At 36.9% G+C, this 53830-nt stretch overlaps 2 protein-coding genes and 1 pseudogene across 3 annotated transcripts; 2 read left to right on the forward strand and 1 right to left on the reverse strand.

Moving 5' to 3' along the window:
• Positions 1 to 520: 520 nt before the first annotated feature.
• LOC127640284 (leiomodin-2-like) lies at positions 521 to 2447 on the forward strand (annotated as a pseudogene).
• Positions 2448 to 3680: 1233 nt separating this feature from the next.
• Positions 3681 to 28492, reverse strand: LOC127640110 (actin nucleation-promoting factor WASL-like). Of its 2 annotated transcripts, XM_052122511.1 has the most exons (11): positions 28092 to 28492; positions 18884 to 19018; positions 18679 to 18765; positions 18439 to 18535; positions 17225 to 17248; positions 11425 to 11605; positions 10291 to 10333; positions 8762 to 8915; positions 6708 to 7222; positions 6461 to 6566; positions 3681 to 4802 (listed from the first exon to the last, which is right to left on the reverse strand). In XM_052122511.1, the coding sequence occupies exons 1-11, from the start codon at positions 28194 to 28196 to the stop codon at positions 4741 to 4743; spliced, it is 1509 nt and encodes a 502-aa protein (XP_051978471.1). In that variant the 5' UTR covers positions 28197 to 28492; the 3' UTR covers positions 3681 to 4740. The 2 variants fall into 2 exon arrangements, with proteins under 2 accessions (XP_051978471.1, XP_051978472.1); XM_052122512.1 differs by lacking the exon at positions 17225 to 17248.
• Positions 28493 to 36157: 7665 nt separating this feature from the next.
• On the forward strand, positions 36158 to 53158 carry LOC127640108 (uncharacterized). The gene is made up of 21 exons (XM_052122510.1): positions 36158 to 36421; positions 37727 to 37852; positions 38083 to 38205; positions 38434 to 38586; positions 38846 to 39028; positions 39151 to 39328; positions 39608 to 39715; positions 40278 to 40475; positions 40571 to 40714; positions 41843 to 41983; positions 42095 to 42328; positions 42471 to 42650; positions 44833 to 44973; positions 45162 to 45299; positions 45930 to 46163; positions 46342 to 46521; positions 46725 to 46937; positions 47054 to 47197; positions 50088 to 50393; positions 50713 to 50853; positions 51024 to 53158. Exons 1-21 carry the CDS (start codon positions 36218 to 36220, stop codon positions 51104 to 51106), a joined length of 3552 nt encoding a protein of 1183 aa, XP_051978470.1. The 5' UTR covers positions 36158 to 36217; the 3' UTR covers positions 51107 to 53158.
• The last annotated feature ends 672 nt before the right edge of the window (positions 53159 to 53830 follow it).

The following is a 53830-nucleotide window of genomic DNA, read 5'->3' on the forward strand; positions in this document are numbered from 1 at the left end:
GTCCTTGAATAGGTTGAACTGTCTGCATGATGCTGTATTTAAAGGTATTTTTTATTACGTTTTATGTTTAGGCATGTGTATATATCACTGTCTTTGTATATTTATTTGTCTGATCTGTAAAGCATCTGTAAAGTCAACTTCTGTTGTTTTTAAATGTGCTCTATAAATAAATGTTGACTTGATTTAAAAAAGGGTGTCTGTAAGCAGGGTGTTAGGTGGGTTAGAGTTAATTATAGTAATCAATGTCAATGGGAAATCCCTACCATAATGTAAAAACAAACAAGTGCGTGTGTATGGGTCAAGTTTTGCCATCTTTCTAGGGGCCAAACCCTGCAAGGGTATTCAAACTTGAAATAACCTACATTGCAGAACTCAGTGTGAAGAAAACTGCTTTAATGGATCGGTCGCATCTATCTTTGCACAGAAAAATTCAGCAGGCGAAGAATGCATGGGTGGATGTTAATGACTTTATTCTGCCCTTTATACTCAGAGTAAAGTTGTAAAGAAACTCACCGCTAAAATGATGTCCTTGTCCATTGAAAATATTCAGTGTGGCTATGTACAAGGTACTGCCCACACAGAGGTCACCACAAAACCAAGTAACTTCCTATTGGTCAGTTCTGTGAATTTGCATGTCAAAGTTGACTAAACTTCAACTCCATGTGATATTTGTGTTGTGAAATTTCTTTGCCACCGAAAGTCCATCAGGTGAAATTCTTTCTCGTATGGATTCCCATTGAGATACTTATTTCACCCTGTGTAATTTTACCATGAAAAAGTTCATGACCATGCCTTAATAAAGGACCTAAATAGTCAAAAATCTAAAAATTTAAAAAGGATTCAGTAAGGGTTAGAGGTAGGTGTAGGCTTAGGCTTTAGAAGTAGGGTTAAGGTTTAGGGTACATAACTCAATATCACAACAGAAGCAAACTGAAAGTTTTCACCACGGTATAAAAACTACAATACATTGTGTCATAAAGCATTCTAAATTTCACTTTCTTAAATGAGAGTTCTAAAGACTTTCTAACAGCAGACTTGCTTTCATAGAACATAGTTACACATAGTCACTGCTTGTGTAGTTGTCTCAGCTGGTGGAAGTCTTTTTTTAATTAAGAGTCACTACCTGAGATGTGCCAGTACTCAGCCTTGTTTTCCTTTCTATGGTGAGACACAGGACAGCATGAGTGAGAGACAGACAGATAAGAGTGAAGAGGAATGTGGCGAGGAAGAGTCTGAGGATAATGAAGAGAAGGGAGTGCAACAAAACAGATGGCTCAGCAAGGGAGGTGATAAGGAGAAAACAGCAAGGTCATGCAACCAGAATTTTAGGACTTATCCCAAGCAGACTGTAAGAGGAACAGCAATAGTAACAGCAAACGGAAACCAAATGGCATCAGTAAAGCTGTCCTGCATCATGTAGACTCAAACTTGAAGGCTAAGCCAGAGAGGCCAAGTGGTAACCCCATTGATATTGATCAGAACTTGGACAAAATCTTGACAAATGTTCCCTCCATAAGTTCTGTCAACCTAAACAACGTTGAAAACATCTCCCAAGAGGTCTTGGTGAGCTTTGCTGATGCCATTATATCCAACACTAACCTTAAGATATTCAGCCTCATCAACACCCATGCAGATGACAGAGTAGCTTTGGCCTTGGCCAAAATGCTAAAGGAGAAATGCAACATCACCAACCTTATGGTGGAAGTCCAACTTAATTTCGGGCAAAGGCATCCAGCCCTTGATTGGGTCTCTTCAATACAACACCACACTGGTGGAGCTCCTGTTTCACAACCAGTGGCACATTTGTGGAGGCTAAGTTGAGATGGAGATGGTGAAACATCTGAGGGACAACATCACCCTCTTTCAACTGGAAAACCAGTTTAACTTACCTGACCCAAGGATGAGCACAACCAGTATTTTAACCTGCAACCAAGACTTCCAGAGGCAATGGCGGCTATTGCAAAGGAGAGAGCAAGACAATTTGGAAAGCAAAAACTTGAGACTGTGAACAATACACAATCATCAAAATTCTAAATGTCACCAGACAAGAGCACTACGCAGAGGAAGCTGCATGATTTGGTCTTCCTCTTTACCACAACAACTTCACAGTCAACCCAATGGAGCAAGGTATGTGCTAATTAGGCAGATTGGTGAGATGATCAAGCAGCATGAAGAAACAAGAACAGACAGCTGTTTTGGACAAAGTCAGGCTAATGCAAAAAAAAGAAATAAACACACAGGTGACATGGCGAAAAAATTCTCCAAGACCTCAAATATGCCCTAAAACCAGCATCTCAAAAGAGAAAAAGAATTACAGAAAGTAACTTGAAGGTGATCAGAGGTCAATGCGTGATTATCTATTGGCAGCTATTCGTGGAAACAGCAGTAGTACACAGAGGGTAAGAAATTTGACCTGTCCTGGACATATCCAAGAAGCCAAGCCTTAAAATACAGCCCTCAAATTGACAACTTCATCATACAACATTGCTGGACAGGATAGGAACCGCTAAACAGAGTCTGATCAACATCAACTCAACCAATACAGGGCTGAGTTTCCCAAAAGCATCGTAAGCCTAAGCAGATCGAAGAAACCACTGGCACCAGTGGTCTCTACTATCAATTTAAGCTTGCAAAGCTTTCGGGAAATGCAGTCCAGGTCTCTTTAGAATTGCAGAACTGATTGCAGACTTGCTAATAATTTACAATTTATACTAAAAATATTCTTCATTCAGTGTTTGTCCTCATCAAGACAATAAGTTACAAATAAATCATTAACTAGATAATAGAAACAATGATACCATTAGAGTAACGTAAATGCCCCCGCTATCAGCATTTTCACTTAGCCTTGATAACAATGATAGCCCACAGTTCCTTTGTACATTCTACTCTTTTCTGAAGCAAACACACTCCCATTTGACAGAGGCTTTTAAAATATCAAACCTTTAAAGATAATTATGCTTGAAAGAACAAATGTCACATCCTTATTTCATAACCAGTGTTATAGAAGTTCAGTGTTATTTCTGCACATCTTTTGTCTATGATGGCTAAACTTACAACCATAAAACAGGAATCAACCTCAACTAGTTGCATGATGGATCCAAACAATGGAAATGTAATTAAGAGGATCAGCTCTAAATGTAAATTAATCGAAGACTGCTGTTTTTCTTTTGGATTTGGTCTTTTTCATAGGATGCAAGTTACAAAGAAGCTCAATAGTGAAAAGAACGGTTTAAAATATACCAGCAGATTGAATGGATGCAAAACACATTTATTTTCTCCAGACTGATATCATGGAAAATTGGTAGGTTGAATGCTTTGCCTGATACCATTTCTGAATTCTAGCTTGTGAAGCTAGAAGCGTCTGCATTCAAGAATTTGTGTAGTGTGTTTCTGCAATAACAGTACCGAGACCAAAACGGTGTTCTTTCACTTCTTTAAAAATGTAGCATCACTGCAGCCACAGCGTGGGTTATTTTTGAGGCATGAACATTTGCCGCATTATGTTTGGCGAAATTAACAAAATTGAGTCAGAATTTGGGTTGCAAAACATTCTGAACAAAACAATTTACCATGTGAACATTTCAATATTTCTCATAACGCTGCCCTTTAAGAGGCTAAAGTAATAAGTAGTAAGTAATACAAGAGTGTAGATTACCAAGAAATGCACCATCTCTCAGGTTTGTAAATATAACCATTTATTTAAGAATAGAATTTAAGAGTTTTCATTCCACATTCCAATCCACTTGTATGATTTGATATCAATTTAACAGTTTTTGCAGCACTATCCTTACAGGACAGCCATTTCAATTCAGACAAACAATACTGTTAAACCAGCATTAATTGTGCACAGAAGGTTGTTTGTATTTTCATTACCTTGTATGTGGTTGTCAGTCAAGCATTGACTTTTAAAAAGCTTCTAACAAATGAAAGTTTAAATATGTTGTCGTGAAGTGCTTTTTTTTCTTCTTGATATGACAGGAAATTCTATCTTTGAGAGTTGATAGCTTTTCACATACTCACGACTCTGCCAGTTTAAAATTACAGTATATATATATTTTGTCAATAAAGTGAAACCAAAAACTCTAAACGGTCTAATCTGTGACGTGCAATGTAGTGTGACGTTTTAAGTTGATCGTGATTACCACAGAAATCATATTTAAAGTGTTCAGCCAACGTGTTTTCATCCTGCAATGAATTTCCTTTCGTTATTCGTGCAAAAATATATATAGCCTCAATATATCAGCCTGGTGTACATTTACATGGGAAACAATACAGGGACATATTGATAGGAGACTAAATCTGATAGGAGAACCTCTTACCAAATCTAAGAATTCTAAACTAGGAATTGAATAAGAAAATCAAAGGTACAGAAAAGTAAGGTATGAAAATAGTGTTATCTAAATCATTACTTAACAATTAATAAGGACATTGCATGTCCCGTCTATCTCCCTTTCCCCTCTCAAAGGGAAACAAAAACATTCAGGTCAACAAATCATGAATCCTGGCATAAAGCTTCACATGGTTATTCCAGGAGATTATTTTACAGAGGATAAATGAAAATACTTTACAGATTACATGAGGTATTGCACAGATTATTAAAAAAAAAAAAAAAGCAAAAAAAGGCAACAAAAATATACAGCGATTTGAAAAAGAAAAAAATAATACACAGAACTGAGTAAAATTTGGGGAAGTGATAATTTAGTATCATTAACTCTATTGGGTGGGATTAGTGTTGGGGGATTAATCATCCCATTCATCATCATCCTCAAAGTCTTCGTCATCATCGTCATCCTCATCTTCATCTGAGGGACCAAAGATATTGCAAAACCACAGTAAATATTTCAATAGTCAATGCTGGATTTCACTTTAACTCACAAACAGCAGTGAATTTCATCTAAACAATGTCATCGAAAAGGACATTTCTTTGTACAATGGAAGAATCCACCCAAAAATGATATTAACAACTTCAATTTCTGTTTCTCACAGAATATTTTATGATACATTTATGGTGCTTTTAAGTTCTTTTTGAAGCTTGAAATCTCCAGTCCCCATTCATTTGAATTGCTTGGGAAGAGCAAATAGTACATTTTTCAAAGTTCCAAGCTATCAGGGGTTGGAATAACATAAGGGTGAGTAAATGCTGACAAAACATTTAATTTTGGGTGAACCATTTTTTAAGGAACTTTTAAGGTACCGATTTCAAAGGGGATTGTGCATCGCAAGACAACTTCAGTTGCAATGCACTTTAAACCCTGATTTATACAACAGAAAAAGGCAAACTTTTTTCTCCTGGATGAACTAAAGCAACCTAGGCGACAGAAGCCGGCACCTATACTACGCACAACGGCATTTTAAAATGTGTTCATTGAGGGTGATGTCACGGTGTTTAACGTACTCTTTCCAGCCACAAGTAAAGCCGATAATGCAGGTTTTTCTCATTGTGGACCACTGCTTTTAGTGCTGTGTCGCTTCTTTGCTTTATTAAACTTGTCACGGCCCCTTAATGTTAGTAACCTAGGTAACAACTCCTCAGCAGGCACACGTAAAAAAACGTCATGTCCAAACCACACCCACAATTAGTTTTAACCAAACATCAATGTTCTTCGACCTGCTGAGTTCTCCTAGGTCAAGAATTTCAGAAATGAGGGTCTGGGTAGCTCAGCGGGTATTGACACTGACTACCACTCCTGAAACCACGAGTTCGAATCCAGGGTGTGCTGAGCGACTCCAGCCAGGTCTCCTAAGCAACCAAATTGGCCCGTTTGCTAGGGAGGGTAGAGTCATATGGGGTAACCTCCTTGTGGTCGCGATAAGTGGTTTTCGCTCTCAATGGGGCAGGTGATAAGTTGCGCGTGGATCACAGAGAATAGCATGAGCCCTTCACATGATGCGAGTCTCTGCTGTGTCGTGCACAAAGAGCCACATGATAAGATGCACGGATTGACTGTTTCAGAAGCGGAGGAAACTTGTACTTTTTGACCGGTTTGAGGTGAGTAACCGCGCCACCTTGAGGACATACTAAGTAGTGGGAATTGGGCATTCCAAATTGGGAGAAAAGGGGATAAAAAAAAATGAAAATTTCAGAAATGTGCTCGAATAGAAGAAATATCACCAAACGAACACCTTGGCAGAACAAAAGCGTCACTGTATTTCATAATCTTTTGCAGGCGAACTAAGTGAAACCTGTTTGCCCAGTAAATATAAATTAGCCTTAAGCAAGGCATCCAAAAATAATTTCAGAGAAATCAAATTTGCTGTATTCCTGCTTGATTTCAATCTGGCACAGCTCTTTCTGCGCCTTTAAGGGATTTTTAGGGATTCCTATGAATCAAACACTCCTACAGAGCTTTCTCTAGTGTGTAAGTGCCCTAAATGTAACTAAACAGTCAGTTGCTACTTAAAAGCTCTTTTTAATGACCCGATATAAATAAACACTTGGGAGAGTGGAAAAGGCACTTACCCGAGGAGTGGATGGCTTTGCTTCTCTTTTGCATCACCTCCATCAGAGCTCCAACAATGCCTGCTGACTGAGCAGGGGTGGGCGGTCCTGAGTCATTGTCTGATACCTGTACAGTCAAAACAGATGGAGTTCTGTCATCTCACTACCCTTAAATAATCCACTCTTAACTCTAAAATCTAAAAAAAGTTGAGAAGTTCTAAAATAAATAAGTAAAAAAAATATTCTGGATAAAGTTAATGATCCTCACCATTTTAAGCTGGATGCCCTGTCGGATCTGGTCGAGTAGTGCGTCTCGCCCTGTGGATGATACTGGCCTATTGTTTTGCTCCACCTTTTTCAGATTGGCACCCTCCCTGATTTGCTCCAGCAGAGCTGACTTGCCACCCATGGGCGAGGGCGTGGGTTCACTATGGCCCCCATCCATTTTCGAAGGAGGTGGAGGTCCAGGTGGAGGTGGTGGAGGGGGAGGCGGAGGAGGGACGGCTCCTCCAGATGTTGGAGGTGGTGGTGGGGGTGGTGGCATGGAGGCGGGGGCAGGGGGAGGAGGAGGTGGATGTCCTCTACTGGGAGGTGGTGGTGGAGGTGCTCCCATGGTTGGGCGGGATGGAGGAGGTGGAGGAGGGGCGGATGTGGGCGCCCTTGAAGGTGGAGGGGGTGGTGGGGCTCCTCGTCCCCGCACTGGAGGTGGTGGAGGTGGGGGCCCAGAAGTGTGAGGAGGGGGTGGGGGAGGTGGGCCACCTCGGGAGGGTGGAGGTGGGGGTGCTGCCAATCAAGAAATTGAAGAATTGTCAGCATGAAGAAAAATAAACACTCACCTTTTTTTTTTTTTTTTTTTAGCATAGTTTAAAGTCAACATAAAACGGTTTGAAATCCACTTTACTCATTCAAGACAAACAGAGCTGAAATATTCTTCTAAAAATCTTTATTTGTGTTCAGCAGAAGAATGAACATCATAAACATTTGGGATGACATGAGAGTGAATAAATGATGAAAGAATTTTCATTTCTGGGTGAACTATCATTTTTCCCACCCATGCAGTCTAGGTGATGTCAGCCGAAAAGTTGTTTCGGAGCAATTAATTACATTTAAGACCAAACACAATTTGGAAAAATGTGCAGAGATTACTCATGCACAATAAGACCAGGAATATGTATATTTGAAGTAAATTGATTTCATGTTGACTTGCTTTACAAAGACTTCACCACCAGGGTAAACCTTAACGTTTTGCACCACAAAACCACATCAACATTAGTATTATAAATACTATCTCACACTTCAAAAAGTAAATAAATAAATGCCTCAAAGAAGAGGAGGCATGCCTTTACTCAAAACGTGTTAAAATCACTAACATTTTCAATTCAAGTCTACTAATATGCTCATGCATAACTCACTAGACTCACATTAAGTCACATTAAATTCAACAGGCACTCTCACACCTTGGACATGTCATCTAGTGTCAATCAAATAACCATTCAAAACAACTCGCACCAGCTTGCAAAGACTCAGACCTCTTATTCATGCAAATCACAAACACACATTCTACCTATCACACCACCTGGGAGGATCTGAAGAAAAACCACATAGATCAAATATAGCAATGATCATATCTGCAGCCAGCTTTATTTTTTAAAAGCCGATGTTAAAGTTCTGTGTAACTAATCCATTTTTTTTCTTGCTCTGACAAAATATAGAACATGAAAGTATACACTGAATCTATACGCTTCTGTTTGCTGCTTCTTGTGTTGAAAAACATTACACTTCTGTAACATTGCATTCCCACCTTTATAAACAAGTTTTGGCAATACTTATTAACCCTTCATTGTTACCATGGAGATATGCCAATGATGTAGTAGATAAAGAAATAAAGCTGAATAAAAGGTCATTGTGTGGTTTCCTCTACATTTGAAAAAACAATTATAATTAGTTTTTCATTGAAATGGTCCCACATGTGAACTTCTCTAATGGTATATATTTGGGGAGTACAGTAGAAAAGCATTTGGAATGTTTGTAAAACCCATTTGGAAATTATCATAATTTTTGCAATTACCATTACATTACAAGTTTGACAGATTTTCTGTGATTGTCTGTGGAGCATTATATTTCATGTCATGTTGTGCCTAATTAAGACAAAGTGTTAACTATGGCCTTGGGAAAATATTTTTCTTGATAAAGGCTTGCAATAGGCCAAACAACTGATTTAACAGATTATGGTTGGTACACAGACCCTAGAGATATAAATATGTGAGGCCACAAAATCGCAGGTGTTCAGTGCAGTGAATATGTGACAGTGATCGGTCTCACCTTGTCTCCTCAACTCATTCTTCACTGCCTCTACACCTCCCTTCTTCTCAATGAAGTCATAGATGACCTTAGACGTCTCCTTGTCTTTCAGCTGGGCCTCTGAGATGCCACACATGTCAAAAAGGTTCTTTAGCTCTGGGTCCAAGTTATTTAACTGCAATAACAAGTAAGACCAAGTATTAAAACACATTTTCACAATCATCATCGTTGCACATTGAACTAATATTGACATTTTGAAATTCAAGGGAACTGCGCATTGAACAAGATTAGCATTTTTCTCAAGAAAATAATAGTGCTTGCAAGGCGACAATAGAACCGAGTGAATTTGAGGTAAAACAACTCAAAATGTGAGTGCAAAAGACACTCTAGTCTATTTTCAGTCTAGTATCTAGAGCGTGCTATGCGGCTGCTAATGTGTTCAGAGTAGTTTTTACGGTGTTGCTACATGGTTGCTAGGGAGTTCTGGTAGGTTGCTTGTTGGCCCAATTCTCTATGATAATAAGGTGCCTAAATATGGCTCAGATCCCCCTTTCAAAGCAAGTCAATAGGATTTTTTCGCTTATTTTACGGTTTGCCAAAAATCGCCTGATCGCTTACAAAAGAAACAGCACACCTCTCATCAATAAGCCGAATGATTTCAGGAATCTTTCATGTCTAGAACTCAAAAGGTGCGAGTAACGAACTAAATTCCGAAGTGTAATACTTGGGGTTAAGGGTTTGCTTAAATCCCTTACCTTAAGTAAGAGCAATAGTAATGCTTGCCTTAGCAAGCACCACTAAATATAGAAAGAGGGAGAGAGAGAGAGAGAGAGATTAATAGTAAGCAAGAATGAAAAGACCAATCCCATTTTAGTATGCCAACAGATTTAAGAAAGATCAAATCGCAATTCAGAATGCAAATATTACAGTGCTGCCTTGCAAGCCCAGTAATAAACCATTTTCCCAGCTAAACTCCATGCTTTTATCAAACCCAGTGCAATCCTGCCACCTTGTGGTGAAACTGCTAATGGTAAACACAGAGGGTTTTAGTAAAACCAGCCATTATGTCATGCAGGACATTCCAACAGCATGCACAATGCAACACTTGAAATGAGAGGGCTTCTTGGCAGCATTTGCATATTAATCCAGAGACTTAAGAGTAACACCATCGAACATTATTGTTTTGATTGAACCCCGAATAAAATTTTTTTTATTTTACTCACACTTACATAGTTGGCAGGACCTGCAGTTGGTCCATAAAAAATGGTTTGCCATAAATCAATATTATCAAAATTGGGAATGAACGTATACGGCAATACGGTGTACAAACGCAGAAGTGGATTGTGTCACGGGCGAGAGGCTGCATTTTCAAGCATCAGATGCATCGGCCAGCATGAACACAAGGCTATTGAGGCATTTAATCATGTCATGTCTACACAGGTCAGCATTGTTTTCCTATGAGAGATTCTGCATTATGCATGTGAGAGCCTGTATGAGACACAGAGAGTGTGTGTTGTTGGGGTGACAGCGAGTCATTGTTGTGTACTCACATCGAAGCCTGTGTTCGGATCCCAGCCTACATGGCCGATGTGCCTGTAAAACATCGCATTAAACACGAGAGCTCAGGTCAGTCCCAATACAGAAGCACAAACTATAACATGATATGCAACATGAGAACTAAAAAAAAAAAAACAAAACGGATACACAAACTATACACATTACAAGCTCAAAGATAATTCACAATTTTCATTTGATCAATCCCAACATCAATTCTTAAAATCCTGATAATTAATCTTTCACTTTTAGATTAAAGTAGGGCTGTCACACAATTTTTATCAAATACATTTTCTCATGCAGATTAATCAAGATATTTTCAATTAAAGGCATATATTCATATTTGCTGAGAAAGGCCTCTAAATAAGGATAATTGAATATAAATTATATGACATATTAATTAAAATAATTATAAATATAAAATATGATTCAGATAGAAATATACTGTATTGCATTATTGTGGCAGATGACATAATAGCACAAGTCAGCATATTGTTTGCTTTATTCCCAGATCATTGACAATAAGACTAAAGTCAACAATACGCATCAGATGAATGCTTTGTGCATCTCACTGGTTCACTTTTTAGCGTCATAAACGTTGCATTTTTAAAACACTGTGTCAAGCTAAAAGTAATTAAAACTTTGAAAAGAGTCTTGAAATCCTTGCATTCTGTTGTGCATTGTCGATCTGTCAAGAACACGTTAGTGCAAGCAGCTTTCATTCGGTTGACCTGCTGCTTATGAAGTTTGTTGAGGGGCGCTGACAGCCCCCTGCTGATGCGGCTCATAAAAACACAAAATTACTTCAAGCTTGAATTGCTCCGATGGTAGGAAAATACTTGACGTAATTTACTTGCTTGCAAGGAGGCATGATAAATTGCGAATATTTTTGTAACGAGTTGTTTTTTATACGGTACAATCGCACTAAATAAATGCATTAAAATAACAGCCCTAAACCAAATTAATCAGAATTCAAATCACATTGAATCAAGCACTTTTAAATCAGAACTGAATCAAATAGGGAAATCTGTATCGATACTCAACCCTATTATGATATGCAATTCTGATGTCACTTCCAGCAAACACAGGATGTGCTTTTGCTGACTGAAATTGTTAAGACTCAGACTCACTGAAAGTTGCTTGGTGTGCCAATGTCAGCCTTTGTGAGCTTCTTCCTCTTGCTCTTCACCTTCTTTTCTTTCTTGTTAAGGCCACTGTGCACCATGTTATTCATGTGGGAATTGTTGTGGAAGCGCATGTTGTTTATCTCCGGATTTTTGATGTCCACCGTCGCCATCGGGAGAGCAGGTCCTGGGCACATTACAATAGTCATTAGCTACAGTCTGACAATCCTGAACCAGTTATACATTTCCATGTGAGGAGGAGGACAGAAGTCCTCACTGGTCAAGCTCTGGGAGTTTGTGTTGACAAAAACAGTTGATTCTCTCCATGCGTAAGCACTGAATACTGAGGGGCGTCGCACAATGTTTGTGTTCTTTGCAATCCACATGAATGAATCACACATATTCTTGAAAATGATGTTTGATGTCCCATTCATTCAATGTTCAGATAATGCTTGTTGTTTGGCATTATGATATACACCATTACAGATACTGTACCTGCAGCTTGAACTCTTGAAGTTTACGTGACCATGGCAACATTTATTCAAAACGAAGTTACGTGCTTTATTATACGTTTTGCTGCAGTTTCCCAGAGAAATGTCCAGTGGGGGGCGCCAAAAGTGAGTGAAATGCTGACGTAGTCAGATGAGGTTTTTAAGGTGAATGTTAAATGTAGGTTTTAATGAAGAAAATGTACTTCCCTAACCTAAAACTTTAACCTAACCCATACCAATAGTGATCTAAAATCATTTAGATTTTCTGAAACAATCGCATCATTTCGTGTCACTTCTATGACACTTTAATTTTCTATCAGGTGAGCTACCACATAAGCGAATCACCTGGGAATGTGTAAATGTAGGGGAGTCTGTAATGCAAGCTTGAAAATATATTGTTTTTCAAATGATGCGTTATAGTAAGTGTTTTTATATCATAACAGTGAGTAATAATGCGCAAAATAAATCTGCCTTTATAGTCGTAATTTGTGTGAAAGTGAATAAAATGCAGCTGTTGTAGCACCTCTAGTGTTCATTTCACCAGGAAACAGTGACTAAATGCAGAATTCGGCAGGCAAAATTCAGTTTGCAAAAATTTATTTACAGTAATGTTCATTCTATGAGACACAGTTGGATACCTGGACCTCCATATTAAGTAAAAAATGTGGACACATTTGACAAATTCATGTTTCTCATGATCTTAGAACATTTTGATCTAGAGACTTATATCTAGAGGCTTAAATGCTTGAAATACATTTTGTTGACAAATAAAAACTGTGCTTTTTTCCTTTTTTTTAAATGGATGACATGGACAAGATATTGAAAGAAAAGCATCCAAAAAGTGGCCAGAATACGTCATTTGAGAGAATGTCAAGAGTTTGCAGAGATGTAATCTAGAAAATGGGTGGCTCCTTTAAATAAGCAATAATATAAGATAGTTTTGTTTGAGATTTTTTTGTCACTACATAATTCCCACACTCCCATTTGAGTTATTGCATTGTTTTATGACTTCATTATGACTATTTTCCACATTTATATTGATAAGGAATGAGCAGTTGTGTCCACATTTTGACTGGTACAATAAGTGAATCCATTTTTAGCAAAGGCTGTTTACCTTCTCAAAGAGAAATGTGAAAACTCGTAAGTTCACAATGTTTTCTCCAACTAAATGAACATTTCAGCTACATTAATTATGATTGATTTTGTTTACATTAACATGACCCTGTTAAACAGATATTGGCAGTGTCCAACATCACAACAAGCTAAATAATTTGTGAATCATGACAGACATGATGTCATAAAGATTCTCATCGTGGGATAAAAAGCAGCACTCACAGCAAGGGCTGCTGTAGGAACAACAGGCGTTGTGTCGAGAGAAAAAAACCCTATGTTAGCTATGATTTCACTGAATACAAAAAAAAAAACCACACCACTATTTATCCAATACTTTGTTCCATTACGTCCAAAAAATTAGCTCATATATCATTGATATCGAATGTTTCCAAGGTGATAAAAAGGAGAAATCTCTTAACAACTAGTATAAAACATGTTTCAAGTTTGTAGAAGTGGAATCTCTGTTTCGTTCTTTTTTTTAAAAACATTGAGATTCTCAAAAAAAAAAAAAAAAAACTTTAATATTTTTATTTTACCATTAAGAGCTATTAAAATACTATAAAAAAATAGCATCTTGAATACATGTGAATGTACACAACTTTTTTCTAAATCTATTAAAAAATAAATAAATAAAAAGTTTCATTTAAAACCTGCTTTTTTTTTCAAGTTTTCACCATTTGACCTGAACAAAACATGTTTCCTTTTTTTTTTTTTTTTTTAAACTTCACACACATTCAGGGGGCTATAAAGGAGTCCTCTGTATTTAATTTTTTAGTTTTGTCACATGAAAACAAAATGGCTATCTACATGTTGGTTACGCCACCTGACTTTCATTTGGTGGACAAAAACAAATATGATTAATTTTTCATATTTACTGTCTCCGGACGGTAAAACCACTTACATTTTTTACCTTAAGCCCCAGAAAAACATGAAAATGACTTTGAACTAAATTTTTGATTCATGTTCATCACAGTAAAGGTGTATTCAATAAATTGTTTTGTTTATTAATTACATTTTTAATATGTTTTTATGTAATAAATCCAGGCCAAAAAAAACATTGTGTCACAACATTGACCCTTATTGTTTTGTTAACATTTTTATCATATCTCAATAGCTATAAAGGATAGGATAGAAAAGGATAGAGGCCACAACATCACCCACTGTGATAATCTGCAAAATACATTCATAACCTGACACCTCCTCTGATACCTACCTCGACCGAGAGCCTTGAAAGTCCTCTGACCTTTACCATCCATCCAAACACCACCCAGAGCACCTGAGAGAACATCTTCTGCCGAGAGGAAGGGCCTGTCACTACATTTCAACAGCGTACTAAGACAAGGTCGAGGTAAAGAAGCGTTCAGTTCGTCCCTGGACAACACTAGACATTGCAGGGGCACCAGGCTACCATCTGGCTTCGATATGCTCTCTAAAAACTCCTCAGATGGGGCCGACAGGAAGGTTGTGCAGAACATCATCATTGTGGCCCCGCATTGAACCGTGAAGCTACAGGAAATCTACCCAATTCCACCCTGCGTGATAGGTCATCTAGCAAGCCAGGTAGCCTCAAACCAGCGAGACGCATTTGACCCAAATGCCTGTGTCGTCCCCCTAGATGATCTTTAAACCAATTGGGAACATTTATTTTTTGATGAGCTGGCTACCCACCAAAGCAATCACACTAGTGAAATCCTGAAAATGTACAAACGCAGAACAGAATATTACATAAATAACTGAAGTCACCGTTAATCCTGCTTAATCTCTGAAATTTGCTGTAAGCATTACAAGTTTGCAACTGCAGGAAAGACCATACATTATACCTTATAAACAAGTCTGAGTGTTTCACTTGACAGATGGTTTGCGGTCTTCAGTCATGATACACACTAGAAAAAAATTAAATAAAAGAGGTTCCAATTGGGACCAAAAAGGACTTTGCCCCCCTGATGCCACAGGAGAAGCTTTTTAAATTCTTCAAAGTACTTTTATCCAGCGTCTGTAGAGGAAACCATCTTATGCTGATGTTATAAAGAACCCAGGAACCAATATGCTGATCTGAATAACCAATTATATAACATCAATACACTATGCAGCAAAAAACTGGTTCTTTCAGCTGAATGGTGCTGCAAAGGACCTTTTAAGAACATTGATTTTAAGAGTCTACAAGCATTCATTGGAGCATTCCAGTGAATTACTGATACAGCAAACACCTTTATATCGGCAAAGTAAAACGACCGTACATGGCATGCACAGTCAGATATATAGGATACCAATCTATTTATGCAACGAGGAAGTGCAGGAGAAGGAAGTGTGCTGAGGAAAGATTACGTTTGCTTTTATCAGCAGGTAGAGAGCATTATTTTTTCTTTTCAGCTGAAATAAGCGAGACACATCGTGTAAATCTGTTATGAATGACTTCATTATTCATAGTATTGTTAAGCTGTGGCACAATATGATTCTAACCACAAGTATAAATTATGAAAGTGAATTTGTAATGAGAACAGATTGCAGAAAAGAAAAAAGGAAAAATAAACTTAACTGCCCTCCAGAGCTGCTATAGCTAATCTAGGGCACATGTGTTGACTTGCCAGATTTGTATTCTAGTAATGGGTCTGAATGTCAAAAATAATATATTTTTAGTCTGGAAATTATATTGAAAAATCTAATAATGCTGTAATTGAAACTTTCACTGAAGTTTAATACTGTGTATTCTCTACTAAAAGCTATTATGCTTAAGGCACAGCATCCTTTATAAGCATATAACAATGCAATTGGACAAAATTATTGAAGCAATTTTTGTAGAAAAGGAGCCATTATTAGGTGTTTAATTGGTGTCACACTTGTGTAGCTCCAGACAGCTATTGTCAAATCCCCACATTTTTTGTTTTTACATGTTGGCAAAAATTAGTAATCCACACATTGGAACACAAGAAATCAACAGTTTCTTTCTATAGGACTGAAAATCCATGTCTCTCCATTTATATGTCTCTCATCATCATCTCTATCCGTGCAGCATAGACGTAAAGCGTAGACTCGTAAAGGGCCAGAACGCTAGCTTTATTCCCACTGTAAAAAAAAAAGTCTATTTAATTCGCCTTTAGAGATGAAACTTTGTTAAACCGCAGTTCTACACGTGTCTGGAAATCACGAGCTGCTCAATATCCACAATGTAAGTATACATTTAATTAGGTAATGTTTCAAAACGAAAATGTTAATTCGACACAATAATGGCATTTGATATGAAAAGAAGCCAGATCATTATGGGTATTATTATCAGAGCAGTTCAGCTGCAGGACGAAGATGAATATTTGAAACCGTCTACTTCATATCATCCTCATAAAACAGTTGTTACATGTCTAATTTCTGGACCATACAAGTATTTTTGTTCTTTGTATATCCATCAGTGTTTGTCTTGTTTGGGTTGTCTGATTTGATGTTATATACACATTGATAATTCATAGATTAGGCATATCTACATACTGTATATTACACATCACAACCGATTTAGTAGCAAGTCTGTTCTCTCAGTGATTCATCTGTTATTACATTCAGCCAATAATAAAATATTTAACTGTGTGTAAAAACACTACACAAGGGCAAAAGTTGCATTTCAGCGTGACCAAACGGGTGACCTAAAACACATAATCTCCTCCACTGCTGGGGCCAGTGAAAATTTTGGCGGGGCCAGTAAAAATCTGAAGCACTGACCCAACCTGTCCAGTACAAAAAACCCTTAGTGTTGAGCACTGACTAGTATGAACATTTCCTAAATGATGTCAATCCGAAACCCAAAACCCAGATGATATATGGCCATAAGAAAATCTTTAAACTAAGTGAGGAAACTCAGTGTCTTTAATATGATTGAAAGGGAGAGGGCCGCAGCAGTGCGGCCGTATGGAATGACCCATGTAGCATACATATGGCCTCCCATCACACAGATTAACCTCAGGCTTCCATAGACAGCTTCAACACTGCTCTCAACTAGGTCAGGTACAATGCTAACACATTCACATGCCCTCACGCTTGACAACGCTCACACAAGAATACGCTTTTCCATGGAAGACACATTATTTGTGTATGAAGTTAATTTCTGCAAAATTCTTTACAAGTAAATAAAATAATCATAAAAAAAAAAACTGAAAATGATTAGCACTGACAACATTAGGACTAAATTCATGAGTGAATGTAAGTACCAGCAGACATACCATTTGGTGGGTCACGCCTTTTCTCTGCAAAAACAAAATTAACATTGTTAAAATGTGGAGGCCAATTTAAATGACTAGTGAGGTCAGTAACGGAGAGGAAGAGAGCTAGCAGGAAGTCACCCAAAGGAGAGGGGAGAAGGTTTTATGGGTGTTAGTTTTGGAAAGGTTATTGAAAAAAAGACTGTAAAAAGAGGTGCACTATGCCCTGAACTCCTGCACACTTTTTCAAGTCCTAAGACCCACAAATCAAATTAATGGTTTTATTCTTACATTCTTTTTTCTTGGGCTCCAGCATTAGAATCAGCATTAGGCAGAATGATAAACTCAGTCACCATTCACTTTCACTGTATAGAAAAAAAGCTGCAATGAAAGTGGATGAGGCTTACATTCGGCCTAACAGCCTCCACAGAAGAGGTTTGTAACAACATGATGGTAAGTAAATGATGACAATTCATCATTTTAAGCTAATAGACATGTTTTGTCTTCATTCTACACACTAAAATATAGGAGAGGGCAGACTAGACAGGCACAAGGGATGTATAAGGCAACGGGGGCTCTTTAAAAAACAGTCAGCCTGGAGAGAAGCATTAACATCAAAGCCCAGCATGCAAAACAGAGCAGGAAGTACTGGAACCCAGCCAGGAAGCCAAGAGAGAGACTGCTACGTTTACAAGAGTTGCAAAAGGAGAAAAGGCCCACTATGAAGGTTTTACCACACACCCTACAGAGACGATTCCAGCACACTCGCTACAACTGATTACAACTACAGACTGAGGAGGAGGAAAGACAGGTTGAAATAAACAAGAAATGTAAATGTGGAACCAGAAACTGGTTTACTACAAAGGTAAAATTCAGATAAGTATAAACTAAAAAAACATATTTACTTGCTTCTAATGGAATCATTCACCCAAAAATGTAATTGTCACTCATGTAATTCCAAAACCCATATGGGACTAGTCTTTTTGAAGAATGTTCATGCTGCTCTTTTTTTCCCATACAATGAAATTAAGGCTATTATTCTGCCTAAATCTTATGGGACTGAAACAACTTGAGGGTTATTAAATGATGACAGAATTTTAATTTTTTGGGTGAACTATCCCTTTAAATGTAAAGCATGTTAGCTGAGAGTGTTAAAAGAAAGTGATTTAATAAAGGGAAAAGACAGAGGGAGAGTTTGAGAAAGGATCAAATTTGGGAAGTAATGGCACATTTACCAGATTTCCTTTGTCGTCTGTTGAGTAGTTCATTGAGAGAACTACGGAATCGTTTGGCTTCCTCTTCACTGGCGAAGTTGAGACCAATCTGACATGACTAAAGAGCAAAACACACCTTTTAACCAAACTAACACATCAAATAACAAATAAAGCATTTTTATATCCTTACAGCTGATCAAAAAGCAGTATTACAAGAATGACAAGCCATTAATTAGCTAAACAAAAAGGAAATGAGCTTACATCTCCTGCAAAGGTAATGAAGTATGATCTCGAACTACTGATCGTGAAATTATTGTAGAGCTCCTGTGCAAACTTTGCTTTCCCATCCTGCAAATGTGAGAGACATTTATATTACAATTCATTTGCACAAGTGCAGAATTTGGGCATAGACAACAGTGTCAACCTTTCATTTAAACAAACTGGTCCATTGGCTCAGAGAGCTCACCTTGATATCAAACACACGGATAAAATAGGACCTCTGAGGGTTGTCTTTCACCAAACATGCCACACCGCAGCACCTCTTCAACCAAGATGAGCCCCTGTCTGCTCCATACACCTGGACCACCGCTGAGCACAATGTCTACAAAGAGACAAATTAGAACTTTATTAAGAAATACGGTCACTTAACGATTCTTCTGGGTATTCTAATGGAAATTACCCCTTTTTTTTTTTAATGTAAATCGATTATTTTCGGATATAGTTAACATTAGATGCATCAAAGTATTCAAACAAATTACTAAAGACAAGGATATAAATAGATATAAAGATTTAATTTTAAAAACTGGAATTCAATTAAGGATATTTTCTGAAATAAGTGATAAAAACATGAATGCATTATCCTCAAATTCTAAAAATGTCTTTCCAAACAAACATGATATGTGTAAGAATAAATTTTGTATTCAATGTAAAGGTTTCTTTAACTTAAATATCACTAGGTGTTGAATTTGCAACAATAGATGGAAATTTAATAGAATTCCATGACAACAAAATTAATAAACATACTTTTGCTGGAAACCTATGGTATGCAAATGGTGCCACAAAAAATAATAGACCACATCGAATTTTTAGCAATATTTTTAATACTGGAAATCTTATGGCTGTAATAGAATTTCAAAACACTGCAATGAGCATTGCACGCTCTGTTTGTAGCAGATGACAGTAAACAGAGTGCAAATTCACGTTGTCGCACGAGGCACATACACAGTACATACTTATTTAATAAAATAGCAGCCTTTTGCGATTTAATAATCACGGAGTCATGTAGCGATCATCTTTTCCAGAGTGGGAATCTGCCGTCATAAGGTCAGATCTCCTTGGTCAAAACAACACAGAAACAACACAGCAAAAAAAAAAATTTACAGGGAAACAAATATGAAAGAAATATATCACTACTGTAAAGTTATGTAATATTCACAGTAATACTACTACTACTAATAATACTATATTTGTAATAATTGCATTAAACTTAAGCAGTATCAAACATCTGTAACACTCTGTTATGCAGCACTTTATTTGATAAAATATAACTCCAATGTTGTATTTTGGATTGTGATGTAAGGTTCGGTGTATACCGATCAGCCACAACATTAAAACTACCTGCCTAATATTGTGTAGGTTCCCTTCGTCCCTCCAAAACAGCACCAACCCGCATCTCAGAATAGTGTTTGCTATTCTTCTCACCACAATTGGAACTCTCCCTCTCTTCAACAAGGAATTTCCGTCCACAGAACTGCCCCTCACTGGACGTTTTTTGTTTTTGGCACCATTTTGAGTAAATTCTAGAGACTGTTGTGTGTGAAAATCCCAGGAAATCAGCAGGTACTGAAATACTCAAACCAGCCCATCTGGCACCAACAACCATGCCACAGCCTAAATAACTGAGATCAAATTTTTTCTCCATTCTGATGGTTGATGTGAACATTATCTGAAGCTCCTGACCCATATCTGAATGATTTTATCCACAGCAGCCACACGGTTGCCTGATTAGATAATCGGATGGATGACGATTATATAATCAGATGACAACCCCCGGGCCATAGAAATGATAAGCCTCGGGGCCCAGGACCACCATAATGCGACCCTGCAAATTACAGTCCTGTCAACTGGCCCTAAACTCTCTCACACTGGCCCCAGGCCAGCAGTCATCCTTACTTATGATCCCTGCATATGTTTGGATGTTTACTGAATTATTCTCATAACTGGAATCTTGAATGTCAGGGCCTCATTCAGGGCAAAACTGCAAATTCATATCAAGCACAAACTCTATGAAAGTCCAAAAATGCACAAAAATCAGTGCATAAATATTACATGATGTTCTTTGGCATACACTTCCAACTGTACATATCAAATGCTGCAGCCAAGAACTCAGTCACACTCGATGGGGCATTTTATTTTCTCTCTACAGGGTCTCTTAGGCTCTCAAATCAGATCTTTTCAGGCAGACTGTTTGCACTATTAATCCCAAGTGATCAAATCAGATTTGCGCGTTCAGACATAACCAGCCTATCCGCATCTGTTGCTTTGGTAACGACGTAGGCGTACCCACATGAAGATGCTTTCAAAACAGATGCTGGAAAAATGGAGGTGCATCATCTCGCTCTACAAACTCCCGATGTGGTTTTAATCAGATTGGAAAAATCTGATTTCATGAGTTTTTTTGCTGTACAGACAATCAAAACTCGGATTTTTAGTGGCAGTCTGAACAAGGCCTTACACTCAGTGTGTCTGCGTTCCATGCACATGACTTAAAGTAGCATTGTGAACACCCTTTTTTTTTTTTAAGGATATAGGTTACCAAAGGGAAAAATAGGACAGCATCTTGGCAATACTGTCGCAAGGATGACAGCCAAGATTTCAAAGATGAAATATTTTCCATGGACAAGCAATACACACACACAAGCTAATGCTGAGAACTTATGGAAGTCCACAAAACACAACTGCTTACTCTTCTCCGGTTTACTCTTTAGATATAACCCACATCAAACACAGATCATTCAACAAATCTTGTCAAAATCAAACTTAACATATATAAAAGTATCTGGTCAATATAAAGTCAACTCAAAGTTGATTTTTTTTAAATGTGTTGTTGTTGTTTTGCATTTGGCAAACTGTGACTTTTGATAATTGATCATTCCATTAATTATTTATTCAATTTATCTATTAATCTTGTTACTTTTGGTAATCGATTATTCTATTGATAACTTTATCAATGCATCAATTAAAAGTCTGTTTATTGTCACATGTATTGTTGGAAAAGCATAGGTGCTCTTTTTCAGGCTTCAGTATCCATCAATAATTACACCAAGCACATACATTATATGCAACTATTTTGTTCTATTATAATTAAATGTAATATACAACCCAAAGGCAGTCTATAACTAGTCCATTCATTGCAATCATCAACAGCAGTTACAGCAGTATCAATGAAACAAGACTTTCCTTCATTTCGTGTAATGAAAAACTGCTTCCTCGTGCTCAGAATGTGCATACTCAGCATCTGAAAATGAGTACTCATCCTGTCTTGGTGAGCAAAGTGATTCAAGGGCATTGGCAATCTCTAGTAAACATAGAAATATGCACAGCAAGTCAGATAGACATCTGCACTATGTATCCAAAGTTAATCGAATTCAAGAGTAAGCACAATTTCCATTTGATATACAGTGGTCCCCAAAAATGTTTAGACACTTTAAGCCGGTGCCACACTACCTAATTTTTCAAGTTTGAGCTTCATTAACAAAATCGCAGACCAGGCGGAGGGAGACGAAGTGTGCAATAGCAGGAGGCCGTTAATCACTTGACTGAGAGGATTCCCGGCTAAGTTATTGGTTACAAAAATGGGAAAAAAGGATCAAACATGACAGAAATGTTTTTCTGTTGCCAGAGTGGGCTCTTGTCTTCTTGTCAACTGGCCAATGAGCTTCTTCTTTTAACGGATTTACAAACACTGATTGCAATCCAAAGTGATTCTGTCACCAATGACATCAGAAAGCAGAGCCACAACAGTCGGTTTTTGTTAAACGTAATTTCTTTATTCACTTAAAGCTGCAAATGTATTGCAGCTTTAAGTTGCAAGTCGAGAGTTCAAATCTAGGGTGTGCTGAGTGACTCCAGCCAGGTCTCCTAAGCAACCAAATTTTCCTGGTTGCCAGGGAGGGTAGAGACACATGCTGTAATATCCTCGTGGTTGTTATAATGTGGTTCTCGCTCTCGGTGGATCTCGTGGCGAGTTGTACGTGGAGAATAGCTTGAAGCCTCCACGCATGCTACGTCTCCGCGGTAACGTGCTCAACAAGCCATGTGATAAGATGTGGCGATTGACAGTCTCGGACGGTGAAGCAACTGAGATTCGTCTTCTGCCACCCAGATTGAGTCACGACGCCACCATGAGGAATTAGAGCACATTGGAATTGGGCATTCCAAATTGGGGAGAAAAGGGGAGAGAAAAAAAAAAGAAGCTGCATATGGAAATATGTGTTCAACGGCAAGCCACGAGGGAATAAATTCACAATCACCATTTCAAAAGGTAACGTTACTCAATAAATCACTTTCCAAGGGTGTTTACACACCTTGCTCTTTGGAGCATTTGTTTTGGAACCTGGTGCATTTCTTCTTTTGGTTTGGTTCTTATAGGAATACATTAACACGGCATTCGCACTCGGATCTGCACCAAAACAATCGTCTGAGACCACCTGGACGGAGAAATCTGTAGGTTAGCTCGTCACCATAATTCATCAAAACATGGATATACTGTAGCCTTTGGTGGCTATTTTTGATATAGGTTGATCTCCACAATCACTTCTCTCATTTTGATATTGGCAGAACAGACACAAGTAGGATAGTGTTAGCAACTTTCTGACAGATAAAAACGTGGCTTCACCCTTTCTGTGTAAGTGTTTGTGCAAGTGTGCAGGCACGAGAGGAAGAGAGCACTCCATGACCATGAGAACAGGTACAATGCAGAAAAAAATGCAAAAGCTAATGACAAATAAAAACAGCCACAATGGAAATTTGACAGTTTTACACTGTTTTAAAAGTATAACCTTGTGAAAGCGAACCAATCTATGAAGAACTACTGTTCTGTAAATACTCCTGTTGTTATTTAGGTGAGCGCCATGTTACAGGGAATCAGAGAGTGAGTGTTGGGGTGAGTTGGTACGTTTGTCACCACTCCACCATATTGTATCGGCAAGTGTGTCATACCTCCCACTGAGATCTCAGCAAAACAGTCTGCATGTGTGACACCCTCTGCAAAAATGTAATTGTTTGGAGTCCGCTAGTGCACTGGCTTAAGCCACACTTAATGTCTAAAAATCATTGCATTAGATTACAAAACATGCTAAAAAAAACAAAAGATGCTAGAGCTTTTCTCAGAACTAAATTTTGCAGTAACTTTTAACCAAAAGGTCCCAAATTCACTTTTAGTGGATGCATGAAGTCCCCATCATGTTCACACAGATGTCCTAGGCTAGCAGAGTACAGGTGCAATTTATCAAATTATCTGTGGATATGTTCCACTAAATTTGACAACCAGAAATTGCCCAAATCATTTTTAATAGAACATTGTTTTATCGTTAAAAACCCTTTCCATTGTAAAAATGGCTCTTTTATCAAATGTTTTGAATAACTTGCAGTTGAGAGCACCCAGACAAAACAGTTGAATTTCATGATTGCAACCGATCTAGGAGCGACATAGACTCAGGTATAGGCCTAAAAGTAGCCATTCATTTTAATGATAGTCTCTGGTTCCAGGATCCACCGATTTTGCAAATCATATAACCAAGGTGGTGAAAAAGGCTGATAACCAATTAAGCAGACGATAGTTAAAAAAAAAAAAAAAATCCTTGGTATGACAGGTACAGACATAGAGGCTACAAGAGTTCACAATATATAAATTACCAGATGCAGTTTATTGTTCAACCAAAATCCCAATAATGATTTGGTACATAATGTGGGACCTTAAACTAGAAAAAAGCCAAGAACACACAGGGACTTTTACTTTAAAATGACAGAGACTTGGCTCCAAAATGCTCTACAATGCTCTATATTTAAGTATTTACCAAATTGAGCTTTTAATAACATTTCTATATTTAACCAGATGAGTTTCAGCAAGGAATAATGTTCATTATTATAGACAAGGGCTGACAGGGCACGTTTCCATATAGTAGTTGCATTTGTTTAGTTTTTTTTGCATGCCCTCACTTATAACACAACAAAATATGCATTGAAGTATGGATAAAAAGATGAATGAACATTGCCAATGATGACAGATTTAGATACAGCAAATCCCCACATGACTGTTATTATTTCATCTCTAGAGACTGCTGTTAAACTGTAGAATGGAGTCTCCTAACTGTAGAATCCTTCAGTATCCGGGTACAGAGGAACATGGAGGAATTTAAAAATGTTAATAACTGATAAGCAACTATCGGCCCAGAATATTCGGTAAGCGATCAACCTCTTTATGTCAGGCTGTGATTGGTCTGCATTAGGGCTAGGTGATAGGACGATGTAATCGGATATCGGCGATGTCTTACAAAGATCCTGATGACAATTCCAAACAGACGTGATCGACGATATCAGAAAACGGGAAAACCAAGGATCTGGGAAGTCACCAAATATATGCACCATAGCACCAGGCATGCACCAAATGTGACGAGGCTGAATTCAGTTCGCAAGCTCCTCGTACAAATGTATCTCATGCGTGGGTAATTTTGCTCATGTACCAGCAACAGGTGGGCGACCTGCTGCAAGATGTCTCGCAGTGACACATGACAAGAAATGCTGTTAGTCACAAAGACATGCGCTTGAAGAAACACACTTTATTATATTTTAAAGAACAGACAAAAGAAAAGCCATCAATGCTTGTGTTTGATTCACTGTTCGTTGCTGCAAATGACCTCCGAATATCTCAGGAAGAGCTTAAGAGTTGTGTTCGCTTTATTTTCAAGGATCAATTTGCGGTTAACATGGATTGTGACGACGATGTAATTTGATATCGCAATAGTTTCAAAGCTAATTATTGTGAAAATATTTTTTACAAATCGCCCAGCCCTAATCTGCGTAGAAATCAGATTCTAGATAAGCAATGGCTCCGCAGCCCTATTCATTAAAGCTCAAATCTCCATGGAAAGAAGGCAGATCAGTTCACTTCCTATCCTCATAGACTGCTGATCATGCACAACTACCCCCCTCTTCATCTTATTCCTTCTCACAATCTCTCTCTCCCCCTCTCTCTTTATTGTGCGATTTGGACTCCATCCACACTCTGCCCTCAGTTTTTGGTGTTGGTTCGGGACAAACACTGATGAATGAACCCATGACTGCAGGATCTTGGCCCTAAACAATGCATCTCATATTGAATCATTCCATGTGAAAACCCACTTTACGGCCTGGCCTCTTGGCTGCCATTCCTGGGATGACGGTGCTCGCAAACAGAAAATCTTCTCTTCAACCTGGTCATGTACAAGCAACTTAAGTAGGTCTCAAGGGAAAGCATGCCATACTTGTGAATCAGACGCAGACAGCTGCATTACACAGTTCAAAATAAGGGAAAAAAAAAAGACATTTTGGACATTCCTGATGCCAAGCTTGCCTAGTATACTCTCAGACAGTGTATGCAAAGATTTTTTTTCCTTTAAAAGAAAAGTTCACCGAAAATAAAAAGGCAGAATGTAAGCCTTAATCACCATTCAAGTTCGTTGTAACTTTTTTCCAATGAAAGTGAATGGTGACTGAGGCTAACCTCATGCCAAACTGCTTTTGTGTTGCACAGAAGAAAGTCAAATGTTTGGAACAACACAAGGGTGAGTAAATAGTGACAGAATTCTCATTTTTGGACAATACTCTCATTATTTACTCTCCCTCATGCCATCCCAGATATGCATGACGTTCTTCTGCTGAACACTATGATTAATTGAAGAATATATCAGCTCTGTTTACCCATTCAATGCAAACGATTGGTGTGAAAACCTTTCAATCTCCAAAGATCACAAAGTCAGCACAAAAGTAATCCATAAGACTCCAGTGGTTAAATCCATGTCTTCTGAAGCAATATGTGTGGGTGAGAAACAGATCAATATTCAAGTCCTTTTTTACTGTAAATCTCCACTTTCACATTCTTTAGTTTTTTGGGCAATTCGCATTATGCATGCCTATCGCCTCCTACTGGTTGAGGCTGGTCAAAGGTGGATATTTATAGTAAAAAAAAAGACAAATATTGATTTATTTCTCACCCACACCTATTATATCGCTTCAGAAGATATAGATTTAACCACTGGAGTCTTATGGATTCGTTTCATGCTCCCTTTTATGTCCTTAATGTAGCTTCAATTTCTGGTCACCATTCACTTGCATTGTATGTGCCTACAGAGCAGAGATATTCTTCTAGAAATCTTTGTTTGTGTTCTGCAAAAGAAAGAAAGTTATACACATCTGGGATGGGATTTTCATTTTTGGGTGAACTATCCCTTTAATAACAGCAAGCTTCTGATAACCTTTCCTTAACCAGTTATGTAGTCCTCAATCTCTTTTAGCACCATTTTAACTTATATTCACACTTAATTTAACAAGAACACCATTTAATTGAGCAATCTAATCATATTAAAAGAAATAAAGTCATCAAATTACCCTGTGCATCTTGTTGATATGACCGAACTCAGGTAAAAGTCGATGGTTGATATGAAAGGCTTGAAGAATTTGGTTATGGACAATAAATCGTTCATATGACATCCCACCTGGAAGTGCTGCAACAGTCATTTGGGGAATAAAATGCTTTCTTGTTTGTGAAATAGTCTCACTTTAAACACACCTACTACGAGTCCTTGATGAGACAGAAAATTATCTTAACTTGGAAAAGGTCTTGTATGTAACAAATGGTTTGCCTCTAACGATAAAGTATAATGGATATAATATAAACCTGGGGAGTAAATCTCATTTCAACATAAGGGGGACAAACAGACAGGAAGATAATTGGTAATATTTATAATATTGACAATTTGACACTTTCCTAAATTTTACATACTGACCTCCTCTAAAGTAGATTAGATAGATAGATAGATAGATAGATAGATAGATAGATAGATAGATAGATAGATAGATAGATAGATTCCTTCACCTGGATTCACTATTACAAATCAAATGCTCACTGTTATGAATCGGCGCAGATTGCATGACACATTTTATACAGCCTCAATATTAAGTGAGCTGCCTACCTAGACACCATATATGGGCATCATATGCACGTGTACACTATAACGGACTCAGAACGCGCTTATGATTCGCCAAAATGCTGTCTCACTATGTTTTGAGACACAGTCCACTGCGATAGACAAATAGACGGCCTATTACTGAAGAATGTCCCATGCAATATGCAACTACCGTCTCACAATCATTAAAACAGCACGAAGAGCTATAATATCCCATACTGCAGCTCTTTTCTCAGTACGACACCACAAACACGGGCGTCTCAGTCCCTTGATAGTCACTTACGGATATTTTAAATGCGTTAAAAGACAACTGTCCATGCCAGAAATTAAAGCCAACGCCAATCCTTTCATTTGCATCACATCACGGGTTATTTTCAAAGCAGCATCATTTGCATTTGAACTTGCGTTTTAAGGACTATAGCTGGGGCCGTGACTGTAAACACAACTTACGATGCATTTCCTGCCCAGGTAGTTGAAGAGACAGTCGTTCTCCTGCGGGGTCAGAAGCAGAGAGCCGACATTTGCCACCCTCCTCTGGGGCGGGTGGCCGCTCATGTTGACCGGAGGGCAGGCGGATGAAATGAAGCGTTTGTCTCGTCTCAGATAATTCTATGTGAAATGTGTGCAATCAGAGATCAACATGGCCTGCGCGCGGCTCATCCCGTTAGGAATTCCGCACACAAGTAGACCTGAGGTAGTGTTTTTTTTTCCCCAATGCGCGAGCGGTGCGGAAGCGAACCGTTAACTCCCGTGGATTATTTAACGTTAAACACGTCCACTTTGAGCAGGCTGCATTATATAAACTTTCATTCCTAACTCCTAAAGCAATAACAACCGTTCAATTCAACATGGCAGCAGGACGGTAGAGTTCATGGTGCACTTCGGGAAGGGGGGAATTAATTTTGGTTGGTTTATTTGTTAGCTTCATTACCACAAATACACCCTTGTTTTAAATAATTGAATACAATTTATTTATGTTCACATATAGCTCGTTTAATATCTAAACACATTGGATTATAAATCCAATAATGACATGTACATAACAAATCCCTCCTATATTTTCTCCTGTTGGTCTATCCTTGTTTTCCCTTGCCTCTTGCAGAATGTGGTCGGGATGGAGCGGAGAGGGTGGAGCTCTGGTGGAGCAACGCGCCGTTATTGATAGAAAGGGTTTACACAGCCTGTTTGACTGATCTAATACTGTATTCGACAGATGAGAAAAAAACCTCTTACAAATAGAACATTTAAAGTACAAATAATAATATGAATCTAGATTATTAATGGCGAGCGCAAGCTTATATGCATTGGTTGGAAATTGTATCCATGGACAGACAGCAAGTATTGCTAATTAGTTCATTTTAAAATGTCCTCAAGCCGCAGGTAATCCCAGCCATGCTAATGTAGGCTACAAACAACGACAGTCTTGCTTGTGTGATATTGCTTTTAACAGTTCAACCAACAAGTAAATAATATTATATAACTTTTATGACAAAAGTTGAAGTTACTTTCTTCATTTCTTCTCTGCCAGCTAAAATAGTTCCAAAATAAGCCAAAGCAACCAGCACAGCTTTGCTGCACTGCTCTCATACTTTGGTTTATTAACTAGTTTGTAAACTAATTCGATTTGAACCAATCTTTTAAATGAATATCTTTTTTGTTCACTTAATTTGTTTTGGTGGTGAATTGACTCTGAGACAATGGTTGAATGACTCACTCATAGATAGGGATAGGAATAATAAGGAATTTAACGGTTCCAATTCTGATTCCTCTTAGTGATTTCAAGGAAGAATTATAATATATATATATATATATATATATATATATATATATATATATATATATATATATATATATATATTTGAAGGGGCAAGTGAAAGATCATTTTACTTGTCCAACCGGACAAGTAGCCTGATTAAAATGTAAATAGAGAAAATATAAATGGCTATATTTGTGCCTAGGCCTGTGTCACTTATTATGAAGTTCATACGTAGTCTTATTTTGCCGTTGAAAATAATCCAGAATGCATAATTCTGTCATTCGCTAGCTATCATGCTGCATGCTGTTTGACTGACAGGTGGCTTATGTGTATGCAGACTTTACATACGCTTGTGCTCTGAGAGATCTCGCGCAAATGTGGATGCACCTAAACTTTCAAATACACAAATTCCACCAAAATGCCTGGCCTGGTGAGGTATTCATGTAAACAGTGAGTTATGTCTAAAGTGAATGTAAGCAGTTGGAAAATGGTGGATTTGTTTGAAAACGTCAGACTTGTCGGAGTGTAAATGTTACCTAATAATACAACCCCAATTCCAAAAAAGTTGGGACATGAATAATGCTAATAAAAACAAAAAGGAGTGATTTATAAATTATATTCACCCTTTGCTGTATTGAAAACACTACAACTAAACATTCTACGATGTTTGAACTTTTCATTGTTTTTTTCCTTTTAATGTACAGAAATTTCAAATCAGATGATTGCAACACGCTCCAAAAAAGTTGAGACAGCCGAGTGTTTCCTACTGTGAAACATCACCATTTCTTCTTATAACACTTATTAAGTATTTGGGAACTGAAGACACAAGTTTATGTTTAGAAAGTGGAATTTTCCCCCGCTCATTAGAGTAATGTGTTCTGGAATAAGAATACTCTGGACCAACTGTGTGTTTCACGCAGGAGATTCGCTCAGAGAAATTAGTTCGGGAATCAGAATACTCTGGTCCCACTATATGTTTCACGCTGTAGATTCAAAAGAACCGCTCATTAGAGTCATTCGTTCGGGAATAAGAATACACTGGGTGCACTGCGTGTTTAATGCAGTAGATTCAAAAGAACAGCTCATTAGAGTCATTCATTCAGGAATAAGAATACTCTGGATGCACTGTGTGTTTAATGAAGTAGATTCGAAAGAACCGCTCATTAGAGTCATTCGTTCAGGAATAAGAATACTCTGGACCCACTGTGTGTTTCACGCAGTAGATTCACTCATTAGAGTAATTAATTCGGGAATCAGAATATTCTGGTCCCACTATATTTTTGACGCTGTAGATTCAAAAGAACCGCTCATTAGAGACATTCATCGGGAATAGGAATACACTGAGTGCACTGCGTGCTTAATGCAGTAGATTCAAAAGAACCTTCCATTAGAGACATTAATCGGGAATAGGAATACACTGAGTGCACTGCGTGTTTCATGCTGTAGATTCAAAAGAACCGCTTATTAGAGTCATTCGTTCAGGAAACTGAACTGAAAGTCATGAAAATCAAATGGTTCTGGTATTTTTTAAACAAGAACCGGTTACCTACTCACAACTTTAAAGATGCCCATTTGTCGCCACTGTGTTTACCACTGTGAAACATCATTTGTTCTAATAATACTTATTAAGCATTTGGCCACTGAAGACACAAGCTTTTTACGTTTAGAAAGTGGAATTTTCCACCATTCATCCATTATGTAGGTCTTTGTTGCCGGATAGTATGCTTCATAATGCACCACACTTTCTCAACTGGAGACAGATCATGACTGCAGGCAGGCCAATCTAGCACCCACACTCTCTGCCCACACATAAAGACACTGGCTTTTGGACCTGACACTGATAAAAGCTTGGATGGCCCAAAAACCTTTTGAAATGTGGACTCTTCAGACCAAAAAACACAGTTCCACTGTTCTACTTTCCATCTAAGAGTCGGCAGCACTTCTGGACAGTGTTGATGTATGGCTTCTGCTTTCCATAGTAAAGTCTGAACTTGCATCTGTGGATACAGCGGTGAATGGCATTGACTAACAAAACTTCACTAAAGTAATCCCAAGCCCATGTTCATGATATCCATTACAGATGAATGCTGTTTTTAAGACAGTGACGTCTGAGAGATCACATGCATTCAGTGGTTTTCGTCTTGCCCTTTACGCACAGAGATTTGACCAGATTCCTTGAATCTTTTAACTATATTGTGCACTGTAGAGGGCGAAATGCCCAAAATCCTTCCAGTTTGTCTTTGGGGAACATTGTTCTCATTGTGCTGGATTATTTGCTGAAGCATCTGTTGGCAAATTGACAAGTCTCGGATGATCCTTGCTCTTAAAGGACTAGGCTGTTTTTGGAGGCTCCCTATATACTATGACATGATTGCCTCACCTGTTTAACATCTCCTGTTTCACATCGCCTTGTTATTTCAATAAATTTCATAAAATTGTTATTGGCCTTAAATTGCCCCTGTCTCAACTTTTTTGGAGCGTGTTGCAATCATCTGATTTTAAATTAATGTACATTTTCAAACAACAATGAAATTCACAAGGAAAAACGTCATATATGGTTTAGTTGCAGTGTTTTCAATACAGCAAAAGGTGAATATAATTTATAAATCACTCCTTTTTGTTTTTATTAGCATTATTCATGTCCCAACATTTTCGGAATTTGGATTTTAGTAGTAATATGCTTTTGGCAATTTTAAAATTTGTGAGGAAATAAATACTTAACCTAACTAACACAATCTAGATCCTGCAAGTTAGTCTAGATCCAACACAAGATGTTTTATAAGGTCAATGTATGGCCTTCCAAAGGCCAAGCTATAAACATATAATTTTACACAAACCTTTGTCACTAATCAAAACCACCAGTTATTGCCTATTTTATTTGCTGACTAACTATGACCTCAACAATTGGCATATCTATGGGACTGCTGCATGTTTATGTATACCATTATGTTATGTATTTTCTCATGTGAAATGATGACCTATGTTTTTCATGCAGAATCAGCAGTCTACACTATTATTACGGAGCAAAGGAGACTTTGAGATGGCCTAGTCATTTCTGAGTAATTACTAAGAAAGCAAGATAATGGGCTAGCGATATTAAAATCATTATATTAAAGAAACTAAAATCCACCTAAAACTACACTTTTGTCTTTCTATGACTTATAATCAGATGATTATTATTTTGAAGATATTCACATCTCAGCTGATAGATTAATTATCATCCACCCTTACAGCATGTAACAACCATCAGGGATAGAGTTCACCTTGTTCTTCCCCACTGACAAACAAATGAAGAAAGGAGAGGAGAAAAAGAGACAGATGGAGGATCTTGTTTGAAAACGGAGCCCTGCCAGGGGCCACCTGGCCTCCTTTTAAACTCTGTTACTCTGGTGCATGTTCAGACGCTATTATTGACACAACAAGCTGACTTAAGAATTCAAGACACATATGAAAAACACTAACTCAACTTTTATTTAATTTTCAGTTACCGATCCATTGTAAAATGTACTAATCACAGTCGGTCATGATTAATTTAATCCACAAGTGAAAGTGTCCAATAACAGGGTGGGTACTAAGATTAAGCGAGAAATATTCAGCTGGTCATGTGATTATAATATGGCAGCCCCCATGAGGGGACCCGCTTCATGTAGAATAAAACAGCTTTTATAAGATTACTGATATGACAGGAGTCTTCATCTCATGTGAGTGCTTATGATTTTATATACATGTTTCAAAATTACAATACATTTTTAAGGAGTACATTTTTTTTTACTGAGGGAAAACTTACTGACTGCACCTTTAAAAGGATAGTTGATATTCAAATTCTCTCATTCTCTTGTTCATCTTATCAAAATGGAGTTACATATTGGTCTGTTCTCACCAATAGATTGTTTTAGAAGACATTGATTAAACCACTGAAGTCTTATGGGTTACCTTTATGTTAACATAATAATCATTTTTGGAGCTTCAAATGCCTAGCCACCATTCACTTGCATTGTACAGACCTACAGAGCTGAAATATACTTCTGTCTATCTAAAATCTTCCTTTGTGTTCTACAGAAGAAATAAAGTCATACACATCTGGGATGGTAAGAGCATGAGTAAATGATGAGTTTTTTTTATGGGTGGACTTTCCTTTTAAGAAGAGAACTTCAGTTCACTCTCCTCACAACTAGATGGCGACAAAGGCCTACTAGATTTCTCCAAGAACAACTCTGTGAAAGATGTTGTAATAATGAACTGACGGTCATAGGGTCTTCCATAATTTATAATGCGTTCTGGTATGAACAGTGATCTAGCTTAAATATTATGTTACTCATAATGTCCTCATGTTGTTATCTTTATTTAGGTCAAAGGAATGTTTATAAAACAGCCATAGCTGTGGGTTAATTTAGCTGATCTGTTTTCTGGCTTTAAGTAGTTTGGGGCATTTTTCAGCAGGACTGGGAGACCACCTTAAACCTGCTAAGACTTGTGAGATTGATTTAAAGGAATATTCCAGGTTAAATTAGCTGACAGCATCTCTACTTGTGTGTGGCAACAGGTGATTGCCCATGCCCCGTCTCTCTCTCTCTCTCTCTCACACACACACACACACTCTCTCTCTCTCTCTCTCACACACACACACACACACACACATCCTTGTTTATCCAATAACTTGTTCAAAACAGCACAAGCCGTGATACTATTTCTGAAAAGTGGCATGTTTGAATTACTAATGGATATATGGACTAATGCGTAATAAAGTAGTTCCGTGCACAAATGCGTTTTTTTATGACTGTACTCAGTTTTTCATAATTATTAAAAATTTACTTGTTCATTGAACTTGTATATAAGCAATATCACACTCGCAATCGTGCTACATGGCACTAAATCAGCACTGCTGTGATTACCTACGGCACTAGGTCTGCGGCCGAATCGCAGCAGTGCTGATGTTGGGCCATATAGCACGATTGCCAGTGTGATATTGCTTATAATATATATATATATATATATATATATATATATATATATATATATATACTGGTGGCCAAAAGTTTTAAAGAATGTACAGATTTTGCGCTTATGGAAAGACTTTGTTACTTTTATTCACCATAAGTGGCATTCAACTTATGTATTTTCAATGTATATTCAGGATATTAATAATGTGAAAAATTACTATTATAATTTGAAAAAATGTTCAGAACATCTTAAACTACTTCAGACAGTTCTCATCAAAAAATCCTTCACGTGCAGCAATGACAGCTTTGCAGATCCTTGACATTCTAGCTGTCAGTTTGTCCAGATACTCAGGTGACATTTCACCCCACACTTCCTGTAGCACTTGCCATAGATGTGGCTGTAATGTAGGGCACTTCTCACGCACCCACAAATGCTCAATGGGGTTAAGATCATAACACACTTTTCCAATTATCTGTTGTCCAATGTCTGTGTTTCTTTGCCCACTCTAAACTTTTCTTTTTGTTTTTCTGTTCCAATAGTGGCTTTTTCTTTGCAATTCTTCCCATAAATCCTCTATCCCTGAGTCTTCTCTTTACTGTTGTACATGAAACTGGTGTTGAGCGGGTAGAATTCAATGAAGCTGTCAGCGGAGGACAAGTGAGGCGTCTATTTCTCAAACTAGAGACTCTGATGTACTTATCTTCTTGTTTAGTTGTACATCTGGCCTTCCACATCTCTTTCTGTCCTTGTTAGAGCCGGTTGTCATTTGTCTTTGAAGACTGTAGTGTACACCTTTGTATGAAATCTTCATTTTGTATAGCCATCATTCCTCAGAACAATGATTGACTGACGAGTTTCTAGAGATTTTTTGCCAATTTAATATTGACCTTAAGACATGCCAGTCTATTGCATACTGTGGCAACTCAAAAACAAACTCAAAGACAATGATAAGCTTCATTTAACAAACCAAATAGCTTTAAGCTGTATTTGATATAATGGCAAGTGATTTTCTATAGACCAAATTAGCTATTTATAATGATTACTCAAGGATAAGGTGTTGGAGTGATGGCTGCTGGAAATGAGGCCTGTCTAGATGTGATCAAAAATGACTTTTTTCAAATAGTGATGGTGCTGTTTTTTACATCAGTAATGTCCTGACTATACTTTGCAATTTATAAATTAATAAAAGCACTTGCATTAATTCATCTGTTAACTAGTGTATTATTTGAGATTTGAATGATTATACGTTTGTAAAGATATTGTTTTCTGCATTACGTCAACATGGCAACACAGTTGTAAAATTGAATATAACTTTCCACAGAAAAGTTTGTTTACGATTTTATAACACTTAAATCATGTTTACGCACTATACTTTTAAAACAGTTAGTATTTTAACATTTATGGACTGACCCCATTCATTTCCATTGTAACTACCTCAATGTAAGCTAGATTTTATTTATTTATTTTATTTTATTTATTTTAATGAAAAGGAGGGACAAGTCTAAAGTACTTTTTGTGGTAATCAACAATATGCCACAAATGTTGTCGACTGACCCCGGAATATTCCTTTAACTTGTGTTTCCAGCAGAGCTGTTACCATGGTAACACTTAATTGAACGAATATCAAAGACGTAATATAGTAAACACCACTATATTTACTATTATTATGAATGCTTAAGTTTTCATTTTTGTGCTTAATTAATTGTCAAAAAGGAAACATTGATATTGATATGGTAGTAATACAGACTTAATTTGAGATTATCTGGCAACTTCAGGAGTCATCAGATCAGCTGATTACAGTACAGCGACAGATCGGAAGCGCTCATGTACAGTGACAAGACTTTGGATGTGACCTCAGTTTCAGTTTTAATAAGCCATCATGACCAACATACAATCTCGCAAGCGCTTCAGTGATGATAACTACAAAAACTGGTTAAAAACAGCCGAGAGTCTGTCCATACTGAGGAGCCGTATTAAGAACTACGTTGAAAAGGAAACCGAAACTTATCACTTCTCTCTTCGAAATAAACCTGCTCTCAGTGGACGGATCTGTAAGGACAATTGCGGCAGTACGAAAAAGAAGGTAAATATAAACTAGAGGAAGGAATTCCCCAGCAACCCAAGTTATACATGGCCTTTTTAGTCTCTGAAGGGTGAAGCTAGTTTATCAACAGTAAACATAGGCGGCTATTGGAATCCATTGCAATGTATTTCTAAGTATTTAAGTAGGTTTGGCTGAGACTCGGGAACTTTTAACGAGTGATGTATTTGACAATAATTCTTGTGTAAGTTGTGTTGTATATAATGGGGTTTTAAACATTACAGAACCAGGAATTCTCTCTCAGCCAACCCAGAGACCCCCAATGTAAAAAAGCTAGATTTTTTTTGCTTCCACTTATTTATTTGGTTTTCAAACATCATCATAATCTCCTCTCATGTTTAATGTTTAAAGGTGCAGTCAGTAAGCACTCGTTCATAATGTCTTGGATTTACACTGACACCTTCATGCAAGTTTGCAATATCATTCAAACGCAATATTTCTCAGTTAAAGAAGCCTTTGTTGAAATTCACTGTTCACAGTTGACCATTAATAATTTAATCCATGAGTGAAAGTGTCCAATAATAACAGGGCGGTCACTTAGATTAAGCATTTGGTTTTCAGCTGGTCATGTGATCCAAAAATGGCTGCCTCCATGAGGGGACCCTCTCCATGTAGAATAAAGCAGATTTTATAAGGCTACTGATATTACTGGAGTCTTCAGCTCACGTGAGTTATCAATAGAAACATATACATAAAACAATTCCAGTTAATTTCTTAAGAAGGGAAACTTTTTGGATGTGAAAATAATTACTGAATGCACCTTTAACCTTGTTTAGAAATACATTCTGAAACATATACTGTATACATTTGAAATAGAATCATATGTTTTATAAATTTGAGGCACTTTTATATTTATTTTATAATTAAAGATTATTTTAGAGTCTTATTGTTTCTGGGTTACAGCCCTTGTGACAACTTCTCTGAGTGACATCTAGCCCCCGTCTCCCCTACAGCACACCACCCATGTGTTGTTTTAGCGTAGAAGAAACTATTAATTCTTTTGTAACAAATATATACACATGCAGTTTACTGTAACTGTTGCATTTGCATTTATTCAGTTAGCAGACTATCCAAAGTGGAAAATACAACGCAATTGATAACAAGGAGCCAACAAAATTAGCACTGCCACATTTTAAAATGTTAAAAGGATACCAGAATAGCACAAGGTTAGGAGTTAAATGTGTAGAGCAATAAAGAAAATGTGTATTTTTTTAATCATAAAAAAAGTCAAGATTGTCTAGAAATAGTACCTGCACCTCTTAAATTGTGCTTTGCTGTTACCCATAGTCTAATTTTTGCAACGTGTGTAATGACTGGAAGAAGGAAATCTTGGCCAATCATACGACAAAGCAAATACACTGGGGTAACTGCCGACAACATCTATGGCCAGCAGAAAAATGGGAAGTTGCCAAGGTACGTTACTTTTAGAGTTACTTAGTTACTATTAGAGTGCTTTATATGCTGTGCTGTAGCGTAATGCCACTGAGTGCTCTCTCTTAACTCTGTTGCACCTGGATGGGGTAAAGTTATATTTGAATATATACACAGTATAGTGTCAAGAACAATCATTCATGTCTTTATAACAGATGTCTGTTAGATCAAAACGTGTTGATTGCATATGTGTTGCATATTTCTCATGGCAGGCATATATGTCGCGTGGGCAAACGCAGCATTGCAAGTTTGCCCAGTTTGATGTCTCCGCCATCCTTAACTTTATGTATTCCTGCAAACATTTCAAGGGAATTCCAACAAAATGCCTGAGCAATGTACGTTTTTTTGAAATGCACATATTCTTGAATTTTTCCCCTTCTATCCCTTCAACACATACATATTTAAAGTTACATATCTTTCTGATTTTCTATATCTAGTAAACTTCTCAAATGCTGTGTGCTGTATTGTTATGTCTGTATACAATATATTAAAATAAATCATATTGTGCTGAATTTTGAACACATTTTCCCTCTTTTTTTCCTCTATTTTCTTTGACAATTAAGGTATTAAATGTGCGCAACAATGTTATGCACTCACCTGACATGAAAATAAGTAATGAGGACATGACCAAGCATCTTCAAAAGGTCTTGGAGTTTGCCAAGGACCTTGAACCTTATGCCCCAGAACTCAAAGACTTGGGAGAGGAGATAACACAGGTGGATGGCAAATTAATTGCACAATTAACACAAACAAATAAAGCTACTGTATGTTTAGAATGAAGTTTATTACTTACTGCATACTGCACTGTATACACTGTATAAATAGTAAGTGACACAGTAGACATTACTGCACAATAAATGTTTAAAACAGTAGTATGCAATATTTCTGTCAAATGACCATCATGTTACATGTGACATGAGTGGTGTTATCATCTTTGAGATAATTCATATAATTTATTTATGCTGTTCTGTGTAGTTTAACAATATTTTGGACAAGAATTTCAGTCACACCACGCAGAATGAAGTGGATGGCAAACTGGAAGACATCCAGAACGTGTTAGAGATTCAGAAAGTCCTGGACCATGAGCAGGAAGCCATGAAGGAAAAGATTGAAGACATTCTCTTGCGGTTTGAGGGGAACCAAGAAAAAGCCACCAAAGTAAGTCCATGGGAAGCATTGTGTATGCAAATAAACTATAGAGACAAGAACCTAAAATTATACATTAAATATACAGTGTGAGCTGTAATGTTCTGTAAAACTGTTTGTTTCTGTATTTTAAGGAAGAACCACAGGGTATGAACAATATCCTGGAATTTCTGGACCAAAACAAAGACCTCCTGGAGAACTTAGGCCCTCAAGTCACCAAACTTAAAGAGATGCAGGACAAAGTAGATCAACATGACCAGCAGATCACTAACCTGACTGTCAGAGTGGACCAACTGGAGGAGGTGACACATGGTGGGTCAGAAAATAACAAAAACATTTTTTAAGATCAATTGGTTGTTCACCCACAAATAAATAGTTTTTGTATAGAATTATATTGTATAAAAATAAGGCATCATCATAAAAAAAATGAGTTAATCACTGTCATGCCATTATTATTTAATTTAATTGAGTTTTTATTCATTTGAAAACAACTTTTAGTTTTCATGTGATCCTCTGTTTTACTGTGAAATATAACAATATTACGCCATACAGGTCTTGAAATACCCAATGAAAATGTCTTGCCATTCACAGATCCAATGTGTTCTGACAAACCACCAAGATACAAGAACCATCTTTTAGAATTTTCTCGTGCAAAGAAATGGCTAGATCCAACATTTATTGAGGGCCGGGAAGCTCAAGGTAACAGATCCATTATTAATTCATACTATATATGTCCATACTGTATATAAATGCATATTGATTCTGTAGAAATAATGACCATGTAGTTTTACGTAAGATAAATACACCCAGGAAATGTGTGAAGGAAAATAATTGAATCACTTAAGTAGATGAGAGGTACAAACATATAAGCAGTTTCTTTCATTCAGGTTATTTTCTGCAGTTAATCATACCGTACACTCGCACACAAAAGAACAGTGCAGGTCACTGCAAGTCTAGATACTGGATGTTCGGTATTTGTATTTTTTTTTATCATGTTAATCTACTGCTTATTACAGTGAACATTAATATTTTTTCTGGGTATGAGAAATGTACAGTTTGGCAAACTACTTATTTTCACTGCTGTTTCTTGCTAATTCTGCTGATATTTTCTTCATCCTGCTATCTTTTTGGAACATACCATGCGTATTTTGGATTTACTCACAAAGTCTTGAAAGACATTGAAAAAAATAAATACATTAACTGTGGTTGGTTGTTTTTTGATTGGAAGACCATTAGGTAATTTCATTTATCCTCTGGACAGGTTACAGGGGTCAGGTGGAAGTGAATGGACACATTTTTACCGGCAAACAGGTGTGGAACAGCAGGAAGGCTGCCCATCAGGAGGTAGCACAGATTGCCCTCAAGCAACTGCAATCAGAGGTTGAAATCACAAATGAACCATCAAGCTCTTCAGCCTCATCAGTCAGTCAGACAGACATGTCCAGTTCATCTTCCTTGGGTAATAAAACCAGGAAAATTGCGGTATTAAATATAGTGTGCAGTCCTTCACTGAGATGAAAGGATAATATCTACATCCAACTTCTGACATTTCAGGGATCACTTTCTTTGGTAAAGTGATTGTGGATCTTAATCAAGAAGTTGAGTCTGATGGATGCTATTCAACCAAAGAGGAAGCAAATGAATCGGCTTACAAGGTTCTATGGAAACATTTACAAGGTGAAATGGCCCCAATACAAGGTAATGTATGAAAAGCTTAAGTTAGGCTTTAAAGATGTAGAAGTAATTTAATATCAATGTAAAGCTACACTTCGAGGTACTTAGTCTGTTGTCCTGTCTAAATTTTTAAATACTTAAAATTATTTTAACCTTTAAATGCATGGGAATTTCCCCAAACACTTGTACTTATTCGGGTCTTTAGAGACCCGGCACTTATATTTATCACAAATAGATCTACAAAATGTCCATATAGTGTAAAATGTTCAAAGTATTTTCAAGACAATTAGAAAAGAATAGAATAGAATATATTTAGATATATTTTCATGTTTTATTTTTCATAAATCAAAGAGATAATGCACCATTATAAAATAAAAATTCTAAATTTTGGCATTTTGTTTTGTATACTAAAGAGGTGTGGGCACAACTCCAAAAAACAGATGAGGTACAGGAGGACAAAAGAGGTCCCGGGTCACTAAAGACCCGAGGTATGCATTTAAGGGTTAAGAGCATTCATAAGTACTAAAATAACAGTTACTATGCGACATGTTTTTCAGAGACAAACACATGTAAAACTTAGTCAATAAGAAGTTATGTAATATTTAATGTACAGTTATGGGGAGTGGAATTTCAGACCAATAAGATTTCACAATAGGCAGTGTTTCATGTCAAACACTACAGAAATAGAAATCCAGTGATCAACAATATGTTTTTCGCTTAGGACAAGAAAAAACATATAGGCTGGACAAAAATGTATTTACATTGAAGCTTTATTGCTTCTCGCTTTATCGTGTCACGTCTGGTTGAGACACAGTGTTGATGCTAGGGGATTCTTTGTTTTTATGCATGCACACTATGATTGCTTTGGGACACTCTTTTAGTACTGTCTGCGTGGCAAAAAAAAACTAGACTGAACACAGACAGTCTGCGCATACCCTGCCAATGACAAAATTTGCGTCATAAACTCTGTGTGCGAGACGTACTGGCACACGGAAACCTGAAATATAATTCAGCCTGTGTGAACCAAACATGTCAGCATTTCAAAGCTTTTTTAGAAATAAATCCATTTCTGGTTTGAGAAAAAAGACATAGCGCTTCAAAATTAGTTTTGGAAAAGAACAATCAACCTTGTTTTTATTTCTCTTGTAACAGACCCGACATACAGGTCAGCGATCATGGAATATTTCACAAAATTTGGTTTCCACAAACCAGCAGAGGACTTTGTTCCAAATGCTGACAACACAATTATCTGCAAGCTCAAGCTCAGCGGGCCATTTACTTTTTATGACAGAGGTGATTATTCATCAGTTAAATACAATGTATCTTCAGTTCACAAAATATGTTTGTTTCAATTATATTGGTATTGCCTGCTGATCTTTATTCTTTATTTCTTAAATTACTTAGATGGCTCGACCAAGAAGAAGCAAGCAGAGCATCAGGCAGCTAAAGTTGCTCTGCAGCATTTGTCAGGGATCCTCAACTGTGCTCCAATATCAGATACTGAGAAGAACTTCAAAGGTATTCTGAAGGAGCGTCTAGAGGCCCATGGTTTTAAAAATCCCATATATGAAACAGAACAAAAAGATGGATCCAGCGAAGAGTCTGTGAACAGTGGCATCAGCCCAGACCTTTCAAACTGTGAGTTGAACTTTGGAAAGAAATGTATGAAAATCCTTGCATTTGTATTTTAAGATGTTTTGGCCAACCATATTGTTGTAAAGTGTTGCAAACTCACACACTCTGTTTATCCCTCTTGTTTTTTGTCTAACTATTTCTGTAGCATTTATCACTCAGGCAACAATGAAACAGGATTCAGAGCAGGAGTCTGAAAGCATCTCCACACCAATTCAGCTCTCATCACACGAGCAGAGGGTCAGTGATACTGTCCCTATGCTGTTGGACCCTCAAGACTCCAGTTCTCCAGGCTCACAGAGTAAAATGGCCCAGAATGATTGTCCAGGTAATGGAGTGTACACTTGCCAAGAAAGTGATGTTGAAGTAGGAGCCAGTCAGAGTGTAATGGGAGAAGAAAGGTTTTGTGTATTTTCCCAATTAAATTCCAAAACATGTACAGGAAGTGAATATGTACTGTATATAGCAAGGAGACAAACTAATAGAGCAGAAAAAAGATTTGAATTTAAAAGTGATTTTAGTGTTCTGATTCTTTCACGTGACTGAGTCGTTGGATTAGCCACACCCTTCATTCCAAAACCCCGCCCTCCAAAGATAATTTTGGGACCAAAACCGAGCAAAAGAGCAGCATTGTATGGAAGCCCGTATCCGCCAAGTCAAATAAAAAAATCCAGCACACAATTGATTATTTTTAGATATTATCTTATTATTTCGAAAAAATATCTCAATACTTTGAGATAATATCTCATTATTTTGATAAACTGTCTCATTATTTCAAGATGTCAACATTTCTATATAATTGTGGAGCGGAGGGGGGCGGGGCCGGGTCGGAATATCGCGCGCCCAGTCCCCAATCGGCCTGATGAGGCGCGCGAGGGATAAAGGCGGCCGGTGACGATGGTTCGAGAGAGAGAATTACGGGCATGTCCGTCATGTGTGTGTTTATGTTTATGTGTTTGTGCGTTTGGCACAAGTGTGTTTGGTTTAAGGTTTAAGTTTTCATTAAATTATCATTTATATTGACAAGCCGGTTCTCGCCTCCTCCTTGCCCATCCTTTAACTGTGTTACAATAATATCTCAACATTTTGAGATACTACTGCATTATTCCAAGATTACCATTTCAAAATAATGACAATATCTCAAATTATTGAGTTAGTATTCAGGAGTATTGCTTTTTTAGAAGTGGCCATCTCTGTGATATATTAGTGCTGTCGAAGTTTATGCAATATTTGTTTATCGGCACAAATTTTTTGAATGCCGTTATCACGTAATATGACCCTTTGAATAAACCGTAGTTCATGAGAAGCATGCATTGCCGTCAGGAAAACAGATGGTGGGAGACATTATGCTGAGAACTGCGGCAAGCATTTTATCAATGTAGCATAGCAGTAGAATATGCCCGCAAAGCACAGATAGAGCTCTTAACATTGTAACATCATTGCAACGGCAAGACAGCTGCCATTTGAACACCTGCCTTGCACCTTGAGGTACGATACGAAAGATGCGAGGCACAGTGCTTGCTTGAAGTGAAAGTGCGAGGTGATTCTCTGTGTTCCGCGACTGCTACTGGGTCCTTGAATAATGTATAACGTATGCGTAAGGGCAGCCGGTTGAGTTTCTGGTGCCCCCCTAGGCAGTTGGTGCCCTACGCAAAATATGCATAATATGCGTATAGGGAGCGGCGGTACTGATTACCGGCTAATAGAAACCCTGCTGCTCTCTCCAAGGTTCTGTCACAGTGTCTCTATTTGATAGTGCACTAGCCAATGCAGAAGTTGGAGACATTGCTGTAACCCTGCAGGTAATCTAAACTGTCAATTTAAACTGGGATTAAATTGGGTTAACCCATTCAATCCCACTGGATACAATTGTGACCAGGGTCTAAAAGAGTTTTTGATGTATTTTGCTCTGAATTGTCAATTGTAAATTACAGTGCAGACTTTTTTGTATGTCTGTCAAAACTCCATAAAAAGAAGCGAATAAATCATGTCAAAAAATTTAGATATAATCTCAAATTAAAGAGATATTATCTAAAATTAATGAGATAAAATCTCAAAATAATGACTTTTGTGCTGGATATTTAAATGTTAATTTGACGTGGTGGGTTAGTTACTGTTTGTTCCTGCGGCTATCAAATTCAACAGTGGCAGAACAGTGCATGAACGGTCAAACATAATGAATCATAGTCTCACTTCAAATGAGAACGAGCAAAATGATTGACAGGTGAAAAGCGTAAATGTCCCCAGACACGTATAGGTAGTCCTACACCAAACACGTGCCATTGGTTGAGACAGTGTTGATATGTGGGACCAATTAAACCATCAGAGCAATGTTGAATTTAAATATTTCTTACTGCATGAGGCTTGTGTTTGCACAGATGTCGTTGCCAAACTCCTGCTGTTTTCTTCCTTATTTGTTGACAGTTTAATGTTAATTGCAGTATACTAGTGAATAGTGCTGTATAGTCCTGCACTAGGTGAAAATATAATTGTATCTTTTGATATTTCAGGGATCACTTTCTTTGGGAAAGCGACTGTGATTCTTGATCAAGAAATTGTGTCTGCTGGATGTCATTCAAATGAAGCGGAAGCAACTGAATCAGCTTATAAGGTTTTATGGAAGCATTTTCGCATCAGTGCTCCAATAGAAGGTAAAAAGCTTAAGTTAGGGAGTCTGAGCCATGTATTCATGTATTACTTTAATTAAAAGGCCATTCATAAGAGCCTGTACTTTCAGTTTTATTGTGAATCAAACATAGCATTTACATATATCTTTTGAATAAAGATAAAGCTTTTAGGTTTGTAACCCATTACATGGTTTTCATTCCTACTGCAACAGGTCAGACATACAGATCAGCAATCATGGAATATTTTAACAGGTTTCGTTTTCAAAAACCAGCAGAGGACTTTGTTCAAAACGACGACACAACCACCTGCAAGCTCAAACTCAGTGGGCCATTTACTTTTTATGACAGAGGTGATTTCAATCCTGCTGTTATCCATCGATTAAACAGTGTTTGGGTAAGTCTAATGAAAACTGTTAAGAAAAGTCATATTCAACACTAAAGCATATTCTACGACAACAAGTTTTTTGCATTGTGACATTATTTTCAATCAAAATTAGCACATTTATTAGTACCCTAACGAGATTTTTTTTATTAATTAAAAATTGTATTATAGTAATACAGTAAATAAATGTATATTAATGAAATTGTAAAGTAGATCTGTTAAGTACTTTTGTAAGAATACTTAAGTTTAGTATTGTTGTGCTTAATGTAATTTATACTGATTGTCCAGACAGGATATATATACAGTATATATATATATTATTACAGTAGGAGGATGACATTTTTGAGGGAGTTAAATGTGCTATAATTGTCCTAAAAATAATATTGCAATGCAAAAAAATATCTTAAAGCTTCTTGGTCATTGGCTTATTTTTTTGGTTGGGGAGAAAATTACACTGATATTTCTTTGTTATTTGCCTATTTATCTTCAATTCACCATATATATATATATATATATATATATATATATATATATATATATATACACACCATTGTTTTTGTATGCCAGACTTTAGTTTTCATTTTTTGTTTTATTTTAGATGGCTCCACCAAGAAGAAGCAAGCAGAGCATCAGGCAGCTAAAGTTGCTCTGCAGCATTTGTCAGGGATCCTCAACTGTGCTCCAATATCAGATACTGAGAAGAACTTCAAAGGTATTCTGAAGGAGCGTCTAGAGGCCCATGGTTTAAAAAATCCCATATATGAAACAGAACAAAAAGATGGATCCAGCGAAAAGTCTGTGAACAGTGGCATCAGCCCAGACCTTTCAAACCGTGAGTTGAACTTTGAAAGTGCATGCATCTTTCTTGCATATGTGACATATACAATTGTGCAAAATGTGATGAGGTATTTTGGTCAAACATAATGAAGTGGTGCATAACTAACACAATATTACACACACAGTTTATCCCCCTTGGTAATAAACCTTTCTGACTAGTACTATTTCTGCAGTATCTGTCACTCAGGCAACAGTGAAACAGAATTCAGAGCTGGAGTCTGAAAGCATCTCCACACCAATTCAGCTCTCACCACATCAGGTGTCAGTCGGTGATACTGTTCCTCTATTACCAGATCCTGAAGACTCAAGTTCTCTGGGCCCACACAGGAAAAGGGCCAGGATTGATTGCCCAGGTAATGGAGAAAACAGTCTGCATGATGAATGATGATATGCTATTGCAGGGGGTGCCAGTGGTACATCTTAAGAGAAGTTTCCTTTGATAAAAAGTAGCGATGTAGGTGTTTCAAAATGATAATGATAAAAGACTCTTTACAATAAAGAATTTGCAACTGTATTCTCATGTGCTTTTGCTTCATTCTGTTCTTTTTTTCCCCAGAAATCTATGAACTCTTTAATGTATTTAATCTGAAGCCACCACATGTGAAAGTGGAAGACATAAAGTGTGATCAGAATTTCATATGTACTGTGGGAATCAACTTTAAAAATGTTAGTTTTACTAACAAAAATGGCTATGACTCTAAAAAAGAAGCCATTCGAAAAACCTACCTGTTGTTCGGTTGTGCAATGGCAATTCTTGATCCTAGCACAGGTAATTTGTTGTGCATCTATGCAAACTCCTGCATTATTTTAGCCTAAATATTCTGTTATTTATACAGTATCTATATTTATGCTTCTTAACCAGAATTTTTTTCTCTCTAATTCAAGATGAAAGGAAGTCCAGTGAGCAGGTGAAACAGCACTTTTCTCAGAAATCTCTTGCCTTTCCTCAGGAAGATTTTGAAGGCTCTACAAAGCCATTCTATTGCTCACTAAAGAACATAACTTACATTGTTGACTATGAGGGACAAGGTTAGTAGTTATGTAATTTGATGTTGTGTTGAGAGTGAAGCAACAGGGTGGCTGTAGTCAGTAGAATCAAGTAGAACAGGATTGACAATTTTGACACTTAGTAACATTTAAAAATGTTCTTGTGTAATTACTGTGACATAGCACCCCCTACCTGTAATAATGTGTATTAATTGTAGTATAATATTTTACTACCGAAATTAACTGTGCAATGTGACTCACCTTAGTGAGTGTGACTCACTTAGTGAAGTGCATATCAGTTTCTGGTTGCTCAAGTAAACAGATTCACGATTTAATGTAGGGCGCATTGTGCGACTTGATGGTGCCATTCCGTCCCTGTTTTGGAGTGCTTGGATTCTTTTACAGCTTATAGCAAAAAATATGAGGCTAGACAAAGTTGGATTTCTAATATAAAAAAATAAAAAAATGGTATAAATAAAATGAGTGGCAAAACGTATTCATCCGCACCCAATAGAACTTTAATTAACTTTTTAATGAGAATTTATCATTTGTAGTTTGCTCAAACATTTTTTCAGAAAATGAAAAATGTTCTTCTTATTTTATAATTTAAGTGTTATTATATAGAATCGAGATTTTATCAAATCGTGAACCTCATATCTTATATCGAACTGAATGGTGAGACCTTATCGTCCCAACACTATGTAGTAGGTAATATGTAATTTGTAATGTTTGCTTTTTGCATTCATGGTGCTAATGCATGGCCATTATATTGTAATTTATAATAACACCGATACTACTGCAAATATTTGTGTATTAAATAGTGTTAATGGGTAGAATACAGATAAAAGAATGATGATTAGAGGTATATTTTACTTTTGGCAGATGTGTGAATGGCTTTTGGCTGCAGATGGCATCAGTGAAGCAGCATATCAAACCCAAGAGTGAATGGGCACTTAACTCTACTTGGCTGTTCGGTCATTTTTGACAGATTTCATTTTATTTATTTTTTTTATAAAACTGGTTTCCTTAATCCGAGTGGTTCAAAACTTGGTGACTTTATTTAGATATGCAATCTGGAAAAGTAAGTAAATAAATAAATGTTGGACTTCATTTGATGAGTCTAAGTGGTCATAAAAAAAGCAACACCTTGGCTGTTAGTGGTCAAAATTGACTGACCATAGGAAATGAATGGGAAAGGCCCTAACACAGAGCAATTTATTTGTATGTGTTGAATACAATATATATATCAGCCACAATGCTGAATGAACACACACATAAATGAAGGGGTGAGACTATAAAACATCCATGCAAAAGCTTCACCCCATAAAAAAACCCCACACACTCACATACAGAGAGAGAGAAATAAACGGGTGTTGCACACATATCAAAGAGATGAAAGAGCAAAAATGTCTGAGTCTGACCCCAGCACCTTTTTGTTATGGAAACAAAGAAACTTTCCCACAGCTCTGAGATATAAATGTGGCCTCTTGGGCATTGCTCACAGTTCATTCTGTGGCAGCACCATGGTGAAATGTTAAACTGTTCAGAAGATCTGGAACAATTGCTTGACTGCAGTGATGAACACTGCAGCTGCACTCCTGGCTACATGATTTTCAAGTCATGTTATTTTTCTTTATCTCACCAGATGGCAGCAATCTGCCCCAATACATTACATTTTCTCATATTTTCTTTGTTATAACATTTCATCGCAGGGTACAACTTTATTGTATCCCATCAAAAATGACTGCAAACAGCCAACGTGCTTACGCTTTTTGAACAGCTTAGGATGGTTAATGGGTATTTGAATAGATTTGATTCCCTTTGTAGACTAATTAAACAAAAAATTGTGCATTACATGTTCTTGGAAAATGTCTCTACATGAATGATCATACAGATGTAGATACATTTGCACCAGCTTGACAATAACTCTGCACGCCAGAATGTACATATTGACTGACCTTAACTGACTGAGCATGAATTAGCTGTTGGCCTCAAAGTAGGTGAAGCTCCAGGTCACACCTACCAATTATGTAGACCAATGGCATTAAGAAGGTGTTTAGCAGTCGGTACGATGTTTTCCAAAAAGTTCACCCTGGCTGTTACGAACAACCAAAAGGAACTCAGAAACTCAGATTTCTTTGGAAGTGTGCTGGGACCTTTAAGGCTTATTTATACTTTCTGGGGGAACAGGCTTTATTTCGACTAACAATTATGAATTGCATTGACATCTTTGTTCTGCAAATGTGTATGTGATATTTCATATTGGCCACATTTTTGACCTAGGAGAACTAATTCTTTCTTTATTTTGTTTTCCTTAAACTAATTTGATAGGGTTCCCAACCTTTTTGACCAATTCAATTTCATTGTTGTTTTAAAAAATTATTTAGATTCAGACTGATTCACTCCAAACAATCTGAACCATTTCGACCAATTAACATTAAAAAAAAAGAAAGAAAGTATTCACTCAGAAATCAGACATGTACTCTACACAAGCACTAACCAAAAGCAATAAAAAGGTGATGGAATATATTAGAGCAGAGCTAGGAAAATTTATATTCACTATATAATTTTCCATTACTTTTCTATTTTTTTCCCCCATTAGGATTCTATTGATTTCCATAAACTTTTCAGGCCTGGAAATAAATAAAAAAAATTCCCTGATATTTCCATCATGATCGTGGTAACTCTGATTTGAATACAATGCAGCGCTTAGTATAAACACTGGCTTTGTTCACCTAAGGTGCTTTAGTTAGAAACTAAAACTACCTAATTGTATAAATTAGGTTTCAGGTTTCCAACCCCTGAAGTAGAATCTATTTTCAACATGCTGATGGCAACAGTTGTATCTTGAGATTACTGTAAAGCTTTACATATTCTAACAAGTATATTCTTGTATGCATGCCACAGTGTTAATATGATATGGTCTTTTTAGGGTCCTCAGAGAGTGAAGCGAAGTTACATGCTCTCCAGAAAGCTCTAAGCTCACTGTCACCTCTATTTGATTATCCTTCTCTAACTGGAGCTAATACTGCTGAAGAGGTGGAGAATCAGCTGAGCTCCATGCTGAAAGGGGCTGAGCAGAAAGACCCCATTATTTCCCAGAAAGACCCTTTGAAAAAAGCCTGCATCCAGCTATCTTTCAATAACTACACAGTGAAGTGCACATGCAAAGGCTCCAAGAGAGCAGCTCGTAATCATCTTAGTTCACGTATTCTGGGCCTGCTGGGGGTAAAGACAGGTGAGTGCAATGGATTGCCAGCAGAATTTCACCTAATTTGTCTTAAACATGGAAAAACTAGGGCTATACTAAAATGTATGTATCCATTTAGTACAATAATAATATATTTAGGATAAAGACAAGATAAATTACCTCTCTTCTTAGGATCAAATTATTATTATAAAACGCATTGATATCAGATAGAATGAATCAGTGTATCATGTAGTTAATTTGATTACAGTTTTTCATCATTTGACAGCCCTATTAGGCTGATCTTAACATTAATCTCCAGGTTTATGATGATACCATGATAACACTTTTCCTTCCATTCTAAACCTAGATCCAGATAATCAGTCTTTGAGAAACTCTTTAGATCAATGGTTTATAAAGAAGAATCTGCCACAACCAGTGTTTGAGGACACAGAAGAGGCACTTGGAGCAAAAGCCACTTTCTCTGTTCAGTTAACCTGCTGCGGTCCTGGTGAGCTCTCACAGTCTGACATATATCTTTACAAATCACATTGTCAATCCTAATTATAGTTCTAGTGATGTTATAAAAGTATATTAAAGTTTGAAAATACTTTATTTTAAAATACTACATTTTGGAACATTGCAGTAAACACCATGTTGGTTGTTTCATTTTGTTTTTAGCCTGGGAAGACAATTGGGAAAGAGCAATGAAGAAGCTGCTTGAAGAGCTCAAGCTCAACAGATTTCAGTTTCTAACTGACTAAAATAATGAAAATATATTTTAGCTAATATTTCAGATCTACCCACAATTCACTATTAGTCAAAATTACCTATTCACCTGTAATAGTTCTGCCTTTTCTTTTTTATGGTGATGGTATTTTTCCTCAATACAAGTGTGTGTGTGTATATATATATATATATATATCAATTAATTGGACAGTAGAGCTATTAGAATGGAACATATGCATGAAACAGTTTTAAAGATAATTATACCAAAGGGTGTGTGTGTGTGTGTGTGTGTATATTTACCTTTACATTTATGCACTTGGCAGACGCTTTTATCCAAAGCGACTTACAGAGCCCTTATTACAGGGACAATACCCCTGGAGCAACCTGGAGTTAAGTGCCTTGCTCAAGGACACAATGGTGGTGGCTGTGCGGATCGAACCAGCAACCTTCTGATTACCAGTTTACCAGTTATGTGGTTTAGACCACTACACCACCACCACTCCATATATATATTCCATGTGTGTATATATATATATTCACACAAAATATAATTATTCTATTGATTGAGCAGGCTGAGGGTTTGTTAATTTTTCAATATGGGTTTTCCAGAATTTATTTTTGGTCCAATCACTGAACCTCTCACCATTTCCTTCCTCCTTTGTTACACACGCTTTTGATCCTTGATACAAGGACTAGTTACTAGTTAACCAATAGTCAGGCCATAATTTAAATAGAAGAGAAAAAGTGTCTGCAAAATATATGTGTTTTCTGATGGAGAGTTGATGTTTGCTATAGATTTGGGGAGCTTGTTTTGCTGAACAAGTCATGCAGAATTAGATATAATATAGATACAGACATGTTGTACAGTTTGGTATGCCAAGTACATTTATCAATTTCTGTCTTGGATTCAGATCATCAGTATTTACAGCAGCAGTTGTATTTTTTATATATATTTTTCTTAACAAGCATCTCTTCATAGTCTCAAAGGAGAAACTGAATTCAGAATAATTCTTCTTGCATGTGCATTTAAACAGTTATTTATGTACATTTTTAAACTGTATACAATGAACTATAAAATCTTTTTACAAGTTAAACTTTGTGATCACATACTGTAAGCATTGAAGATGCATCATTAATTCAATAATTATACAATGTACTTTTAATATTTACACTTTTTTGTCAGATTTAAAATACTTAAGCTCTGTCATTTTTTTCAGATCCTTTTGAAATGTAAGGGACATAGATTAAATCTGACTTAATCTGTGTGCAGAAATAAAGACGTTTGGTGGGGTGTTTTAATATTTAACATATTTTACCAGTTGGCTCTGATGGCAATTGACATTTTCAGTAATTACAAATACATGTAAGTTTTTAATTATCTTATTGTCAGTGCTATCCACCACAAATCCATTATGCTATTCACCCAAAATCATCAGTTTACTTACAGTTTGGAGCTTTAATGTCATGTGTTGAATCATGGCTAATTGTGGTTGTCTATCTACCCATATAATATTAACTGTAAAGAAAATTAGTTTTACTGGACTAGTCCATCCAAAAATGAAAACTTCCTCATGTGTTCCTCTTTAAATGCACTTTATATTGAGTCATCTGTTAAAATGATAAGCACAATCTATTTACATGTTTTTACCTCTAGGGAAGTGTTGTTCTGTGAACTGGCCACTAGATTGCAATAAAGTGCTACATTATAGGATTGAAATCTCTGGGAATAAAAGTGAGTGATGAAATGTGTGTCAGGTCTGGCTTTGCAGGCTTATTCCAGGAGATTCTTTGTTCTCAGGAAATTGGTTGTACTCTGGTTCAGGATGTTATTTACACCCAGACCTCTTTACAATGCATCTTTGAGCAAATTTAAGCATCAGTTTAGTCCACACAAGTACAATGCGGTTTCCTCCTCACATAAGGACACCTCAATAGCATTGTCAGGACATGGATTTAAGTTCTTTATCTTGATTACTCTGAATCTGTAGTGATGATTTTTGCAGACATGCGGTTATTCCACTCATTCTGTATTAATCTATGTCACAATACTCAAAAACAGCCAAAGCACAAGAGATTGTTATGTTCATGCTAGGAATGGTATCATTTTAAATAAATATATTTATAATTTTCATTAAATTAAATCTTTTCATTGAATTTCACACCAATTTATCCACATCAATACAGTATATTTAGGATAAAGACAAGATAAATTACTTGTCTTTTTAGGATCAAATTATTATTATAAAACACTTTTATATCAGATAGAAATCACTTTCTGTATTTTCAGACGGCAATCGGCAATTGCAGTAATTACAAATGTCTCTCATGTATATTCTACCATGACTGGAACGAGTGGAAGGCAGGCTTTAAAGTTAATAACTTACATTTGTTTGTGTTTTTCCACACAAACCTATTGTATGGCTTTGGAAGGACAGTTGCACAAATCTCAACGATATTACCATTTTTTTTAATGGTAGGCCTACTTTACTTTTTGTCATTTTTGGAGCATGGATTTTTGAGATAATTATTATTTTTTATTTTTTTTGCCTTTTATTGAATTCTAACACTACAATCATCACTCTGATTTTTGCTCAGACTAAACCCACCAGACACTAATGTATATAAAAAAAGAGGAGGATTATAAGTTCAATGAATATTGGTTTATGATTCACTTGGATTGATCCCTAGCATAGCTCACACTCACAAACCGACTAATGGTTCTAATATCTTATTTATTTCTTCTTCTTTTTTCTTTTTTA

Source organism: Xyrauchen texanus, chromosome 49, assembly GCF_025860055.1.
Source record: "Xyrauchen texanus isolate HMW12.3.18 chromosome 49, RBS_HiC_50CHRs, whole genome shotgun sequence".
Taxonomy (NCBI): Eukaryota; Metazoa; Chordata; class Actinopteri; order Cypriniformes; family Catostomidae; genus Xyrauchen; species Xyrauchen texanus.

What these genes read in the sequence shown, in the direction of transcription:
- LOC127640108 (XM_052122510.1), top strand. Translation starts at nt 36,218, where the DNA reads ATGACCAACATACAATCTCGCAAGCGCTTCAGTGATGATAACTACAAA. An exon ending in CATCAGTGCTCCAATAGAAG is followed by an intron (nt 44,974 to 45,161) that starts GTAAAAAGCTTA and finishes CTACTGCAACAG; the next exon opens with GTCAGACATACAGATCAGCA. An exon ending in CAGCCCAGACCTTTCAAACC is followed by an intron (nt 46,164 to 46,341) that starts GTGAGTTGAACT and finishes CTATTTCTGCAG; the next exon opens with TATCTGTCACTCAGGCAACA.
- LOC127640110 (XM_052122511.1), bottom strand. Translation starts at nt 28,196, where the DNA reads ATGAGCGGCCACCCGCCCCAGAGGAGGGTGGCAAATGTCGGCTCTCTG. An exon ending in GAATGAGTTGAGGAGACAAG is followed by an intron (nt 7,223 to 8,761) that starts GTGAGACCGATC and finishes CTTGATTGGCAG; the next exon opens with CACCCCCACCTCCACCCTCC. An exon ending in CAAAGCCATCCACTCCTCGG is followed by an intron (nt 4,803 to 6,460) that starts GTAAGTGCCTTT and finishes TTGGTCCCTCAG; the next exon opens with ATGAAGATGAGGATGACGAT.